This window comes from Cornus florida, unplaced genomic scaffold, assembly GCF_030987335.1.
Source record: "Cornus florida cultivar Cherokee Brave unplaced genomic scaffold, ASM3098733v1 CherokeeBrave_3.0.0_Hap2_Chr09, whole genome shotgun sequence".
Taxonomy (NCBI): Eukaryota; Viridiplantae; Streptophyta; class Magnoliopsida; order Cornales; family Cornaceae; genus Cornus; species Cornus florida.
The window spans coordinates 34,853,908-34,925,996 of NW_026775579.1; the positions used below are offsets into that span (position 1 = coordinate 34,853,908).

Genomic DNA, 72,089 nt, shown 5'->3' on the forward strand with positions numbered 1-72,089 from the left:
TTCTCTTTATCAGCCGTATTTCATCCCAAATGGGCCAGAAGACCTAAAAGCCCACAAGATCCTTATTTTCTTCTATAAAAGAAGGCGTAAGCCTTGATAGTAGAGGTCTAAAATTTTAAGTTCTTTTTATTGTGTTATTCATAAGGCTGGTAGCGTCGTGACTTTTAGGGTTCTTACAACCTTGAAAGTGAAGATCCTGAGAAGAGAAGTGTCGTCCGTGACGATGGAGACAACTCCAACACAGATGATATCTGACATCGCCATGAGTAGCTAATTCCTCTCTTAGGGCACTGATGTAACCCAATCTGATATTATGGTTTGATTGTTTTAACTCTGGGATTATTTGAATATATGATGTTTTCTTGATTGTATGACTATGAGCAATTGAGACAACTCAATTGGTTTTTATGCTTTAGTAGATTATAAACTATTATTACCTTGTCTTAGATGTAATGGTTTATCTTCTATTCTGAACCTATCTTATTGGACGATATCTGGCAAAGCCCTGCCGGACATAAGAATAGAGGTCATATAATGGTGTTTCAATGTTTTTTACAAAAGAATGTTTTCATAGTCTATGCTTAGGGAAGGTGGATTCACTACAAGAAAAGTGGACTTTTACGACATAGTATTTACGGGGCTTCTTTATTTTGCCCCGTGATTACCACCATTTACGAAGTTTTTAAAAGAATCCTCGTAATTGTTACGTTATAGGACATGCTTTCACGAGGATTTTATAGAATCGTCATAGAAAAATATTTTTACGGCGTATTAAAAAGCCCGTGAATATTAAGATATATTTACGGCATATTTGTACACCTTTAACGGGATAAATGTTCCTCGTTGATAAAGCACTAAAATTTCACATTTAAGGCCTTTTTTTTTTTTTTCCTCGTAAATAAGCAATAAAAATGAACTTAAGTGCTTTTCCGGTGTGTTAAAGAGCTCGTGGATAAATTTCACATCTAAGGGGCCTTTTTTGCCCTGTAAATAAGCAATAAAAGTTTCCCACCAAGTAATTTTCACTCGCCCGCCAAATTATCAATGAACTTAAGTTCTTTTACGGTGTATTAAAGAGCTTGTGGATAAATTTCACATCTAAGGCACCTTTTTTGCTCCGTAAATAAGCAATAAAATAAGTTCTTTTACGGTGTATTAAAGAGCTCGTGGATAAATTTCACATCTAAGGTGCCTTTTTTGCCCCGTGGATAAATTTCACATCTAAGGCGGCTTTTTTGCCCCATAAATAAGGTAAAAGCAATTATTAATTAAATTACTTAAAATATATAGAGGAAAGAATGAATTTCATATCTAAGGAGCGTTTTTTACCCCATAAATAAGCCCTAAAAACTGCATTTTTTTGGCACAGTACAGCGGGAAAATTTTGTGCCCAAAATTTTTGTTCTGCCTTGTTTGGCTGGACTGTACGCACAAGAACATAATGCACATGATTATTTTATTTTGCAAAAACTATGAAGTGCTATTAAACTACACCGTTTTATGTAAAAAAATAATAAACCTAACATTGTAAATCACTCTTTTCATCAGTTGATCTAGAAAAGCCTTCTCAAGAGTACTCAACCCTTTTGCTCCTCTTGTCAAGGGTGTGTATGCCTCTTTGATCTATGATTTAGTTGGAAGAGAGAAGGAGAGGATGGCTTTGTCGTCGTGGATTGACATTCAAGCTTTACCACTAGTAATAGCGAACATATCCGAGCACTACACGAGGGTCAAGTCCCAGTCCCACCCGCCTCATGTTGCCCCTGACGGCGATGTCGAAATGTTGGTGCCTCCGTCTTCGCCGAGAGGGGACACATGGTCGAGATCTTCAACAGCTTCGAGCTTCTCTACGGTCCTTCCTCCCATTCCGGTGACCAAACCTTCCTCTTGAAGAAGCAAGAACTCTGTTAGTACTTTCTCAAATTCTCTCACCCCCCTTATTCTCTCTATATATTTAGATGCTTTTTGAAAAAAATTATTGGGTTTGCCTAGAAATTGAAGGAATAACGATCTTTTTATAAATCAGATTAGAAAGTTTTTTCCCAATTTTATATTCTTGAGTGGTATTCTACTGGGATTGATTCTCAAGAATTAAATATACTTCTTATAATTATTCCCTGCATTCATCGGTGGTGAGTTCTTCTTCGACCACATCGACCATTCGACCTTCTTCAGCTTAAGGTTTCTGATTATCATCTCTAATAATTGTGAGTTCTTTCTACTTTTCCATAAAGGCCCCTCTTTCTCTCTTTACACACATACGTGTATATGCTTATATCGCTTTCTACTTTTCCAAAGACCGATGTGGCGGTAGAAATGCCAAAGAAGAGGATGCTCAAGAAGTTCAGCTTGAAGGGTGTTGATCTTGATGCTCTGCTCAACATGTCTACCGATGAGTTTTTCAAACTTAACCTAATAATATAATTACATCTAGAATTTTGATTCATATATATGATAGGAATCTGACTCATACACACCCACCCATATCTGTGACAGGAAAACATATTGTGTTCTGAGCATGAATTAGCTTTCACTTATCTACATTGACATAATGATGGGTTTAAGAGATATCTGAAGAGAAAGCCAATGGTATTGATTAAGATGTTGCGCAAGGCGGTAAGCATTTTGATTGATAACTTTCATGGTTTGATGTTTTGGATTTAATTTGTGCTTAGTTTATGCTGGTTTAGGATGGACGTTGTGTTTGTAAATTTTGCAACTAGCATAAGATGTGTTTGTGTGTGTGATGTTCTGCACTTGATTTTACATGAATGGGTTATTGATGGTTGTTATATGTAGGTGTATTTTAGGTCTGGAAGTTGACTGTTAAATAGTTCATTTCTAGTAGCATGAGAATATTGATAAGAATTAAGTATTTACGGAACCCTCATACACGATGGCCTATAATGCACCGTGAATAAGTTTTCACGGCGCTTTTGGCTCCTCGTAGAAGCCCTTTTTTCTTGTAGTGTATCAATAAAATATTTCAGTAGATAATACCTTCTTTTTTTTACCTCGTACACTGGCTGCCTTTACATTTTTAACTTCTCTTATTCCTTTTTTTTGTTCTTTTTGTATATCTTTTTTTAATGGGGTTTTGGGGAGATGTATTTAATTTCTTGAATATGAGTTGGTCAAAAGAAACATGACTAACCTTGTAGAAATTTTTTTTTTTTCCTAAATGGAGGAAATTTTTTCATAAATATAAACGATACTGTACATAAAACTCATAGGGGCATACCTCTATCCAAAACATCAAAAAGACAATCAAGAAGACAATTCTGAAATAACTTCTAACTAGGAAAACATCAAAATTGTATCATGAAAACTTAAGCCTAAAATATCTAGAATCTCCCATATAATGCATTTAGCAATCTCCCTTGCATTGGAAACCTTATCATTATGGAACCTTTCATTCCTCTCCTTCCACATAAAATAAAAAGTAGCTGTAAACAACAACTTGTAAAACTTGTTTCTGACATTATTCACTCTGAATTTCTGATTAAAGTCTTCAGCCATCCCTTGAATCGTATGATAACTATGAAATTGCCTTTGACAAATAGCAGCAAGTTCCATCCATACCTGTATAGTGAATTCACAACTATAGAATAGGTGGTCAACATCTTCAGTGTGTTTGCAACACAACCAGCATCTCAAAGCCATGCTGAATCCCCTTCTCTATAAATAAGCCCTTGTGAGTATACCATTCTGCATCATTACAACTGCATGTGTTGACCACTTAGGCCTTCCCCCATTCCAACATAGGGTAGCCCAAAAAACCTCGTTCCTTCTAGTTCTACAAGCATTCCATGCATCCTTAAATGAAAACTCCTTGGCTTGCCACTCAATTCTGTCTTCTCTACCCCTAATTTAAAACTGAATCACAAACTGAAACAACCCATTAGTTATATCATCAAACTGGTTTTCATCCCAGTTACCTACTGTAATAAAATCTCCAATCCAGCTCTGTTTGTTTCTACTGAAATGAGACAGAATTCTGTGATTAAAAACCTCGGATATCAGCTCTCCATTACACCATGGATCCATGAAAAATATTATTTTTAAGTATGAATCAATGGTTAATATTTATGGTCTGCAATAGAGTGAGAATTAGAAGCACAATGGCAGCCACAAATGATATGATTCTCCATGGATTGGAGAAGTAATCATTTGATAGTAAGTTCATGTACCTGCGAAAGCGGACGCCTGAGGATGCTTTAATTATGTGACAATGCCACCAGGACTGACTCTATGCATCCACATCCTTGCATAACTTAGCAAAGCAGAACTCTTTCAGAACGACTTCCATGCCCATTCTTTTGAAGGATCAGTTTTTCAATCCTTTTAATATTTATATATATCATTATTGCAAAATTAAGTTATTTCAAAACATAAAAAGAACAGAATTGATGAAGGAGAAATCCTTTTAACACATTGTTATGGACTTATTGCAACACAAATCAGCTATATATCAATCCCTCATTCCTTCCCTTCAATTGAAGGAGAAATCCTTCTATTAACCATGAAAGAGTGTTCCAAACCTAAAACTTTTTACTAGCCATAATATCCAATCTAAGTCAAATTCAGAATCACAATTTAAACATATATATATATATATATATATATATATATATATTTCCCTACAAGGATCTCAATTATGACTAAAGTATAAATAAAACCAACAGATACTACGAGACATAATTGATGTACTCTACTGGAATCATAATTGATGTATGCGATTTTCAATTTGAGTAAAACTCAATTATGAAATATTTACTTACAAGTTTGCCCCTTGTTAGAATTACCAGAGAGTTGGATGTAACCAACTATTTTCATGACAACATTTAATATCAGATATTAGAAACATAATTCCATTGGAAATTTTTTAATCAAGACGAGCTTAATTATTATATATAACCAAGAAATTTTTTACAAAAGATGGTGACTACAAAGAGTTTAGCTCAAGTGCTCACCTGGGTTTGATTTTGGAACTTTGATTGGTGCTTCCTTTCTTTGACTTTAAATTTGAATATGTATCATTAACAAAAATAATATAAATAATTCCAAAGAAGACCTAAACCGTAAGAACTGGTGGTGTTTAAAATACACTTGGAAGCTTATACAATTTTGTAAAGTCCGGATGGGGTTTACTTCATATTCTATTAGCACATAGAATGGCCAAACACCCACTCAAGTGAATCACAGTGGAAGTATGAATCAATGATTTTTTATTTTTTTTAAGAATTGAGTTGTGGTCCAAAAGTCATTGATGGTATGATTTTATTTTATTTTGTTTATAGGACCATTGATAATATGAGTGAAGTTATCTATCATGATTTTATTCTATCTTTTAATTTCAAAAACATGATTCCATAAGAATTTTATAAGATATTAAAAAAAAAAAAAAATGATTTAATTGTACTAACAGCCCGTAACAGGCCTATAAAGTAAGGAGTAATATTATTTTGCATTTAGGCGCAAATGAGCTCCACCCAATTGAATCAAAATGAAATCCTGATCCCGTTATTTTTATGTAAATGAACATAATGGAGGGATCCACTGTGTAGGGTCGTATTTTACAAGCATGTGACATTATTCATGTGAAACATGGACAAAAGTCTATCATGAATAATGATACAAATAGTGTATATAATTATTGACCGTTTTAGCAGATGTCTTGATGATCCCTGAGTTAAAATTTTTAGTGGACTTTGGAATATCAATTTCAACTCTCTACATTTAATAATCTAACGGTGTATCTCACATCGTTTATGTAATAAATTTATTATATTTTTTATCACAATAATAATATTTTTTTCATGTATACGTTGCATTAAAAATATATTAGTCATCACGTGGCTGTGTTTTGTTATAGTTATATATATACATATATAAATGTTGCTTCACATATCACAAAAACATGTCACATGTATTGTTGATTTATTGTTTCACTAATTCTATAATTTTGGCAACGATACTTTTAAGTCTGACTTGTAGAGAGTCTCTACACAACTATTCGTTTTAGACATATAGATGCTTAATTTTTAATTTTCAATTTTTTATTTACACCCTTTCCCAATGAAGGATTATCAAAGAAGAATAACACTGCATCAATAATCTCATTTCCTATCACAGACCAATTGTCGTGACCCGAGTTTTTTAACCCAGTGCGTCAGTGATGAACCGAAAGTTGATCCGAAATGCAGAAGTAAAAGATAAACCAAAGCCTATAGAGATATAAATCATCCCCAAGACACCAATGTGACCTTCCATGAAGTCACGGAACTCAAAAGAAACGAAAGTGAAAACAAACGTCAAAACGGGCAAAAACTATTAACCAAGGGCAAAATGGTCAATTCACAAATAAAAAGAGAAACTTGAATATAAAAAAGTCAAACAAGGTGAATACAACCTAACTTAATCATTTCACAACATTCCAAGAGGTTCTAAGAACTTTGGCCAAGAATCCCACAAAACGCCCTTTCCCGATTTAAGCGAAAACTGACACTACCTCACTAAAATATGAATAACTCCAACTGTGATTTGAATCTAAGAATGGCATTGGTACCATTGGAAATATGACTCAGAATCCTTGAGTTTAGGCTTAAGAATCACCCTATTTCGATTAGAAATGAAGAAGTTATGACCTTTTGAAGTCAGAGAAACAAAGCTGAAGGAAGTTATTTAGGTAGGCCGAAATAGCCATTTCGGTAGACTGAAATGAACAGAAATTTTTCCCAAAAACTGATTTTGAAGAGAAGCCACTTCGGTCGGCCGAAATAAAGAACCGGTCGACCAAAATAGGCCCAAACAGTGCGTAAGCTATTGGAATATGCACTTAAACTATTCAAATGAAAACCAAAATGGCTTCGGTCGGCCGAAATGGCATTTCGGTCGGCCGAAATGACCCGAGAAAGAACTAAAACACTTGCTAAATGCCAAAAATGAAGAAAACTTCTCAAGTCTCAAATAAATGCCCCATGGCATAATCAAACTAAATTATATGCAAGTGTGTGATGATGTGAATATACATGCAAGTGTAATATGGCATTTTAAACTTGTTACAATGGCCCATGGCCTTATTACATTTCATTTACAACAATTGACATGTCAAACCTCTAAGTTAGGAAGATTACATCCCAAAGGCAAAACTTGGAATCTAAATGCATACACTTGAACTTTAAGGATTTTGGCCTTTGGCCTCATGTCATACATATCAAATAGGTTTCAAATAATGTATCCAAGTACACTTTACATGTTATAAGGCAAAAATGACATAATTGAACCTAACTAAGTATTACATTTTTACAAGCAAAACTTAAACATGCTAACACTTACATGTGAACAAGAATACTTTAAAAGAAGCTTCAAATCTACAAACCACCCAAGGTAAGTGCAATCTTCAAATCTTGAATCCTGTACCTGAACAAATCTCCCAATAACTTCGGGGTGAGTAAACAAGTTTACTCGTAGAGAATGAGCATGCATCGACTCGATTTCTTATAGATTTTTAGACTATCATGAAATAGTTCAAAAGGTCATGCCACCTAACGTCTATGTCAAAGGTGAGACTCAGGGAGCATCCTAAGTTACCTTAAATCATTTCTAGCATAAAAACACATCCTTTATGCAATTTCAACAACGTAGGTGTGACGGCCCAGTGATGAACCGAAAGTTGATCCGATAACGGATCCGAAATGCGGAAGAAAATGATAAACCAAGGTCTTAAGAGATAAGAGACACTTCCAAGACACCAATGTGATCCCCTATGAGATCACGGAACTTAAAGAAAACAAAAACGGTAGTAAGGGTCAAAAATGATAAAATTTGCTACCTAAGGGGCAAAAAGGTCAATTCATAATTAAAAGGAGAAACTTGACTCTAAACAAGTCAAACAAGGTTAATACAATCTAATCTAATCATTTTGAAACATTCCAAGAGGTTCCATGAACATTGGCTAAGAATCCCACAAAATGCCCTGTCCCGGTTGAAGTGAAAACTGACACTGCTTCACTAAAATATACATAACTCCCATTGTGTTTTGAATTTGAGAATAGAATTGGTACCATTGGAAATCTGACTTAAAATCCTTGAGTTTAGGCTCAAGAATTACCCCATTTGGATTAGAAATGAAGAAGTTATGACCCATTGAAGTTGGATGATCGGTGCTGGAACTCCACAAAGACTAGGCTCGGGATCAAGCTATTTTGGTCAACCGAAATGGACTTTTCGGATGACCGAGATGAAAGTGCTGAGACCTGAAATCATGAAGAAAAGGTTTGTGTTGCTTCGGTAGACCGAAATAAAGGTTCGGTCGACCGAAATGACTCATGAACAGTGGATTTGGCTACTAGAATGTGATTTTACTATGCATTGGCAATTCCATTTTCCATCGGTCGACCGAAATAGACCGAAACACCACGAAAAGCTGCTATGAGCCCAAGGTGTGAAGGTTTAACCTCAACTTTGAATCCTATGATATTTTGGTTCACAATGAATATGTAAAACTGATTTTTCATGAGTTTTGAGAATGTGAATATGTCAACAACTTTGATATGAATAAATAAACATAAAACAATGGCCCATGGCCTCATACACATCATTTACAAGATTTTCATATGTCAAACCTCAAACTTTGGTTTAAATACACTTTTGATGCAAAGGTTGATACCTAAAGTGTCTAAGTACAAAAGTATACATGTTTAGCCCTTGGCCTCTTTACATACATGTTTATAATGTCAAAAGTAAATGTTTGAGTGTCATTACCTATCAAGAAAGCTACTAAACTTCAAAAGTTCTATACATCCATGGCATTCAAAATATGATAACAAAAGAAAGGCATGCTAAACACTTGCATGTCAATATACAAAAATGTTTCATTTAGCTCAAAAGCTTCTAAGGATGATGAGCCTCCAAGAACATAGTCTCTTTACTTGAAAAATAACCCAAACCACTAGGGTGAGTAATCAAGTTACTTGTAGGATGTGGTGCATGCGCATACCCTATAGTTTCAAGTATAATGTGAACCAAACATAGACCATCATAAGGGTGCATTCCACCTAACGTCTATGTTCCCATGGTGCTCTAAGGGATCATCCCAAGCTATACAAATGTTGAAACAGTAAACACGTAACATCCAATTATACATAAGCAAGTACATCAACCACGTTAAAACTAAGATTTACTAAATCACAAGCTATAAGAAATCCACGATTTACAACTTGGAAAGTAATGCGAAATCAAGTAATGGAAAGACTAGGATATGTGGCCACGAGACCATACAAGTTATTTTGGGTAATTATGATCCACAAGGTACTACCTAATATGCTCTATGACTTAGGAGAATTCCTATCCTCCGTACTAGAGCCAAACTCTAGCCATCAAACATTTCATATCCTTACAAGCTTCCAAAAATCATCAAGTTCTTGACATTTATACAATCTCAATGCATGAACTACCTACCAAGCATAAGTAGGGTAAACCACACAAACCATGCCCTAAGGTTTCATGTCTAAAGTGGCAAGCTAATGATACTACACATTATGCCACATGGATTTAATATTAATGTAGGCCACAATTACTAATTATGCAATATAGCAATTTACCTACAAGTAATTTCAAGTGATACTTGCAAGACTTTCAATGAAATCTATATTACTTAACAACACAAGAGTAATTTCAAGATATTCATCATAAATCCTCAATGAAATCACAAGTATTAGGCAGATCATTAAACAATAACCTACCTATATAATTTAATAGTCATATACATGCTTTAATCCACAAATCCTAAGTCAAGCATATAAAATCTCTATTCATATGCAAATACAAGAATTTTAAAGCATGTAATCAATATATATCAAGCTCCAATATATATAAAACCCAAAGAGGATAAACATACTATCACCCCTACCTCAATAGAGAATTGAATCTCTATAATCCAAGTAGCTAAGCCCTAAATGTAAAACAAGTTTAGGGTTATTGAAGAGGAGAGTGAGAGGAATCTTTTCTCTCCCAAGGTTTTTACTCTAAGGTGTAAGGAAGTGAGCCAAATTAAAGGGAGAAGCTATGAACTAAGCTTTCCTCCAATGGTGGATTTGCTAGGGTTCAAGAAAGATAATGAAATGAAGAAGGTAAAGTGTAAAATGGTGAGTGGAAGGGCTATAAATCCTCCACTCATTATGTGCGCTTGCACTACCTCTTTCACACACACAATGCAAGACTAAACCTTGATTCTAAACTTGTCACTAATCCAATGCCTCTTCCAAGACTAAATCCCAAGCCCACACTTGTCACAAATCAAAGGCTACATGTGCACTAATCTAAGGCCAACACATGGATGAATCTCCACCCACCAAATGTCAAGAAGTCATGGTGCCAAGTCTCTTCACCTAAATGCCAACAAATGGTTCCATGAGAGTGTGACACATATCACACTTTCCAAAAATTGCAAAATGGTCCTTTTTCAAATAATTACACATTCATACCCTTTACAAGAAAAGTACTAATCTAGCATGCTTTTCAAGAAAAGTAAAAATACCAATGTCATGGAAATCAAATACCATGAATGCATGTAAAACCGAAATCAAATCCGAGCACAACAAGTGAGGTTATGCAAGGAAAAATGAAAAACAGGAAAAAGACGAAATAGACTAAAGATAAAATAAGAAAAAGACGAAAAAAGAAAATCACAGAAAATGGAAAAAGAGGAAAAAGACCGGGTCATTACAACCTACCCTCCTTAAAAGGATTTCGTCCCCGAAATCGAGTCGTACCTGAAAGAAAGAAAAAAGGTGGATACCGAGACCGAACCTCTTGTTCGAGCTCCCAGGTAGCCTCCTCAATGCCGTGCTGTCTCCACAAAACCTTAACCAATGGAATGGTCTTGGTCCACAAAACCTGCTCCCGTGAATCAAGAATCTAGACCGGACCTTCCTCGTAGGTCACGTCCTCATCAACAACAACATCTGTCCACCGCAAAACATGCAATGGATCCGGCTCGTACTTCCTCAACAGCAATGCCAAATGATAAGTAACTTCACCGACGTGCTCCAAAATCTGAAATGGTCCAATGAACCTAGGAGACAACTTGCCTGTCTGCCGAAATCTCAGAAGTCCCTTCCGTGGAAAAATCTTGAGAATGACGTGGTCCCCTACCTCAAAAGACAAGGATCTCCTCCTCTTGTCAGCGTAACTCTTCTGCTTGCTCTGAGCTGTAGCCAACCACTACCGAATAAACTTGATCTTCTCTGTAGTCTCAAGGACAATATCGGGACCTAAGGCGACTGTATCACCTACCTCGGTCCAATAAACTGGAGATCTGCAAGTTCTGCCATACAACGCCTCAAAAGGTGCCATGCCAATACTGGTCTGGTAACTATTGTTATAGGCAAACTCAACCAAGGGTAAGTAGTCTTCCCAACTACCCCCAAAATCCAAAATGCAAGCCCGTAGTATATCCTCCAATATCTGAATGGTACGCTCCGACTGACCATCAGTCTGAGGATGGAATGCTATGCTGAAATGAAGCCCCGTGTCAAGAGCCTCCTGAAAACTTTGTCAAAAGTGAGACGTGAACCTGGGATCCCTATCCAAAAAAATGGATACCGAAACCCCGTGAAACCTGACAATCTGCCCCACATACAGTCCACTAAGCCTCTCTGCGTCATCTGTCACTGCCATAGGCAAAAAGTGAGTAGTCTTAGTCAATCTATCAACAATGACCCAAATGGCATCATTCCCTACCTTGGATCTCGGAAGTCCCGTCATGAAATCCATAGTGCTGTGCTCTCACTTCCACTCTGCCACTGGTAATGGTTGCAACAAACCTGCCAATCTCTGATGTTCTGCCTTCACTTGTTGACAAGTAAGGCATTTAGCCACGAACTGAGAAATATCCCGTTTCATACCTTTCCACCAAAACTGTCTCCGCAAATTGTGATACATCTTCGTACCACCAGGATGAACTGCGAGTTGAGAATGGTGAAAATCCCGAAGAACAATGTCACGACAAGACAAGGGAATAAACATCCTTCCCCTGTACCTGAGACCACTGTCTGAATGTAAGGTCCAACCATCTACATCCCCGCCGCCTGAAATCTGATCGTTGATGGACTTTATCTCCCCATCCTCTTGTTGTGCCTCAATAACTCTGCTAACAAGAGCCGATTGAGCTACAAGGCTAAACAAAATAGCCGGTGATACATCTTCATACAACTGCAAACCAAGATCTGCAAGCTCTTCTAGCATCTTCCATCTGTAAATGGAAATACTAGCAAGAGTACCCCATGACTTCCTACTCAATGCATCGGCCACCATATTGGCCTTCCCTAGATGATACTGCAACACAAAGTCATAGTCCTCCATGAACTCAACCCATCTGCGCTGTCTCAAACTCAAATCCCTCTAAGAGAAGAGATATTTGAGACTCCTGTGATCGGAGAAAATCTCAAACTTCTCCCTGTACAAATAATGTCTCCACCCTTTCAGGGCAAAGATATCTATTGCCAACTCCAAGTCATGTGTCGGATAGTTTAACTCGTGAGTCTTCAATTGTCGAGACCCATAAGCAACCACCCATTCTGTCTGCATCAAGACACAACCTTAACCTTCTCGCGAAGCATCACAATAGACCACGTAACCCAAACCATGTTCAGCCTGACCTTCAACTCCTGAAAAGCAAAATCATAAGCCTTATTCCATATGAACTTGACCCCCTTGCGAGTAAGTCGAGTCATAGGTGCCGCTAGACAAGAGAAATCCTGAACAAATCTCCTGTAATAACCGGCTAGGCCAAGAAAACTCCGAACCTTAAACACTGTCTTCGGATGCTCCCAATCCCTCACAGACTCAATCTTTGACATATCCACTGCAACACCGCCCCCTGACACAACATGTCCAAGGAACTTCACCTCTGGTAGCCAAAATTCTCATTTCTCGAACTTGGCATACAATCGATTATCCCTAAGGATCTGTAAGACTACTCTTAAATGATACTCATGCTTTTCCTTCGAAGCTGAGTACACGAGAATGTCATCAATGAACACCACCACAAACTTGTCAAGGTTGTCACTGAATATACGGTTCATCAAATCCATAAAAGCTGCTGGAGCATTGGTCAAACCAAATGGCATCACCAGAAACTCGTAATGGCCATACCGTGTATGAAAAGCGGTCTTGGATATATCCTCATCCTTAACCCTTAACCGATAGTATCCCAACCTCAAATCAATATTCGAAAAGCATGTCGCTCCTTTCAACAGATCAAACAAGTCATCAATCTTAGGCAAAGGATATTTATTCTTGATCGTAGCATGATTCAACTTGCGATAATCGATGCAAAGTCTCAAAGACCCATCCTTCTTCTTCGCAAAAAGAACCAGTGCTCCCAATGGTTAAGCACTAGGACGAATAAAGCCCTTAGCTTTCAAATCATCCAACTGACCTTTCAACTCATCAAGCTCTGCCGGTGCCATACGGTACAGTGCCATAGAGATGGGTGTTATACCAGGAATGACGTTAATGGCAAAAACATACATGTCAAATAAGGATGCACTTAACCACATAGGCATATAAGTATAAAGACATGTCATACTACTAAGCATGCTATTAAGAAACACCTAAACATGTTATAATGCTAAAACATGTAATTAAAAGCATGTGAATGTATCAAGGTACATCAACAAAAGCATGATATGCACCCAAAACCCGTCATCCTATGGTATTCAAACCTAGGAGCTCTGATACCACTTGTGACGGCCCAAGTTTTTCAATCCGGTGCGTCAGTGATGAACCGAAAGTTGATCCGATAACGGATCCGAAATGCGGAAGCAAATGATAAACCAAGGTCTTAAGAGATAAGAGCCACTTCCAAGACACCAATGTGAATCCCCATGAGATCATGGAACTTAAAGAAAACAAAAACGGTAGTAAGGGTCAAAAAGGATAAAATTTGTTACCCAATGGGAAAAAGGTCAATTCACCATTAAAAGGATAAACTTGACTCTAAATAAGTTAATAAAGGTTAATACAACCTAATCTAATCATTTTGAAACATTCCAAGAGGTTTCATGAACATTGGCTAAGAATCCCACAAAATGCCCCGTCCCGGTTGAAGTGAAAACTGACACTGCTTCACTAAAAAATACATAACTCTCATTGTGTTTTGAATTTGAAAATTTAATTGATACCATTAGAAAGCTGACTCAAAATCCTTGATTTTAGACTCAATAATCACCCCATTTGGTTTAGAAATGAAGAAGTTATGACCCATTGAAGTTGGATGATCAGTGCTGGAACTCCACAGAGACTAGGCTCGGGATCAAGCTATTTTGGTCTACCGAAATGGACTTTCAGATGACCGAAATGAAAGTACTAAGACTTAAAATCATGAAGAAAAGGTTTGTGTTGCTTCGGTAGACCGAAATAAAGGTTCAGTCGACCGAAATGACTCATGAACAGTGCATTTGGCTACTGGAATGTGATTTTACTGTGCATTGTCAATTCCATTTGCCATCGGTCGACCAAAATAGAGTTTCGGTCGACCGAAACACCACGAAAAACTGCTAAAAAATCTGCTATGAGCCCAAGGTGTGAAGGTTCAACCTCAACTTTGAATCCCATGATGTTTTGGTTCACAATGAATATGTAAAACTGATTTTTCATGAGTTTTGAGAATGTGAACATGTCAACAACTTTGATATGAATAAATAAATATAAAACAATGGCCCATGGCCTCATACACATCATTTACAAGATTTTCATATGTCAAACCTCAAACTTTGGTTTAAATACACTTTTGATGCAAAGGTTGATACTTAAAGTGTCTAAGTACAAAAGTATACACATTTGGCCCTTGGCCTCTTTACATACATGTTTATAATGTCAAAAGTAAATGTTTGAGTACCATTACATATCAAGAAAGCTACTAAAGCTCCAAAAGTACCATACTTCATAGCATTCAAAATATGATATCAAAACAAAGGCATGCTAAACACTTACATGTCAATATACAAAAATGCTTCATTTAGCTCAAAAGCTTCTAAGGTTGATGAACCTCCAAGAACATAGTCTCTTTACCTGAAAAACAACCCAAACCACTAGGGTGAGTAATCAAGTTACTTGTAGGATGTGGTGCATGCGCATACCCTATAGTTTCAAGTATAATGTGAACCAAACATAGACCATCACAAGGGTGCATTCCACCTAACGTTTATGTTCCCATGGTGCTCTAAGGGATCATCTCAAGCTATACAAATGTTGAAACGGTAAACACGTAACATCCAAGTATACATAAGCAAGTACACCAACCACATTAAAACTAAGATTTACCAAATCAGAAGCTACAAGATATCCAAGATTTACAACTTGGAAAGTAATGTGAAATCAAGTAATGGAAAGACTAGGATATATGGCCACGAGACCATACAAGTTATTTTGGGTAATTATAACCCACAATGTACTACCCAGTGTGCACTATGACTTAGGAGAATTCCTATCCTCCGTACTAGAGCCAAACTCTAGCCATCAAACATTTCATATCCTTATAAGCTTCCCAAAATCAACAAGTTTATGACATTTATACAATCTTAATGCATGAACTACCTACCAAGCATAAGTAGGGTAAACCACACAAACCATGCCCTAAGGTTTCATATCTAAGGTGGCAAGCTAATGATACTACACATTATGCCACATGGATTTAATACTAATGTAGGCCACAATTACTAATTATGCAATATAACAATTTACCTACAGGTAATTTCAAGTGATACTTACAAGACTTTCAATGAAATCTATATTACTTAACAACACAAGAGTAATTTCAAGATATTCATCATAAATCCTCAATGAAATCACAAGTATTAGGCAGATCATTAAACAATAACCTACCTATACAATTTAATAGTCATATACATGCTTTAATCCACAAATCCTAAGTCAAGCATACAAAATCTCTATTCATATGCAAATATAAGAATTTTAAAGCATGTAATCAATATATATCAAGCTCCAATATATATAAAACCCAAAGAGGATAAACATACTACCACCCCTACCTCAATAGAGAATTGAATCTCTATAATCCAAGCAGCTAAGCCCTAAATGTAAAACAAGTTTAGGGTTATTGAAGTGGAGAGTGAGAGGAATCTTTTCTCTCCCAAGGTTTTTACTCTAAGGTGTAAGGAAGTGAGCCAAATTGAAGGGAGAAGCTATGAACTAAGCTTTCCTCCAATGGTGGATTTGCTGGGGTTCAAGAGAGATAATGAAATGAAAAAGGTAAAGTGTAAAATGGTGAGTGGAAGGGTTAGAAATCCTCCATTCACTATGTGCTCTTGCACTACCTCACACACACACACAATGCAAGACTAAACCTTGATTCTACATTTGTCACTAATCCAATGCCTCTTCCAAGACTAAATCCCAAGCCCACACTTATCATAAATCAAAGGCTACATGTGCACTAATCTAAGGTCAACACATGGATGAATCTCCACCCACCAAATGTCAAGAAGTCATGGTGCCAAGTCTCTTCACCTAAATGCCAACAAATGGTTCCATGAGAGTGTGACACATGTCACACTTTTCAAAAATTGCAAAATGGTCCTTTTTAAAATATCTTCTAAAATAAATTGCAAAAAGGTCCGTAAAATGAAAAATAATTATTTTACATAATTACACTAAAACCCCAAAAGTTATAAGTAATTACACATTCAAGCCCTTTACAAAAAAAGTACTAATCTAGCATGCTTTTCAAGAAAAGTAAAAATACCAATGTCATGGAAATCAAATACCATGAATGCATGCAAAACCGGAATCAAATCCGGATACAACAAGTGAGGTTATGCAAGGAAAAATGAAAACGGGAAAAAGACGAAATAGAGAAAAGACAAAATAGGAAAAAAGACGAAAAAGGAAAATCGCCGAAAATGGAAAAAGAGGAAAAAGATTGGGTCATTACTGTAGGTGCATGCTATACTAAGCATCAAGACATAGATTCTCAAAGTTACCATCTTGAAATCTAAAATGCAATAACAACTAAATATAACAATTTAGTACAATTAGAATTTATAAAACCACACATCAATACATAGATTCTCTAAGTTATCAACTTGAAATCTAAAAGTGTGAAAACAACTAAATATTACAATTTAGTATGGATGTACTTAACAACATCAAATCGCCAATAGCCAAACCAACAAGTCACAATTTAACATGATTGTCAACTTGGAATTGAATGCGTAATCAAATAGTGGAAGACTTGGACATCAAATCTCAGATTTCCGCCGAGAACTAAATGGTTATTCCGGGCATTAACCTACTGGGAAGACCACCCTAGTGCACACTAACTCAACAGGGAGAACTCATACCTCCTGCACTAGAGCCAAACTCTAGCCATATCACTTGTAACAAGAATGTCCTAAGACTCTAAAATAAACCAAATAAGTTCACAACTTATACATAATTTAGAGAATGCACGAATTCACCTTCCATGCACAAGTAGGTTGAAACCACACAATCCATGCCTTAGAGTTTAAATTCTAAAATGGCATATATAATGTCAAACACAAAGTGTACAACTCATTACACAAGTCAATCATATATTCAATATTGGAAACAAGTTCTCATGAATATAATTTTAACAACAATGTACTTAATGCTTAAAACATAACCAAGTGACTGCACAACAAATCCAAATCTATAATTTAAATATAGAAACAACTTCTGCAACATAATTAAAATCCATGTAACAATGAGATAGAATTTAATTAAATCATGATAATTAAATCTCTAATTTCCAAATCAACTCTAAATGATCCCAAATCAAAATATGCTAGTACACAAATCCTAGTCATCACAAATATCAAGTTAAAAACTTAATTAAGCCAATGGAACCACTAATTAGATTTTAATTAACCCATTTAATTAAAATCTCTAGATTTTCAAACTCATCCAAATGCTCTCAAATCAAAGTATGTTAAAGAACATGTCAAGACTTAATTTAAAAGCATATCACAAGTTATTTTCATGTAAGGTACGTCCATAGGAATTAAACTTTCACCAAAGATAATTATTAAATAGAAAGTGCAATTCTTATTCAAATAATCCTAATTTAATATATGTCATCAAACATATCAAAACCTAATTTTCTAGCATGCCACAATTTAATTCTAAGTTATACATCACCATGAGAATTAAATCTTAACTATAGAAAATAATTAAATTAAATTCTAGATTATGAACAAAAGTAATCATATAAGTTGTATAAGTATCAAAAACATACAAGACAACAAAAATATGAAATTATAACACCCCTACCTCAATTTGAGATGAAATCTCAAATCCCCACCAAAATGAAACCGCTCCGAATCCGACGAAACTTCAGGATTTTGTCAGGGACAACACGATGAACATAACCCTCAAGGAAGCCCAATCAAAATCACAACTAGACTTCAAACCCGAACTCTAGAAATTGCAAAAAATGAACTCTAATAAGGGGGAAAGGTAGAGCATGGCAAGGAGAGCATAAAACATTAAAGCACTATACCTTTTTACCTAAGGGAAGTGGCCGGAAAAGAAGAGAGAAGGGTGGCAGCCCCTTGGCTGCCATGGTTGCCAGCCAAGAGAGAGGGGGGAGAGAGAAAAATCTAAATTTTTTTCTTAAGACCTCCTATTTATAGAAAAACCTTAAAAGTGTCTCGAACGGGCCCCGCCGGGTCCAGAAAAGTGGAATTTGAGTAGACGCGCTCAAACGGAAAAAAACCGTGAACAAAAAAGAACCAAAATGAGAAAAGATGAACAACAGAAGAAACAACATCAAAAACCGAGTCCCGAACAGAGAGATATGCTCCTAACAATTTTGGTGGCAACGAGGGCCAATAACCCTGAAACTTGGGAAAAACTACTAGAAGGAAATCCTATGAGTACACGACTCAACAAAAAGTGAAAATGAATCTCGTACGAGGATTCAGGCTCAAAACAAGGCATTTAGCAATAACTTTCATTAATTGCACAATGTCCCCTCCAAAAAGTGAAAACTACACAACTGGCCCAGAATGAAAATATCTTCTAAAAATATTTTCTTAAAAACCCCTAAAATAAAATATCTTCAAAAGATATTTATGAAAAACACCCTAAGAAATGGAAATGTTTCTGAATAACTGTGCAACCATGCCCCTATGGACACCGGGAGCAACCAAAGTACTTTTCTGCAAAAGTAAAGATACGTATTTCGTGGAAACCACTTAGAATGGAGATACGTGAAGTCAAAACCCAACTCCTAACACAAGAAGTGAGGTTATGCCAACAAAGTGACAAACGGGGAAAAGACAGAATAAGGAAAATGACAAAAAGTGAATAGTGTCTAAAAAGTGAAAATATGGAAATAACTCGGTCCTCAAAGGAAGTTGTTAATCCAAAGAAAAGAGTCTCAAAAACTATTTCTGAGCACCCGAGACGACACTATGTGATGAGAAACTGAACTCAGAAAGGAAAAGATCAACGGAAAAAAATATCCGTGAAAATCTGAGAAAAAGGAAAGGAATGAAAATGACCTGGTCATTACAACCTTCCCACCTTAAAGGGATTTCGTCCCTGAAATCTAGCCCCAAGAAAACAAAATGGCGAAACCAGGATAACTACGGAGTACATCTCCGAGTATCCCACAAAACATGCTACAAAAGCAAATCCAACACTGAAGGACAACGTAGAAGCCATTGTCAGTCGCACCCACTTGCTCATGACAACACAACCGCTCAAAAGGAAAGTGACCAGGTAGCCACGGAACAAGTCAAGACTCATACACAGAATCCAAGGTTAGACGAGGGAATGGAAGACAACCACCAAAGTATCCCTCCTGATAAACCATCACGCGGATGCAAAAAGAATCACCAAAAGAACTCCAAAATCCCCACATATCGAATCAAGGTACTGAACAAGGACAACGTGACAACACGAATAGCGACCAGAACCCGCCCACGACGTACTCAAATGTAGGGTAGCAACGACAGTACCTAGCGCTCGCCTACACTTACTCGTCAGTAAGGTAGCATCGACGACAACTAGCACTCACCCACAACACACAACTTTATACGGTAGCATGATGGTATAAGGTACTAGTTCATCACCTGCCCCCCACTAGGTCTACCCATGAATCCTCTCGATACAAATGACATCAATGACAAAAATGATCATTACCAAAAGCATCACGAAGGCCAGACATTTTGTGAGAGTTGAGATATAGTCCAAAGACGTCCGGCCGGACCATTCTGGCCAATCCCAAACTCTGACAACAATGCCATAGGTACGCTATGCTTGAGGCTTTAAATCCTCAATACAACAAAATTGACAAATACAATGTTTCAAAATACTTCCATAACAACATCAATCAAGAGTCCCAAGCCTGAAAAACAAGTCAAAACATCCAAAACTAAAATAAACCTCATTACATGACATTTCATCAAAAGTCCTACATATCTCCCTGAAACAGATCAACTACAAGACTACACCGAAATCAAACATCGGATCCACATCCCTATCATGGATAACTAAATCCTCAAAATACAAGTCCATCAACTGGTATACACTTCAAAATTCCCAACAACAAGGTCACAAAACGAGTCTCTCGAAACCGTGCTTGGCAATACCAAGCTAAATCAAAATTCCTCAATTTCCATTGATCCATGAACAACAACTGGAATTACGATTCCCCAAAACTATGCCTAGTCATAACTAGGACAAGAAAACTCCACAAACAAGCCATATCCAACAACGATCTCCCAAAACTCTTCCTAAGAGTTAACCATATCTAGGTCTCCAAAACTGAAATAAGTCTCTAAAAAACATCCTTAAAAAAGATCCTCAATGATATGGACACAAGTCCCCGAAAAATGATCTCACACCAATCCACTCACTCTGAGCACCACAACCCATCAACAATCACGGCAAAACTCCCTAAGGGAAGACACCAAGGAAGGGAAACCACCAGTTTTAAAAAGGACAACGTCACGACTCCAGCTCTAAAGTGAAAGACAATAAGGTCAAAGACTTCGCCCCCTACATGGAAGTAAATCGACCAAAATTCATCAAATCCTCACCAAGGACTCAAGACAACAATGGTGATCCTCACGGACCAACCAACCCTAAAACCGTGCACAACGCGACGAAGAGAAGAGACTCACTCCTTGTGAAGTCCCTAACATGAATCAAGAAAAAGAGGAGAAACCCTATTCCCCCACAAGTGTCAACACGACAAACAAGAAAAGGGAGCATTCTTTCTACCTTAAGGAAGTGGATAGCTCAAGACAATGCAAATGTGACAACTCCCCTATAAGGAATGTCACCACAAAACCATTGTGAAAACCCACATACACACTACGTGCAACCGAAGGAAACAAAAGGGAAAAACTGAACGTGGAAGTCATGCATATGACAAGGAATGCAACTACTAAGAAGGTAAATCTACTCACATAGCACAAAATCATGTCACAAAAATGTAGTAACAACATGGTATCTCTAAGCATATAAAGAAGGCATACTAATGCCACACAACAACAAAGCAAATGTGGACATACCTCCACCTACTCTTGCATCACAATATCATAAATCAAACTACTAACATGGTAGTAAACGAAACTACAGAAGATAAAAATGATGCAACAATGAACCCTATGGACATCGTGTACTAGAGTGTCTAGGTGAAAGGAAAGACCAGTCCTAGCCATAAACTAACTCTAAAAACCAACGCAATAACAACTTGTCTCAAAACAATTGTGAGCCCTTACCATAATGGTAAAACTCTAACAATCCATCTCCGAATCTAAAGGTGACACTACAAGTGACACTAACAGTACAATGCTCTTTCTACCCAAAACATCAATCAATTGACTTGATCTCAAAAGCGTCATCACGCAAGAGAACTCTAGGAAAATGGCAACTATAACCATATCAACAACAACCAAATCAATCACTACGACTGATCCCCGAAACAATCATCACCATCAGTGATTAAAAGGAAAACGCCTATCAAAACAAAACCAACATCGATTCCATCCGAACTGCACTTGTAACTAGCCAGTACGGTAGCATGACAGTGCCATGCACTTGCTCACAAATGTACCTACCCACGAAAATTACAATCCCAGAAGAAATATCCTGATCAACCAAGGATCCTAAGAGGTCCATAACCTCATCATGGCTCAAAACCAACAAATCTAGCACTACGACAACGCCAAATGACTCACCTCACGAGAGCCTAAACAAAAGGTGTCTCACCACCTACCTCAAAACCAATGCTAGGTCGATAACAAGCTACACTACCATAAAACCATGTGGACAATCACCAACAACCTCAAGGAAGAGTGCCTAAACAAAACCAAACACACCAACCATCGTACTAAGTGAAAACTCACCAAACGACTCAATCTCAACTCAAACATCCAATGACTAATCCCAAGTCCTGCCAAATATGCAACACAACTATGCATATACAAATCAAATCTAGCATACATCATATGTCATGCTCTTTACAATAAAATTTAAATCATGCTAAACAAACGGCATACCACATGTAGCACATAAGCACATAAACATATTATCAGACCAAAACATATTATCATGAAGCATATAAATACATAGAGCATGGTAACACAAGCATGATATGCACCCAAAACCTGTTGTCCTAAGGTTTTCGAACCTAGGAGATCTGATACCACTTGTCGTGACCCGAGTTTTTTAACCCGGTGCATCAGTGATGAACCGAAAGTTGATCCGATAACGGATCTGAAATGCGGAAGCAAAAGATAAACCAAAGCCTATAGAGATATAAATCATCTCCAAGACACCAATGTGACCTTCCATGAAGTCACGGAACTCAAAGGAAATAAAAGCGAAAACAAAGGTCAAAACGGGCAAAAACTATTAACCAAGGGCAAAATGGTCTATTCACAAATAAAAAGAGAAACTTAACTCTAAACAAGTCAAACTAGGTGAATAAAACCTAACCTAATCATTTCACAACATTCCAAGAGATTCTAAGAACTTTGGCCAAGAATCCCACAAAACGTCCTTTCCCGGTTTAAGCGAAAACTGACACTACCACATTAAAACATGAATAACTACCACTATGATTTGAATCTGAGAATGGCATTGGTACCATTGGAAATTTGACTCAAAATCCTTGAGTTTAGGCTCAAGAATCACCCCATATGGATTAGAAATGAAGAAGTTATGACCTTTTGAAGTTGGAGACACAAAGTTGAAGGAAGTTATTTAGGTAGGCCGAAATAGCCATTTCGGTAGATCGAAATGAACAGAAATTTTGCCTAAAAACTGATTTTAAAGAAAAGCCACTTCGGTCCATAGAAATGAAGAACTGGTTGACCGAAATTGGCCCAAACAGTGCCTAAGCTACTGGAATATGCACTTAAACTATTCAAATGAAAACCAAAAAGGCTTCGGTCGACCGAAATGGCATTTCAGTCAGCCGAAATGACCCAAGAAAGAACTGAAACACTTGTTAAATGCCAAAAATGAAGAAAACTTCTCAAGTCTCAAATGAATCCCCCATGGCATGATCAAACTGAATTATATGCAAGTGTGTGATGATGTGAACATACACGCAAATGTAATATGGCATTTTAAACATGTTACAATGGTCCATGGCCTTATTACATTTTATTTAGAACAATTGACATGTCAAACCTCTAAGTTAGGAAGATTACATCCCAAAGACAAAACTTGGAATCTAAATGCATACACTTGAACTTTAAGGATTTTGGCCTTTGGCCTTATGTCATACATATCAAATAGGTTCAAATAATGTATCCAAGTACACTTTACATGTTATAAGGCAAAAAAGACATAATTGAACATAACTAAGTATTACATCTTTACAAGCAAAACTTAAACATGCTAACACTTGCATATGAACAAGAATACTTTAAAAGAAGCTTCAAATCTACAAACCACCCAAGGTAAGTGCAATCTTCAAATCTTAAATCCTATACCTGAACAAATTCCCCAGTAACTTCGGGGTAAGTAAACAAGTTTACTCGTAGAGAATGAGCATGGATCGACTCGATTTCTTATAGATTTTTAGACTATCATGAAACAGTTCAAAAGGGTCATGCCACCTAACGTCTATGTCAAAGGTGAGACTTAGGGAGCATCCTATGCTACCTTAAATCATTTCTAGCATAAAAACACATCCTTTATGCAATTTCAACAACGTAGGTGCATGCTATACTAAGCATCGAGACAAAGATTCTCAAAGTTACCATCTTGAAATTTAAAATGCAATAACAACTAAATATAAAAATTTAGTACAATTAGAATTTATAAAACCACACATCAATACATAGATTCTCTAAGTTATCAACTTGAAATCTAAAAATGTGAAAACAACTAAATATAACAATTTAGTATGGATGACCTTAACAACATCAAATCGCCAATAGCCAAAACCACAAGTCACAATTAAATATGATTGTCAACTTGGAATTGAATGCGTAATCAAATAGTGGAAGACTTGGACATCAAATCTCGGATTTTCGCCGAGAACTAAATGGTTATTCTAGGCATTAACCCGTTGGGAAGACCACCTTAGTGCGCACTATCTCAACGGGGAGAACTCATACCTCATACACTAGAGCCAAACTCTAGCCATACCACTTGTAACAACAATGTCCCAAGACTCTAAAATAAACTAAATAAGTTCACAACTTATACATAATTTATAGAATGCACGAAATCACCTTCCATACACAAGTAGGTTGAAACCACACAATCCATGCCTTTGTGTTTAAATTCTAAAATGGCATATACAATGTCAAACACAAAGTGTACAACTCATTACACAAGTCAATCATATATTCAATATTGGAAACAAGTTCTAATGAATATAATTTTAACAACAATGTACTCAATGCTTAAAACATAACCAAGTGACTACACAACAAATCCAAATCCATGATTTAAATATAGAAACAACTTCTGCAACATAATTAAAATCCATGGAACAATGAGATAGAATTTAATTAGATTATGATAATTAAATCTCTAATTTCCAAATCAACTCTCAATGATCCCAAATCAATATATGCTAGTACACAAGTCATAGTCATCACAAATATCAAGTTAAAAACTTAATTAAGCCAATGAAACCACTAATTAGATTTTAATTAATCCATTGAATTAAAATCTCTAGATTTTCAAACTCATCCAAATGCTCTCAAATCAAAGTATGTTAAAGAACATGTCAAGACTTAATTTAAAAGCATATCACAAGTTATTTTCATGCAAGGTACATCCATAGGAATTAAACTTTCACCAAGGATAATTATTAAATAAAAAGTGCAATTCTTATTCAAATAATCCCAATTTAATATATGTCAACAAACATATCAAAGGATAATTTTCTAGCATGCCACAATTTAATTCTAAGTTATACATCATCATGAGAATTAAATCTTAACTATAGAAAATAATTAAATTAAATTCTAGATTACGAACAAAAGCATGCATACAAGTTGTATAAGCATCAAAAACATGCAAGACAACAAAAATATGAAATTATAACACCCCCTACCTCAATTTGAGATGAAATCTCAAATCCCCACCAAATGAAACCGCTCCGAATTCGATGAAACTTCAGGGTTTTGTCGGGGACAACACGATGAACATAACCCCCAAGGAAGCCCAATCAAAATCATAACTAGACTTCAAACCTGAACTCTAAAAATTGCAAAAAATGAACTCTAATAAGGGGGAAAGGTAGAGCACGGCAAGGAGAGCATAAAACATAAAGGCACTATACCTTTTTCCCTAAAGGAAGTGGTCGGAAAAGAAGAGAGAAGGGTGGTAGCCCCTTGGCTACCATGGCTGCCAGCCAAGAGAGAGGGGAGAGAGAAAAATCTGAAATTTTTTTTTTCAGACCTCCTATTTATAGAAAAACCCTAAAAGTGTCCCGAACTGGGCCCGCCGGGTCCGGAAAAGTGGAATTTGAGTAGACGCACTCAAACGGAAAAACACCATGAACAAAAAAGAACCAAAATGAGAAAAGATGAAAAACAGAAGAAACAACGTCAAAAACTGAGTCCCAAGCAGAGAGATATGCCCTTAACAATTTTGGTGGCAACGAGGGCCAATAACCCTGAAACTGGGGAAAAACTACTAGAAGGAAATCCTATGAGTACACGACTCAACGAAAAGTGAAAATGAATCCCGTACGAGGATTCAGGCTCAAAACAAGGCATTTAGCAATAACTTTCATTAATTTCATAATGGCCCCTCCAAAAAGTGAAAACTGCACAACTGGCCCAGAATGAAAATATCTTCCAAAAATATTTTCTTAAAAACCCCTGAAATAAAATATGTTCTAAAGATATTTATGAAAAACACCCCAAGAAATGGAAATGTTTCTGAAGAACTGTGCATCCATGCCCCTATAGACACCAAGAGCAACCAGAGTACTTTTCTACAAAAGTGAAGATAAGTATTTCTTGGAAACCACTTAGAATGGAGATACGTGAAGTCAAAATCCAACTCCAAACACAAGAAGTGAGGTTATGCCAACAAAGTGACAAACGGGGAAAAGACAGAATAGGGAAAATGACGAAAAGTGAATAGTGTCCAAAAAAGTGAAAATATGGAAATGACTCGGTCCTCAAAGGAAGTTGTTAATCCAAAGAAAAGAGTCTCAGAAACTATTTCTGAGCACCCGAGACAACACTATGTGATGAGAAACTGAACTCAGAAAGGAAAAGATCAACGGAAAAAAAATATCTGTGAAAATCTAAGAAAAGGGAAGGAATGAAAATGACCGGCTCATTACACCAATACTGCTGAAAAAATCTCACTATAAATCCATCTAGCCCTGGTGCCTTATCTGTACTCAGAAAAAATAGTGTTCGTAACCTCCTCTCTAGATATCATCCTTTCAATATCATACATATCCTCCTCAGAAATTCTTTTTCTGATAAATTCTATACTTGGAAATAACTGAGCTGGTCTGTCATTTGAAAATCTCTTCTAAAAATATTGAATAAACTGTTCTTGGATTGTACTAAGATCTTGGATATACTCTCCTGCAACATTTTGAATAACTGTGATGTTATTTCCCACTCTATGCTCCTTAATTTTCCGAGGAAAAAAATTTAAAGCATCAATCCTGATCCGTTAACCATTTGATTCTAGATTTCTGCTGTAAAAGAATAGTTTCATTGAGGTTTTTGCCTGCAACTCTTCTCTTAGTTTCAACCAAACCACATAGACTACCTTTACCAACTTACTCTTTGAAAAGACCCTTTTCTGCCTTTATTCACATTATCATGAATATAGTTATATATTATTCTTGCTATAATTTTTACAAATTTTTTTTATCTTTTGTGATAGGTTACTAAACAAAATAATTAAGCAAATGGTGATTTATTATGCAGTTGTTGGCATTACATTTTTGAAATATTTTTTTTCTGACATGATTGATTATCACCAGTTCATTAGGGAGCAGAAGAATCAGAATTTCTATGATTCCAGTCTACGCAAAGGTCAAATACTATGCTTCTTTTATGATTGCACAGTTTTAATGCTTTTTATACTCATACTTAGGGGGGTCACGTGCCTTTAAGTGACCAATTTTGCAGTGTATCTTGAACTTTATTACCTTATTGGTACATCAGCCCATGTGGAGGCCATTTTTATTTCTTGTTTTAAAATGTTGAAAGCATAGGAGTATGGGATCATCGTATGTGGAGGTTTTGATTGATTATTGTGGAGGAGAAGTAGTTGATATGTTGTTAAAGTTAAACCTATCAGGAATGTGCACCCAGCCTTTATCCATTGTTTGTTGCTTGATTGATAGATATGTTTGAACTTTTATAAAACCTGGTATTTAGAATCGTCAATTTCCATTGCTAACATTTGGAACTATATACTAAACCATTACTTTAATTGAAAAAAGGCAAACAATTCCAATAAATTTAAATTTCAGGTGTAGTTAGGAAGGAAAAAGAACATTAGGAGTTCTATCAAAGTAATACTTTAATTGAAAATGGGTAAACAATTCCCACAAATTTAAATTTCAATTAATGCATCAATAAATTAATTATTTACATTAATGAGATTTACAAAAGAGAACCACCAACTAAAACACTCAAACAACCATGGGAAGTGCATAGGCATTACAACTTTTGAATGAACATTCACCTTAACTTGAAGCTTTCTTTGTCTTCAAATAATGAACAAATCCACTTTAGAAGCTAAAATCACTCCAATCTTATCCAAAAACCTACAAATAAATTCATAACATTTTATGTAATAACTAAATTTAAAAAATTTTAATCCTAGGAAAACAATATTTTTAGGTAAATTGGAGAATGACTTCTCCATATTCTAATGCTAATGAGCAGACATACCACATATCATAAGAGATAATGAGAACCAATCCCAGAATTAGAATTTATTTCAATCAGGCTTTTTCATGAAAAATCATTCCTAAGCACACAAGTATGTTGCAACCCACATCTAAAAGGATTTAGACTAAAAAAATATCATACTAAAACCTTTAAAATAACACTTACCATGCCCTCTCTAGAGGGTAATTACTTAGTTATATATGGCCGATTCTATTGATCCATGGATAATTAATGTGTAAAAGACTTGTTAACATAGCATAGATGTTGAAAAAATATTCAGGTTAGTTGGACTTGGAAAACTTGCTACCATAACTTAGGTTACTTTGCTTATGAAACATGTGAACATTAGTGTGTCGTCAATTCAAACTCGAAGTTTATGCAATGTGGCCAAGTTTTACATTTAGAAATTGTCACTGCTACCTTTCACTAAAAATATAGCTAGGGCAACTAGGGATCGTTCCAAGGGATTGAGGTGTCGTACTAGGTTGAGGAATCAAAATTAGGGTTAGTAGGTCGAGTGATCAAAATAGTGATTGGTTGGTTGGATTAAACTAGATGCAATTTAAATTAAAGTAAACAATAATGCAATAAGGAGAATAAAAGAGAGAGAGATCTTGGGGTTTAGAGATCACCACTAAGCATAACTTTTCTACACCTTTAATGAATGATTAATGAGGGAAAAACATGTATTGCAACAAGGTGTGTGTGTGTGGTTGTTTCAACAAGCATGGATGACAAATTAAGCATGTATTGTCTAAACAACATGGTGGATAGTACAACATATCAAATTAATCCATTAATCCTTTCTTTAAGCTCACAACCAAACACATCACAAGGTTAGAGATATATGTTACTTGTTTTCATAAGTATGGAACATCAACAACAAGCTTGGATTGTCCTTCTATTTAACAACTACACTACAACTAAGCTAATGGCATGAAATTAAACTAATTAAACTAAGGGAGAGGTACAATCCATCAAGAAATGAGTATGAACCATCAAATAAACTACAAGAACATGCCATTAAGCACTATGTCTTGACAATCTCTAAATCTGTAGCATCAATACACATAGACATGCATCAATAACACAAGAAATAGAGACAAACACATGAACATCTATTCTAGCATACATAGACATATGGATAGAATTAAATGATCAATTGGAAGCATTAAACCATATAAATCATTGAATAAATAAGATTTATATATATATATAAGTGTCAAAACATGAATCACAATACAAATCCCCTCAAAAATACATAAATCAAGACGTAGAGAGCACGCTTAGGGCTAACTTTAGCCCCAAGAGGATGTCTAGCCACTCATGGATGATGTCCTCCAACCCTTAAGGGCAAGCTCCAAGGAAGAAATCTGCTTCTTGGTTTATGAAGAGTCTCCAATGGTGTCTTTAGCCTTCTCCTCTCCTCTGCTTCCTCACTAAGAATTATCTTCTCTATGTGTGTGTATCAAAGTATATCCTTAAAAAGTGGCTCATATTCCTTATATAGGTAGGTCAAAAATCACCCCAAATGAGCTGGGCTCGTACACCAATAATCCTCTAATGATTGGATATGAGACAACTTTTAATGAGCTAGAATTTGAATTTTTCTTGGGATTTGGGAAGTTTGATCGATCGAACTTGAGGTGAGATCGATCAAACATGGCTGAGATCTATCGAATTGAAGCTGGATCGATCCTCAATGGCAGTGCCTTTTTGGATTAAAACAAATCTGAGATATTTTGAAGATATTTTTGGGAAAAGGACGAAAGTGGTTGGTAGGGTGGTACAACTGGATAAGATCAATCATTTGGATAAGGATAAGATGGTTCGATTGATTAGAGAATGATGTTGGATCGATCAAACTTGTGGGATCTCTGAATAGGAAGAAACATGGCTCAGATCCATTTTGAAGTGCTGAGATCAATGAAAGTTGGATCGATCAAACTTTTCTTGAGATCGATCGAAGTTGCTGAAATCCCACCCTTTGCTTCCTTTTGCTCTACTTTTCTCCTTTTTTTGATTCATCCCAGAATTGCTTCAATTATGCTCTTATTTAGCTGAGTTAGCTTATTTTGGGTATAAGTTCCTGAAAATGGAAATAATACAAAATCAATCTAAAGCGGGAAAATAAGATAGATAAAGGTCATAGATACCTAAGCTTAAGGGGTTTAATTGTGCACTTTTTAGCGCTCATCACACCCCCAAACTTAAATATTGCTAGTCCTTAGCAATGAACTAGAAAGTAAAGGAATGAAATGAACAACTATACAACTATGAACTAGAAAGCAATAAATGGATAACGCCACTTTCGTAGGGAACACGATTGTACTTAGCATATGCAACAAGCCTTTTAAACCCCTAGGTTACCCCTTGTGGATGAGTGAAGTCTCGTGAGGGTTTCCAGAAATGATACCCACAAACATTAAGTTCATTCTTTCAAAAGAGGCACCAATATTGCAAGCAAGCATTGGGAGAAAACTACCTCAAGTATGCAATGTTTCAAACATTTCCAAGAATTCTCCCAAAATCTTAATATCAAGCAAGCAAGTATGGTCCTCAACACATCAAGAAAATGATTATGAAAATCAAAATAACTCTAGAATCCGTTTTAAGTGGATCGGCATCAAATATGTTGTTATCTTAGCTAACTAAAGAATTAATCACATCCTTACCCTCAAACTAGCACACAAATCTAGTACCAATCATCAAGACAAAAAGTGGACCTTTTATTAAAGCTTTATTCATCTAAGTGTGCTTATTCTTTTTACTCAATTTTTTTTTTTTATTTTTATTTTTTATAGGATCAAAGATGGAAGCATGGTGCAATGTGTTGATCTATTAAGCTTTCTAGCGATCCATGAGGTCGAGCGTTAGGTCAATGACTCCTAAACCAGACGGCTTTAGGGCACTAAGTGTTCAAACACCTTTAAGGACTTACGAGCTCAAATCAACTAGGCTACAAATCAAAGCAACCTCCATTTTATCATTTCCCACTTCTCACCTTTTGGGAGAAGTCCTCACTTTTTTGTTGCTTTTTTTTTTTTTTTTTTTTTTTTTTTTTTTTTTTTATCAATTCAATTATTAACCTAGAGTTTGGGCTCTCCACCTTTCGGCGCGAGAAATTCAATACTTGATGAGGCTAGAATCCCGGCTACTTAGTGAAACGGGGTTGTTATCCACCTTTATCAATAATGAAAGCTTTCAATGCATTACTAGCCCAATTGGGATATAACCAATTCAATAATCAACAAAACATGTACCCCACAAATGAATGCTAGTGTGCACTTGTGCTAGTGTAGAATCCTAGAGTGAATCTCAAAACAATCACAAAATTAGGATGATGTGGACCACAAGTGCAAGCAAATCAATCTTTCAAAAAATTTACTTATAAATGGCATCCACAAGGCATACAAGGAGTATTGGACTCTCAAGTCATACAATTTTTAAATTTTAGGCAATATAGTCCTCAAAAGATCAAAATCATAGCTAACATGGACCAATCATATAAAATCTCTCTAATACACAAGTCATGCTCAAAATTTTGAATTTTAAAAATAAACACTGCAAAACACCATTACCCCCAAACTTAAATGGTACAATGTCCAATGTGCAAAGAGAACAAAAGGAAAGAGTATACCAGTGCAATGAAGGCAAAGAATGGCTGGGACAGAAGTATCCAAAGTGGGTGGCATAGCCCCCCCTCCCCCCCTAAACTTAGGATCAACTGTGGTCCTGAAATTTGGCACTTGGATAAACTCATCAGATAACAAAATGGTTAATAACAGTGCACAGTGGATATGCAAGTGTAAATGGGATAACAACTGAAAATAGAGAGAGGTATAAGGGTAGTCCAGAAAATTTTGGACAGTACTCTCTCTCACTAAAGTCATTGGGATGCACCTGATGGAGTCAAATAGATAGCTATAAGAATATGAAAATATGACATCCATACAGAAAATATATATAAATAAAAATAAAGTATAGTACATCCAGTATCAAAGCCGACAGACACGGTTGCAAAAATAATATAACAGTATATAAAATATGCGGAGATCACAGATATATAAGATGACAGGAGGAAAGGGATAGAGAGATCAGGAAGAGGAGGTAGGACGGGCAGGTTGCGCTCCGCGGATATTTCTAGATAGATCTCTGAATGTGGTCATGACATCCGTACAGAAGGAATCAATATCAACTCTAATGGAGATAGCATCCTCTCGGGGAGAGACCATGTCAGCGCGGATAGATACTACAGCATCCTCTAAAGCCTGGAGTCGCTCTCGCCAGGTGTCTGTGCTGGAGCCTCAGGTACCACTGGAGTGGGAGAATGATGATCCTGAGCCTACTCCGCATCGTGAATGGGTGACCCAACTAGAGAGTGCTGTTCTGCGTCCTCTGTAGGCTGTTTCAAATCGATGTCCATATGTACGGCAGCCAGATTAACTGGTATGTCGTCCGCTGCCGGGTCTGCTACTACTGTTGCTGCTGCCTGTTCCTCTACCTCTAAATCCTCAGCTACCTCGACAGCATCATCTTGAAGGCTCTTGATAAGAGCGTTGTAGAACTTATCCCAGTCCTTCTTTCCAAACGAGCAGGACCCAATCTTAGGACGCTCCCTTGGCTGGAAGGGATAGTGCTGATCACATAGGATCTGGGTGAAGAGGTGGCCGAATGGGAGATACTTAGCCCTTTTGGGCCTCTTCTTGCTAATGCAGTCATCATAGAGCTTCCTCATCACATTCTAGATGAGCGCTGGGATAGATAGCTAATGCGCCAGCATTAGAGTGTAATCTGCTGTTAGAATGGGGAGACTGTATGGACTCAGCTGGCTCCTCCTATATGGGGTCCTGGGCATGAGATAGACCGGCCTCGTTATCCAAACTCGGCCTGCCCTGACGGTGATAGTGTCCGCGAGCTACAGTCTTGACCCTAGCCATGGCTTGCAAAATAAAAGGAAACTTGCAAAGGAAGTCAGTGCCGATATAAAAAATTAAAGCACAAAATAGAATCATGAATGCCAAGTAAGATAGACAAAACAGATAAATGACATGAATCTATGGAAGTGACAGGATGTGAACATGCTAAGTAGTATAAGTCTAAAATGTATTTAATGTGGAAAATCACAGGCATTGGGCATGAATGAGATAGTATGGACACAAGATAAGATGCATAGAATGTGTATATGAAATCTATGAAGTTCGATCGATCACAAAAAATGTGAGATCGATCTCACTTGATCAATCTGAGAATCTGAGAAATAGATTCGATCGATCTGAGAAATAGATTCGATCGATCGAACTGTCTGAAGAACATGAGCAGTCACAGATCTGTGACGTGGATAGCACGGGGCCTTCACGAATAAGGTCGTGGGCCCATCAACACAACAAAGTATCAATCCTAATCACTTAATGAGGCCCATACTCCAAAAATTGAAACAAATCACAAAATATATACAACCATATATACATATATATATATATATATATATATATATATATATATATATAGAAAGAGCTTCAAACTTCATCAATGGAGATTTTCATCATTAAAATAGCTTAGATCTAGCATTTAAAACATGTATGTATCAAATCGAAGCTTGAAATCACAAGAGGGAGGTTCGGATCTCACCGGAATCAAGAGAGAAATGGAGATGCGAAGGGGGTGAGATGCGAATCAAGATCCAAGAGGAGAGAGAGAGAGATTTGACGCCTGGGATGCTTGCCGGAGTCTCGCCGAAAATGGAGAAGAGTGGGTGCGCAGCGGCGACGAGGGATATGGCTTAGAAGAGGGTTAGATCAATCTGTGAAATCGATCTTCAAACGCTCAGGTTCATTTTTTTATAAACATTCCCTTGCCAGTTCGATCGATCGAACTAAATCCTCAGATCGATCGAACTGACATCGATCTCTCCTCAAAGTATTTATTTATTTATTTATTTTGTTTTTTTTTTTGAAATTAAAAAATTAAAACAAAGTCAAAATTGAAAAATAAAGAACAGAGATCGATCTCCCTAAGATCGATCACAGAATACCTTTGATCGATCAATCGAAAATGCATAGATTTGAAGAAATGTTCGATCGATGAGACAGAGAGGCTTTGGGATGCAGGTGGATGCAGGTTGGAAATTTTTCTAAGTGTTAGAACTGCAGATCGATCTAAAATGAAGTTGGATCGATCGAAGAAGTTTAGATCGATCTAGGAACAAGTTCAAATGATGGGACAGAGAACTGAAATATGCAGGTTTTGTTCGAACCATTGGATAGAGAGTGATTTGGATGCAGGTTTGATGCAGGTAGGAAGTTCGATCGATCGAACTCATTTTGAGATCGATCAAACTTATGAAAAATACTCAATTTCAACATAAAAGTGCATGTAATCCTAATCATAGTTCCTAGCAATGCATATGAACCCAAAGCCAATATCTAGACTTCACAAGAATTGAAATTAAAGATAGAAGTGAGGGAGGGATAGGGTTTTGACACCCTACGAAATGTCTTGCTAGTCTTTAACGTCTCTAGCAAGACGTTGGGCTCTTTTAGCCCGGATCAAACATTTTGTAGTGCATCCCCTCCTCAGTGGGGTGATAAGTGCTTTGAACTCCACCCAACAAATGGTTCTTTAAGGAACTTGTTGGATTAAGCTCAAAAGATGTTTTCAGTCCTTGGTCAAGACAATCTTTGGGCTTCCATACCTTTTCAAAACAAGATTTTGAAACAACTTTCTTTGGTTTCAAGGTTGAAGATGGACTTTTTGAAACTTTGGTCTCACTCAAAAACTCAATTCCTTCACTTTTGAGGTCATGACATTTCTCTACAACATTAATCTCTTCATGCTTGTCAAATGAATTGGGGGTTGGATTAAAAATATTCAACTTTACCTTCATGTGGCTAAATAAGATCTTCATTATCCCCGTCCTACAATTAATGTTGGCATTCGCGGTTGCCAAGAAAAGACGGCCAAGGATAACGGGGATTTGGCTCTTAGGATTTGGGACCAGTTCTGTGTCAATGACAACAAAATCAACGGGAAAGAAGAATTTATCAATCTTAATCAAGATGTCCTTAATGATACCCCTAGGCTTTTTGATTGATCGGTCGGCAAGTTGTAAAACCACAGACGTCGGTTTCAAGTCTCCTAAGCGTAATTTGACATATACCAAGTATGGAAGAAGATTAACACTTGCTCCTAGGTCAAGAAGAGCCCGACTAATGATATGATCACTAATGATACATGAAGTAGTAGGTAAACCGGGGTCCTTAAACTTTGGAAGAGTGTTATACTGCAAAATTGAGCTTACTTGCTCGGTTAAGTTCACTTTTCTAGGTGCTTGGCTTTTGTTCTTCCTTTTTTGGGTGCACAAGTCTTTCAAGAATTTGGCATAAGCCAAAATTTGCTTGATTGCATCTAAAACCGAAAGATTGACTTTCACTTGCCTAAAACTTCCATGATTTCATTTACTTTGGCCTTTTGCTTGTCATTTGAAATGGATCCTTTTAAGGCATCCGGAAATGGAGCTTTTAGCTCAAAAACCTTTTCAAAATTTTTCTTTGAAGTCTCTTCAACACAAGAAGTTTTCAAATCTTTCAGCAAATCTTTCTTTTCAAAATCACTTTTCAAAACACTTTTGAACACATTCTCATTTATATGGTCATGCACATGCAATAAAGGAGGAATATGATATGGAACGGGACGGGTGTCAACTTTTGGTTGCACCGGTTCACTCTTTTCATTGGACATACCCACTTGGTTGTCCACAATCTTTCCACTTCTCAAGGTAGTCACCGCATTGACATGCTCTATTGTGTGACCTTCTGATGAGGAATAAGTCTCCACAACACATTGTTGCTTTTATGGGGTATTCAAAGGAAATTTTCCTTTCTCTCTAGTATTTAAAGTGCTAGTTATTTGCCCTACTTGGGTTTCTATCTTTGTAATGAATTGAGAGTGAGAAGAAGTAATTGTGTGTTTGCCTCTAAAGTGCCCAAAGCGGTCAAAACTTTCTCTTCAAAAGCAGGACTTCTAACATTTCCTTGGGAATATGATTGATTGGGAAAATGAGAATTTGAAAATTGGTTTCCTTGTAATTGGTATAATGATCTAAAACCTTGGGAACCCTGGCCTTGTAGTGGAGGTGGAATGTATTTCCCTTGAAAACCACCTTGGGAAGGGATTGAGCCCTCCCCTTGGCTTTTCCAAGAGAAATTCAGGTGATTCCTCCAACTAGGATTGTAATGATTACCATAAGGATTGTTCCCTTGATTAGCAAAAACAGCATTTGTTTGTTCATGATGCTCACTTTGCACGTCTATGGGAACAATTGGAAGTAGAATGTAAAACACTTTAATAAGTCATACAGGTCTCATTAGATGCATGATGAGAATGGTTAGGGAAGGAAGATACTTGATTTGCCGAGTTTTGGTTGATCAAACCTTTGAGATAATGATTTCATTTCGGCGGCAATTTCATTGGAGTGGTCGAATTGATGTAAGCCAACACTCTTCCTACCACTAGAATTTCTACCATTCTTCGAAGATAAAGTACAATGCAAAGAATTTTCACTCATGCTCTCATAAAGACGCCACACGTCATCCTCATGCCTATTAATGTAAGAGCCACCCATGGAAGCATCAACCATGCCTTTGTAATTATCCGATAAGCTCTCAAAGAAATATTGAACTAATTGCCATTTGGGCATGTCATGATGTGGACACTTCCTAAGTAATTCATTAAAGCGTTCCCAAGCCTCATGAAATATTTCTCCATCGCCATGTGAAAATTCCCTAATTGAAGTTCTCATGGCATTGGTCTTAGAAATCGGATAGTACTTCTTCAAGAACTCTTGTTGCATTTCCACCCAAGAAGTTATTGAAAAAGGCCTAAGATTGTTAAACAAATATTTTGCCTTGTCTTTAAGGGTGAATGGAAAAAGTTTAAGCCTTAAAACCTCTTCCGGTATGTCCGTGTATTTTACAGTGGAACATACTTCAAGAAACTTATCCAAATGCTTGTAAGGTTCTTCACTTGGAAGTCCATGATAATTAGGAAGCATTTGAATGGTTTGTGGTTTGATTCCATAGTGGTATGCTCTAAATAGTGGCAATTGAATGCATTTGGGTGCATTATATTCTTTAGGCACATAGTGATCTCTTAAAGCAAGGGAAGGATTAGCAATTGGAGGTGCAACATGGGCACCTTGGTTGCCTTGAATGATGGGAGGTGGTGGAGCATAGATTGGCCTTGGCATTCCCAGTGGAACTTGGCCTTGTTATTGTGGTGGATGAACGAATGGCCTTGGCATGCCTAATGGAACTTGCATGTTATCATGATGCACATTGGGGTGGAGGATACCTTGTTGGTCTATGTGACCAAGGTCCTCCACATCTTCATTGTGTCCTTCCATTGATGAAATGGATTGACTAGAACTACCTCTTCACCTAGGGTTTCGAACAATGGATTCAAGATGAAAATTTAAAGGGATAAGAGTGGGTCTCAATGATCTACAACCACGCATGCACAATGCAACACAACAAGCAATAACAACAAATACTTCACCTTCACAACAAATCAACAATCAACAACCTTCCTCCACATTCAATGTTCTCATGCTCCCATGCTTTAACAATAGTATGCAAGAAAAGTAAATAGCCTCTACACGGGCTCACGATTTATCTAAGAATTGAAATACAAGCTTCTATGCGGGCCGATGATTTAACTAAGGGTTTGAGTAAGAAAAAGTCCACAAAGGTCCTTTCCCACTTCAACTCCAAATTTTTAGCTTTTAGCTTAGCAATTTTTTTTAATGATTTTAACCTTTAATTTTGCTTGCTTAGCTCTTTTGCTTGGAATACTCCTTTGCTCACCTTCTTAGCCCAATGTTCCTTGTTAAATAAGAACAAACACAATAAGTAACAAAATTGAAAACAAAGTAAAGACACGATCAAAAGAATACTAATTCCTAATTGATTCCACAAATATGACGTTGTCAATCAATCAATCCCCGGCAACGGCGCCAGAAACTTGGTGTGTCATCAATTCAAACCCAAAGTTTATGCAATGTGGCCAAATTTTACATTTAGAAATTGCCACTACTACATTTCACTAAAAATATTGCTAGGGCAAGTAAGGATCATCCCAAGGGATTGAGGTGTCGTACTAGGTTGAAGAATCAAAATTAGGGTTAGTAGGTCGAGTGATCAAAATAGTGGTTGGTTGGTTGGTTTAAACTAGATGCAATTTAAACTAAAGTAAACAATAATGCAATAAGGAGAATAAAAGAGAGAGAGATTTTGGGGTTTAGAGATCACCACTAAGCATAGCTTTTCTACACCCTTAATGAATTATTAACGAGGGAAAAACATGTATTGCAACAAGATGTGTGTGTGTGGTTGTTTTAACAAGCATGGATGACAAATTAAGCATATATTGTCTAAACAACATGGTGGATAGTATAACATATCAAATTAAGCCATTAATCATTTCTTTAAGCTCACAACCAAACACATCACAAGGTTAGAGATATATGTTACTTGCTTTCATAAGTATGGAACATCAACAACAAGCTTGGATTGTCCTTCTATTTAACAACTACACTACAACTAAGCTAATGGCATAAAATTAAACTAATTAAACTAAAGGAGAGGTACAATCCATCAAGAAATAAGTATGAACCATCAAATAAACTACAAGAACATGCCATTAAGCACTATGTCTTGACAATCTCTAAATCTGTAGCATCAATACACATAGACATGCATCAATAACACAAGAAATAGAGACAAACACATGAACATCTATTCTAGCATACATAGACATATGGATAGAATGAAATGATCAATTGGAAGCATTAAACCATATAAATCATTGAATAAATAAGATTTATATATATAAAAGTGTCAAAACATGAATCACAATACAAATCCCCTCAAAAATACATAAATCAAGACGTAGAGAGCATGCTTAGGGCTAACTTTAGCCCCAAGAGGATGTCTAGCCACTTATGGATGATGTCCTCCAACCCTTAAGGGCAAGCTCCATGGAAGAAATCTGCTTCTTGGTCGATGAAGAGTCTCTAATGGTGTCTTTAGCCTTCTCCTCTCCTTTGCTTCCTCACTAAGTATTATCTTCTCTATGTGTGTGTATCAAAGTATATCTTTAAAAAGTGGCTCATATTCCTTATATAGGTAGGTCAAAAATCACCCTAAATGAGCTAGGCTCGTACACTAATAATCCTCTAATGATTGGATATGAGACAACTTTTAATGAGTTGGAATTTGGATTTTTCTCGGGATTTGGGAAGTTCGATCAATCGAACTTGAGGTGAGATCGATCAAACATGGCTGAGATCTATCGAATTGAAGCTGGATCGATCCTCAATGGCGGCGCCTTTTTGGATAAAAACAAAGCTGAGATATTTTGAAGATATTTTTGGGAAAAGAACAAAAGTGGTTGGTAGAGTGGTATAACTGGATAAGATCAATCATTTGGATAAGGATAAGATGGTTTGATCGATCAGAGAATGATGTTGGATCGATCGAACTTGTGGGATCTCTAAATAGGAACAAACATGGGTCAGATCCATCTTGAAGTGCTGAGATCGAAGAAAGTTGGATCGATCGAACTTTTCTTGAGATCGATCGAAGTTGCTGAAATTCCACCCTTTGCTTCCTTTGGCTCTACTTTGCTCCTTTCTTTGATTCATCCCAGAATTGCTTCAATTATGCTTTTATTTGGCCGAGTTAACTTATTCTGGAGATAAATACCTAAAAATGGAAATAATACAAAATCAATCTAAAGCGGGAAAATAAGATAGATAAAGGTCATAGAATACCTAGGCTTAAGAGGTTTAAATGTGCACTTTTCAGCGCTCATCAAACATAATTATAGATCCTGTTCTCAAACTAAATTTTTATCTTCCAATGGAGGGGAAGTTTAGAAAAATGTCTGAAACACTGGATGAAAACAAGCTTCATGGGCATGTTGGAAATGTTAGGGGCACTTGAGTACTACACGAATAACATGTAGCAGTAACGGAAAATAATTATAAATGTCTTAGATAAATGAAGTTATAAGTCTCAGAAAGTGTATCATATGAAAGAGATCCATATAAGGTGTTTCTATAATATAAATTTAAATTGTTACAAATTTGTAAGGGAAATATTAGAGAAACTAAAGACAATCATTACATTCAGTAAAATAATAACATATTTTAATGAATAATTATTATAACTCAATCTCATTGGTACATAAGGTGAAAAAAAAAATTAACACTTTTGCCCCCACCCAAAAGCCTAAGAGTACATGAACTTGAACAAATTGAAGCCCCAACTTGTTTAAATTAATGTAGAAAAGATACGCCTTTGAAAAATGAATTTATTAACTCTTAGATATGATGGAGATCCATATAAAGTGTTTCTACAATAAACTAAAAAAATAAATTGTTACAAGGTAAACACGACAGAAACTAAAGACAATCTAAAAATTTAGTGAGGATATTCAAAACTTAATCCTATAAGTATAAATGTTTACCCCCAAAAACATAAAAATTTTGATACTGAAAGGTGTTTTTATCCCATAAAGAATAAGACATAAGAAAAAAAAACCTGTAAAAGAGTAGAACGATCATAGTACACATGAACCATAACTTTGGCTGTTTGGGTGATTTTTGGTATGCTATGAAATGAATAATTAAAAGATGGAAGGGTTAGACCTATAAAAGGGTAGAACGATCACCCTAGATTCCCATAACTATCACACTTAAGGTTTGTTGGAAAATTCTTGTAAAAGATGTTTCCTAGTTAATTAAAGCACTCATAGCTATAAGATTTGGAGTCTTATTTAGAAACTTGAGAACTTTGCTTAGGGAAAAGAAATAACTAAAAACATATAAACTTTGACTAATTAAACTAATATAGACCAACTAAAAACCATGAACAAAGGTCCATTACAATAATTTGGACCAAAATATGACCCATAAATGCTACTGCAGCCCAAAAACGGAAAATCTGAAAAATTATTAAAATAAAACATAAAAAGAAAACATATATAAATTAAACTAGCAGTAAATTGAGATTATATATATATATATATAAGACTTCAATTGTATTTAAAGTTTATTCTAGAAGGTGCTATGTTGGTCCTAGCTTAATGATGAGCGAATTTCTAAAGTTCTTCACTTCTCCAAATATTTATCCTTATTTAACTTCTCATGGACTGCATCACCAATTGAGTAGCTGTGCAACTAATCAACTTCACAATGATATTATAAGTGAAGCCAAACATATTCAATTTACATCAATGCATCAAGAAATTGTGGCAGACACATAAAAAAGAAAAAGGTCTGAAAGATTAGAACATCAGACTCTCCAATAAAGATGGAATATGAAGGGGAGGGGGGGACTTAACACACTGTCTATAGAAAGTCCCAAAATCCCAATTTCAAGTATGAGTCAGATAAGAAAAGAAAGAGCTCTGAAATTTAATTAGAAATAGAAGCATTTGAGATTCATGTTCATGAATTATTGATTAATTATCATAATTTCAATGGAAATCTCAAAAGATAAGATTTGTTGGGTAAAATTGAAAATCCAATTTCAAAGGCAAAATAAAAAATTGAAATAAAAATTAGGGTAAATGAGATTAGAATTTACCTGTTATACAAGATGATCACAAGAGATCTTTATGGACTGAAATTGTGCTAAAAGATTCGTCATCATCGATCAAATGAAACCATATGCAGATTTGTGAAGTACAGACCGAATAGGAGCAGGATTACCCATGGAGTGGCAATTTCTTTGATATACACCCACATTTCCTTTCCTTTGAAAGCTGTGTACTACGCCTGAAAAAGCTGCTCCAAAATGGGTCCTGCAACAATTAACACCAACAAGAATGTTTCAGATTTGCTCATAATCGTTGCACCAAAAACCTACAATGTTTAGATTTGTTTCAGAATTTCAGATTTGCTCATAATCATGAAATAAAGAGACTACATATTATGATATTGTAGTATTCATAAATATAAAGAGATTATGATATTATCTATTCTCATACATCCTTACAAAAATCTAGTATTCAATTAAGGAAAATTATTTGCTTGAAATATTTTTGGCAGATCTAAGGAAGAAATTTTTAGCAAAATATTTGTGTTTGATTCATAAATGATAATCTTGTTATTTCCCTTTTTTATTAGCATTCTGAATTTGAGACTTGTGTGATGCAGCTATTTTCTTGGATTTTGTACTATGGATTTTGCAACTACTTCCTTGGATTTTGTACAGTGAGGTAGTTTTTGACAAGTGCAGATTGAAACTCAAGTGCTAGAAGGTTTATCAATTTTTCAACAGAAGTGTTAAGAAATTAATGATTTTCTTGACAAATGGATTTACTTCCTGTTTTGGAACATTGATAAATGTTGAATTGTTTTGGTACATTGATAAATGATGAATTGTAAAAATGTTTTAACTCTTTTGATATATTTAATGGGATATGTATGTTTTTTTGAATTGAATTATAACTGAAAGTGATGTGAATTATAAGTGGTGGATGATTAACTGGCATTAATTAAGGGTGTTTTATTTATAAAATATATATATATATATATATATTTTACGGGTCGCTTGAAATCCCGTAAATAAGTGAAAATCCTCCTAAATAACTTTTCTACGGCATACATGGCAAGTCGTGAGAATGGTTTATATTATTTACGGGTACCTAAAATTAGCTGTAGAAAACTTTTCTACGGCATGCTTCAATGTCAAGTGAGATTATTTACGGCTAGTTAAAATTCGCCTTAGAAAACTTTTCTACGACATGCTTCTGTACCTCAAGAGATTATTTACAGGTAGTTACAACTCGCCGTAGAAAACTTTTCTACGGCATGCGTTGGTATCTCGTGAGATTATTTACGGGTAGTTACAATTCGCCGTATAAAACTTTTCTACGGTATGCCCGGTGCCTCGTAAGTTAATTATTAACGGGAAAATATCCATATTCTAAATAAATTTAATATATATAAGCAAAATTATTTTCTACAGCGAATCTATTATTTTTCTACGAGATAGATTTTTTCCCGTAAAAAAAAATTGAATATTTACGGAACCCTCATACACGAGGGCCTAGAATGCGCCATGGATATGTTTCCACAGCATTTTTGGCCCCTCGTAGAAGCCCTTTTTTCTTGTAGTGATTGTTTGCAAAGTAGTTAAAGTAGTTAGAGTAGGTAGGTAGATAGTCTATGCTAACCGCAGATAAGTAGTTATAGTTAACTGAATTTTGTAAAACATCTTTCTTTAAAATTTGAATTGAACGAATGTTATTGAGTCCAATTCATTTGAAAATATAATTGGTTAAATTCCCAGAGTTGATACAATTGACCGTAGTATGATGCTTGTGGTGAAGTCAAAGCCCTAAAATCTCTCTCTCTGATTACTTAGTTTAATATTTCAGTTTAATTTTAGTTTGTTTTTAATCGTGACAACCAACAAACTTTCCAACCAAGTTACCTGTAAACCATAAAATGAAATTAAAGACTGAATATAAATCTTATCTCCCTGTGGGTTTGAAATATCTTTTTATAGCATTATTCTACACAGAATCGTCCTATTGCGAGTGGTAAAATTAGACACGATAAATTTTTGGCGCCGTTGCTGGGGAAATTAGTTTTTTATTTAGTTTTTAATTAGTTTATTTTGGTTTACTAGTCTTTGGACTTTCTGATATCTCACCTTAATTCTTTTTCTTTTCAGGTACAAATTAGCAGTGAGAACAAAGACGCTTAAGGGATAAAAAGCTTTGGTTTATTAAACATTTTGTGAGTTCTTATTGTTTTATGTTATTTGGAATATTTTATTGTTGATACTGTTAGGATTAGTGGAACCAGTGCATGTTAACTCGCCATAATCGGACAACACCTTTAGTCCATGATCCTGAAACAGAGAGAACTCTTAAATAGTTAAGAAAGCTTAAAAGACATTTGAATTCTATAAGAAGTTCCTTTGATAATGTGGCTGGTCAACGTAATACACCAGGAAATAATGGTAATGGTAATGGAGAACGAGATCCATATATACCTCCACCAAAACCACAATTGAGGGATTATTTTATTCCTACCACATACACTTCTCTTCGTGCTTTATTTTTCTGGATGCTGATGTAACCTATTTTGAGACCAATCCTGCTATGATCCAAATACTTCCTACCATCCATGGGTATGCAGTAAAGGATCCTTATAAGCACTTGGATGTGTTTTTGGAATTGTGTTCAACTACCAAGTTGACCACTCTTACCAATGATTTATTCAGAATGCGTCTTTTCTAATTTTCTCTCAAGGACAAAGCAAGAACTTAGTTGTAGTCCCTTCCAATAAATTCATATCTACATGGGACATTTTACAATAGTAGTTCTTGAAGAAATACTACACTGCAGGTAAAACCACATAAATGAGAAGAGAAATCATGGTATTTTCCCAAATCCCGGGAGAACAGCTCCATGATGCATGGGAGAGATATAATGATCTTCTAAGAAAGTGTCCACATAATGATATTGCTTAATGGCACCTAATGCAGATTTTCAATGATAGTCTTATAGATTCTTATAGAAACATGGTTGATGCTTCCAGTAATGGAGCTTTTCTGCGTAAGAGTCCAACTGACGCTTGGGAACTGTTTGAGGCCCTAAGTGAAAACTCAGTGCAATATGCTTCTTCCTCTAGGTCTAGGTCTTCACTTGGAATGCATAAGGTTTAAAATCTTTATGGGGTAGATAAATCTAGTAAGTTAGCCACTCAAATTGAAGCCTTGAACCGTAGGTTCGATCAAATCTTATCATCTGGCTTCACTCATGTTGCTAGTCTATAAACTGCCTTACCCAAGGAAGTTTGTTCAATCTGTGTTAATCCCAATCATTTTGCTGACACTTGCCCTATGCTGGGACAATCATCTGAGATCCCATAGGAGCAAGTGAATGCTGTATTCTCTAGACCAGTTTATAATTTATATTCTTCTACATATAATTCTGGCTGGAGAGATCATCCTAATCTATCATGGCGTAATCAAAATCAGGGAACTACTGTTCCTTAATCACAGGGGCAATATCAAAATCATCCAATCTTATGCCATAAAATAATTCTTTCAACCAATTTAGTATTTACTATCCACCTCAGTTTAGGAATCAACCCACTCAAGCTCCTAATCTTCTACCTCTTCCTAAAAATTCTGCTTTTGAGGATCAAGTACTCAATGCTCTTGTTGATCTTAAAGCCAATACCCAACTTCTTAATTCTCATTCTCAAGCCATAACAAAGCTAGAGGCACAAGTTGAGGAAATAGCGAGTACTCTATCTCAAAGAGAGGATGAAAAGTTGCCTAGTCGGCCAATAGTCAACCCCAAAGGGCAGACTTACATGATTGATGAAACCAATTCCTCAGGTATTCATCATGAGCAAGTTTAGGCTATCACTACATTAAGGAGTGGAAAAGTGGTTGATAACCAAGTTGAAAAATGACAGGAGCAAAAAGAAAGGCTTAGGATTCCCATTGTTCCTATCATTCATAATCCACATCCCAAGGATGTTTCCTCAAGTTCTATTCCACAATCCACAAGTGGAGTTGAAGGTGGAGTCACTTCTTTATCTACTCCTAACCCTGAGACAGCTTATGAGCCAAAAGTGCCTTATCCTGAACACCTCAAGGAACCCTCCCACTTTGGTAAACAAGGGGAGAAAATTCAAGATATGATGGAGTTCTTTAAACAGGTCACAATCAATCTTCCTTTGCTTGATGCTATAAAGCAAATTCCAGCCTACTCCAAATTTCTAAAGGACTTGTGCACTCTTAAGAGAAAATTCAAAAGCCAAGTTCCTAAGAAAATTTATCTCACCGAACAAGTTAGTGTTATTCTTAAGTATAACACTTATCTAAATGTTAAAGATCCTGGTGCCTCTACCAATTCTTGTGTCACTAGAATTGGTAGAGTGAGCACTTCTTGATCTTGGAGCAAGTGTAAATCTTATTCCTTACTCGGTGTATAAGAAGCTAGGTTTGGGAGAGTTAAAACCTACGTCGGTTGTTCTACAGCTTGCTGACCGTTCTGTCAGATAACCACGAGGTATTGTTAAAGATGTACTCATATAAGTAAATAAGTTCTATTTTTCGGTTGATTTTCTAGTTCTTAATACATAACCGGTTCACGATTCCAAAAAGTATATTCCAATCATTCTTGGGCGACCTTTTCTAGCCACAGCAAATGCTTGCACTAACTGTAGGACTGGAGCCATGGATTTATCTTTTGGGAATATGAAAGTCAAGTTAAACATCATCAATGTTATTCATCATCCCCACGACGATAGTGAATGCTTCTTTCTTAATGTTATTAATGAGTTGGTTGAGGAATCACTCCCAACTATTTTATCCAATGATCCTTTAGAAGCTTGTCTGAATCACTTTAATTATGAAGATTTCGATATTGATTCTTCAAGAGCTGAAGTGAATTCTTTGCTTAAATTCACTCCTATCACAGATTTTTCTACATGGACATCTAGGTTAGAGCCTCTTCCACCACTTTCTAGTGCTCCACCAATTCCTTCTTTAGAGTCTTCACCTAAGCTTGAGCTTAAGCCACTATCGGAAAAGCTCAAGTATGCTTTCTTAGGTTTAAATGACACTTTCTCGGTGATTATTGCTTCGAATCTTACAAGTTCCCAAGAAAGAAGTCTCTTAAAAGTTCTTGAGCAAAATAAAGAGGCTATTGGGTAGAGTGTGGCTGATTTGAAAGGAATTAGCCCCATAATTTGCATGCATTAGATTCATTTAGAGTAAGATTTATGAACATCTTGGAAACTGCAACAAAGATTGAATCCTAATATGAAAGAGGTAGCTTTGAAGGAAGTTGTGAAGTTGCTAGATGCGGGAATAATCTACCCCATCTCAGATAGCAAGTGGGTGAGTCATACTCAGGTAGTACCTAAAAAGACAGGTATTACAGTAGTTGAGAATTCTGTGGGAGAATTAGTTCCGCAGTGCACCACCACTGTATAGCGTATGTGTATTGATTACCGGAAACTCAACCCCGCTACTAGAAAAGATTATTTTTCACTTCTATTCATTGATCAGATTCTAGAGCGATTGGCTCACAAAGCTATTATTACTTTTTAAATGGATATTCCGGCTATAATCAGGTGGCCATTGATCCTACGGATTAAAAGAAAACTACTTTCACTTGTCCATTTTGTACGTTTATATATAGACGGATGCCTTTCAGATTGTATAATATGCCAGCAACATTCCAGAGGTGTATAATGTCTATCTTTTCGGATATGGTTCAAAAGTTTCTCAAAGTCTTTATGGATGACTTTTTTGTTTTCGGGTCCACATTCAAAAATTGTCTCCAAAATCTTTCCCTAGTGTTTCAGCGTTGTAGGGAAACCAATCTTATTCTTAGTTGGGAGAAAAACCATTTTATGGTTCAAGAAGGAATTGTTTTAGGCCATATCATTTCAGAGAGAGGTATTGAAGTTGATAGAGCTAAAGTAAATTTGATCTCTAAATTGCCTCCTCCTACCTCCGTATGGGGGGTGCGATCATTTCTTAGGCACGCCGGGTCTATCGACGCTTCATTAAGGATTTTAGCAAAATTTCCCGTCCTTTGTTTAATTTTCTTACAAAGGACGTTCCTTTTGTCTTTGATGAATCTTGCCTTGGCGCTTTCCAAAAGCTTCGCTCTCTTCTTTCTTCAGCTGTAATGACCCAGTCATTTCCTTTCTTTCCTTTTTCCTTAGAATTTTACGGATGAATTTTTTTCGTTGAAATTTCTTTTCTGAGTTCAGTTTCTCGTCGCTTAGTGTCGTCTCGAGTGCTCGAAAATGGTTTCTGAGACTCTTTTCTTTGGATTGACAACTTCCTTTGAGGACCGAGTCATTTCCACATTTTTCGTTTTTCGACACTATTCACTTTTCGTCCTTTTCCCTGTTTTGTCATTTTCCCTATTCTGTCTTTTCCCCGTTTGTCACTTTGTTGGCATAACCTCACTCCTTGTGTTCGGAGTTGGTTTTTGAGTTCACGAGTCTTCATTCTAAGTGGTTTCCACGAAATACGTATCTTTACTTTTGTAAGAAAGTACTCTGGTTGCTCCCGGTGTCCATAGGGGCATGGATGCAAAGTTCTTTGGAAATATTTTCATTTCTTGGGGTGTTTTTCGTAAATATTTTTTGAAGATATTTTATTTCAGGGGTTTTTAAGAAAATATTTTTAGAAGATATTTTCATTCTGGGGCATTAGTGCAATTAACCCTTTTTGGAGGAGCCATTTTGTAATTAATGAAAGTTACTGTAAAATACTTCGTTTGGAGCTTGGATCCTCGTACGGGATTCATTTTCACTTTTCGTCGACTCGTAAATTCTTGGAATTTCCTTCTGGACATTTTTCTTCAGTTTTAGGGTTTCTGGCACCGGTTGTCATCGAACTTGTTCGGGGTATATCTCTCTGCTCGGAACTCGATTTTTGATGCCGTTTCTTCCGTTGTTCATATCTTCTTCGTCCCGACTCCAAATCAAGTGATTCTTGAGTCTAGATTAATTAATTTTTTCTTGTCTATCTAATGGTATGATCAATTACATCTAGTTTTGTCTGAAAAGACCATTTTACCCCTTGTAAAGTACCCTTGCCGCACTAATTTTTAACCCGAAAAGTTTTATTTTTATGAAACTTTGGAGTTTCATATCTTCTTCATCCAGACTCCGAATCAAGTGATTTTTAGGTCTAATTTGATAAATTTTTTGCTGTCTTTCTAGTGGTGTGCTCAGTAGCACCCGATTTTATATTTTCAGAAATGACCATTTTGCCCTTGGCGGCCTGTTCGGTCTTTTTCTAATCATTCATTTTCGCATCTGTTCTCATTGAGTTCCACGACCTCATGGAAGGTCACTTTGATTTCTTAGAGTCTTATTTTCTGTTTTCACTTTCGCATTCGGATCTGGTATTGGGTCAATCTTCGGTTCATCATAGGACGCACTGGCTTGAAAAACCAGGGCCGTCACATCAGCTCCTATAATGAATCCTCCGGACTGGGCTCTTCCATTTGAGATTATGTATGATGCATCTGATTATGGTATGGGTGTTATTTTGGGACAATGAGTAGATATGTTTCCTCATGTTATTTACTATGTGAGCAAAACTCTTTCAGATGCACAATTGAATTATACAACAACTGAGAAAGAGTTGCTTACAATTGTCTTTGCTTTGGACAAATTCAAATTATATTTATTGGGTTCCAAAGTCGTAGTCTATTCTGATCATTCTGCTTTAAAATATCTTCTTTCTAAAAAGGAAACCAAACCCCGTTTAATTCGATGGATCCTCTTGCTTCAAGAGTTTGATTATGAAATCTGGGATAAGAAAGGGTCAGAGAATGTGGTAGCTGATCATCTTTCTAGAATTATGATTGAGGATACCTCAACTACACTTCCAGTTTGTGATTCCTTCCAGGATGAACAACTGTTTGAGGTTCTTCATAAGGATTTGCCTTGGTTTGCTGATATTGTGAATTACCTCATAGTAGGCAGAATTCCTTTATCTTGGTCAAAGCAGGAAAAAGATCGATTCTTCTCCTAAATTAGGATGTACTATTGGGAAGACCCCCAACTATTCAAATACTGTGCTGATCAAATCATTCATAGATGTGTTCTTGAAAGTGAGTTCTATAGTATTCTGACCTTCAGTCATAGTTTGTCATGTGGAGGTCATTTCAGTGCAAAAAAAACTGTAGCTAAAATTCTTTAATGTGGTTTCTTTTGGCATTCGCTCTTTCAGGATGCATACTTGTTCTGTAGGTCATGCCTTAGATGTCAGTAGCTAGGATCAATTTTTAGAAGGAACATGATGCCCTTAACTCCAATCTTAGTTATTGAGGTTTTTGATATTTAAGGTATTGATTTTATGGGTCCTTTTATTATATCTAATAAATGAATATGTTCTTGTGGCTGTTGATTATGTATCTAAATAGGTTGAAAAGGTAGCTACTAAAATCATGCAGTTGTGGTTGAGTTCATTCAAACGAATATTTTTAGTCGGTTTGGTATGCCACGAGCTATTATTAGTGATGGGGGTGCTCATTTCTATAATAGGTATTTCCGTACTTTGGTACAAAGATACTCTATCACTTATAAAGTTGCTTCTCCCTATCATCCCTAAACAAATGGCTAAGTAAAAGTATCTAATCGTGAAATTAAGAGAATTCTTGAAAAAATGATTAAGCCAGATCATAAAATTGGTCTTATAGACTGAATGATGCTTTGTGGGCTTACCGTACTGCTTTTAAGACTCCGATTGGTATGTTACCTTGCCGTCTAGTCTATGGTAAAGGGTGTCATTTTCCTGTAGAGTTAAAACACAGAGTTTTCTGGGCCATAAAAAAAACTAAACTTTGATATGACATCTGCTGGTTTTGACTAGAAGCTTCAACTAACTAAGCTTGAAGAATTATGTAATGAAGCTTATGAGAGTGCTAAGGTTTACAAATCAAAGACTAGGGCATTTCATGACAAGCATATCCTGTGTAAGACTTTTAAGCTTGGGAAGAAGGTTTGGTTGTTTAATACATGACTGAAACTTTTTCCTGGAAAGTTAAAGTCACGTTGGGAAGGTTCATACATGGTTATTTCTATTCCACCTTATGGTGCAATAGAGATTTAAGATTGCAAGACTGGACAACTGTCCAAGGTCAATGGACAGAGACTTATAGAGGGTAGTGTGCAGAGAGGCGCAGTTAAGGCAGTAGAGCTTCATGATCCCATTTACTTGAACTAGATAGTCAGTTTCCATCGAGCTATCGACATTAAACTTAGCATGTTATCGAGCTGTCAACGTTAAATTTAGCATTTGTATGTTGTACCGTAGTTTTGTTTCGTTTTTATTCTTAGTTATTTTAGTTTGCATTTTAATTAGTTATTTTTCTAGGTTTTAGTCATTTTTAGATTTAATTTTATTTATAGTTTAGTTTAGTTTAAGGTTGAAAAAGAAAAAGAAAATAAAAATTGAAAAATAACAAAAATCAAAAAATTTGTCTCAATGCTCGAGCTTGAAAGTTGGGGATCGAGCATCAGCTGCTAAAAGCTCGAGCTTGCATACGCTAAGCTCGAGCTTTCTATCATCGTTATCTTTAGGGTTTTCAGCGGCCATGGTCGAGCCTTAAACTTAAGGCTCAAGCCTTTGTACCTTAAAATAAAAAGAAACCCTCGAGCCACAGATGAAACCCTCGTGCCTCCATACATTCTTGCCTCCTCTTTATCCTGAATCGCTCAAATCTCTTCAAGTTTTTGATCTTCATCATTTTTGGGGTTCGATCTACAACAAAGAGGTACGATCTTTCCTCTTTCTCCATTCGGATTCTATAAATATATATATATATATATATATATATATATATATATGTATGTATGTATGTATGTATATAGTGTGTATATTTCTCATGATTTTAAATTCATTTCATGCCCAAATTCCACAACATCATTATTTTAATCATATATATCTATAACTAATCCTTAAAATCATCAAAAAACTTGTAGAAATTCCGAATCTAATTTGGATTTGAAGAACGTGGGGTGGGGTGGTTTGAGGTATTTTGGGCGAATTTGTTGAAACTTGGGGGGGGGGGGGGGGGTCGTTAATTGATAAAGGAGAATGTTGACCTTAAGGATTTCATCCAAGGACAATCTAGAGGTTTTGATGATAACAAACCATTAATGGTGTTTAAGGACTAATGTTTACATTGAGTGTTATAGATTATTCACATTCAAAGGAGAACCTCAATGATAATCATAAAGTCAATTCCAAGTATTCCATTATTCAAGATCACATCTATGGAAAGCAAAGAAGATAAAGGAACATGAAGTTGCAAGGAACCAAATGCAAAGTCCATCTAAAGATAGTTTGACTACAACGAGCAAGAAAGGAAGAAAGCGAGTCTACCTGAAAACCTACACGATCATGGACAAAGCATGAAGAAAGGGGTAGATAGGATGTTGAGTTTTTAGGATTCAATGTCAAAGTATTTATAAATCCATTTGAAGCTTATCTCTATAGGACCATGCATATCATATCATCATTCATATGCTCCTATATCCATTAGCAATAGACTATGCACTTCATTCATATACAATTGACTTATGGAGTCTTTGCTAAAGAGTGAGTTAGTTCAAGCTTGCATAAGCTTTGAAAGAACTCATCACTTGTGTTAGAAATGCTAAGACCATGCACATCAATCATATAATTCATATTGGTCAACAATTAAGGCATGAAAAACCTTCATTACCATGAGTTGGTAATGGACATTAGGACCCCAAAATACGTGTCATGAAAAACTGTGTTTTTGACTAAATGTGAAAAATTGATTTTTGAAATAACGATTATTTCAAAATAATTTTTCCAGTAATAACTCTTTATACTTAAACTAGCCTAAACTAAATTTTTCAGAATTTTTGACCAAGTCTACATTGGTTTACATACGGATTCATTTTTACCAAAAACTGTCGGAAATCCAAATTTGTACTAAAACTGAATTTCTACATTTTAATTTAGTTGGATTTCAATTTTCTAGTATTTTTTATTGAATCCAAATGGGGGATACTTCCTTATTTACATTGTAAACTTAAAGTAAATGGACATATAAATACTGTAAAAGACCTTTACTTATATGTTTTGAATGGAAATAAGGTCTATACAGATGTCCTGTGTTAATCTGTCTCATCTGTTAACTTAGAACACAACTCATGAAGCAGCAATTTCATTTCAGCAGACCGAAATGCATAGGCAAGTTATTTCGGACGATCGAAATAGGAGGGCAAATAAATCAGCTCGTCTAATTTTCACAGAACGTTTTAGAACAAAGGAGGAAGGAGTTTTGGTCGACTAAAACAAAAGAAAAATTATTTTAGCCTACCGAAACAAGAATGACAGCCAACCTTGAATTATTTCGGACGACCGAAACACAATGGTGTTTCAGTTCGGTCGATCGAAACTACCCAGATTCAAATCTGAACGGCTATTTCCTCTCGGACAGCATGCACAACAGCTCTAATTTTGAATTAGCTCATCAAAACTCTATAAATAAAGTTAGGGACTTCAGGATTAGTTGTTGCTACACTTGAGAGACATCTTCTAGCATCATAAGAGTTTTTGTTCTTCATTCATATCATACTCTCATATCCCATATTATTCATAGAGTATTGAGCTTCAATCTATTCATATATATACTCTAGAGCGAGCTAAAAGTTATGAGCTAATATTTGCATATCAATCTTTGAGAGATATATTTCTATGCAACAAATTTGATCTTCATTTGTAAGGGCTGGTGTGGCCCAAGAAAGAAGACGTAATCTAGCTTCAATTTGTAAGGGTTGGTGTGACACAAAGGAAGACTAAGAGAGGTTGTCTCTTAGCAAAGTGAAGCAAGGAGTTGCTTCATGTAAAGGTTTGCTCTCCACCCGTAAAGAGGTGCTATAGTGGATTGGGAAGTCTCAAGAGGGGTCTTGAGCCGAAGAGTAGGAGTTTTCGAACCTCGCTAAAATCACCGTATGAATTTTTGAAATCTCTCTTCCCTTATCTCATTTATATTTATGCTATTAATTGCTTATGTTTATATCTTGATTATAACATAATTGTTAGAAGGGTTTAGTAGAATTTGCAAATCCAAAAATTGGCCATTGTTTGCCAAAGACTCTATTCACCCCCCCTCTAGAGTCTATACTTGGGCAACAATTGGTATCAAAGTTTAACTCTAATTAAAAAGACTTAACCGTCTTGGAGTACGATCATGGCCAACAATGGCATATTCACACACCTAGAAGGACAATGTATTGATAGATCTCCAATTTTTTATGGAACCAACTATAGCTATTGGAAAAGTATAATGATAGACTTTCTTCAATCCATAGACTATAGAATTTGGCTTGCCATAGTTAATGGACTATTCAATCCCATGAAAGAAGTAGAAAAAATAATGGTTCCTAAAGAAAAGAAAGAATGGGATGCAAATGACTGTAAATTAATTCAATGCAATGCTAAAGCCATAAATAATCTTTATTGTGCATTGAACAAAAATGAGTTCAATAGAATTGCAAATTGTAAAACGGCAAAAGAAATTTGGGACTCACTTGAGATATTCCATGGTAGTACTTATAATGTTGAGGAATCAAATTTATGCATGCTTATCAATGAAAATGAATCTTGTAGCATGAATGACAATGATTCAAATAATGAGATGAATTTTAGTTCTACTAACATTACTATTCATGTGAATGATCTTAACTTACTCATCTTCTTATAGTAAAGAAAATGAAGCATTTCAAAAGAAGAGTGAAACTCTCCAAGCTTCTAGCAAAGAAGCAAATGACATCAAAGATATGGTTGATCGTTATGAAGATATTACTCTTTGTCTTATGGCCGACAAAGATGAGGTGAACTCCAACCATGATTCTTTTTATTTAAATGATTCCAATAATGAGTTAGTTGATGAGCATAATGACTTACATGATGCATTTAAAGAGTTACATGTTGTACTAGAAAAAATGCTTATGAAATGTGATTCTCTTAAAAAGGAAAATCATAATCTTTCTAAAAAAATATGAAAAAGTTCAAATGGAAAATGATTCTTTAAAAGTGAAAAATCATTATCTTGAGCAAGAATTAGAAAAGATTCAAATTGAAAATGAATCTTTGAAAAAGGAAAATGATAATGTACTATCTAAAGAGTCACCATCAATTGATTGTGCTTTCGAATATAATTCTTCAAAGGAAGTCATTGATGATCAAAATGGCAACTTAGCAAAGTTAACAAAAGGAAAAGAGAACTTGAATACTATGCTTGGAAATCAAAGAAAGGTCTCTTTAAAAAATGGGATAAGATATGATCCTTACAATAAAGATGCATGCTTATTGAAAAAGAGAAAGCTCTTAAATGATTCATTTGACAAAAGTTCTTTTCAATATCCTAAATGCAACTATTGTAAAAGGTTAGAACACAAATTTTATAATTGTCCATTTAGAAAGAAGAAAAGGATCAAGAAGATTTGGGTTCCAAAAGGAACTTTTGTGCCATTGCCTAACACTTATGGACCCAAGAAAATTTGGGTACCAAACGAAGATTTCCTAAGTTTATTTTGTAAGGTTGGTTGAAGGAATCTTCATCATCCAAGGAGAAATGGCTTCTTGATAATAGTTGTTCTACATGTGATGTAAGAAATGTTCTAACAAAGCAAAGGAGCACTATAATTGGGAACAACTATAAAAGCATGGTAATTGTTATACTTTATATGAACTTTTCATTACTTGACTCCTTTGGCATGTTAGAATCATGTATGATCAATAAATTGTTGTTAAACAAAAATAAATCCTTAAGCATTTGATCATCACATATGAGGAGCTCTTGAATGTATTACACTAGAGAAATGAAGACTATGATACTATGCTATTGATTATGAAATTCTTATCTTCATTCTACAAGTACTCATTGTTTATGCAAACTATTTTTAATGCATGTTTGATTGATTTAAAATAATTTTATTCATGCATTACATACTTGAGTTTGAATTTGAATTGCTACACTTAAAATTTGATAAAATTGCTTTAAAAAGTGTAGGTCTCATGAAGCATTACTTTTCAATAATTTATCATTCTTTGAAATGTAAATTTGATTAGGGAAAGAAATGTATCTTCCTTATAATTGTTGAATCCTTTAAGGATTTCAAATTTGGGCACTTTACTTGACTTTGCCCACTTAGGAAGAATCTTGCATATTGTGTCAATTCTAGATTCTATCATGAATAATGTACATGATACCTTTTATCATGATCCATATATGAAAGTATACTACGTCACTCAACTCTTATTCATTTCATATTGAGTCATTGAGGGGAACTTAATCACAAGCATCTATTCCTTGAATTGACAAATGCACTAGCATGCTAGATCCACTAAAATTGCAAATTTGTTGAAGCATGTTAACTAAAGGAAACATCATTTGTGTTTTATTAAATTGAGCTCCCAAGAGGAACCTTAACTATGTGTACTAATTCACAAGGACCCTAAAAGTATGGGGTACCAATGATTGCCACTTGAGTATGTTTTATAGATTCAAAATCTATTTCACTCAAGAACAAGTGGATACATAAATATGGATGGCGAAAGCACTTGAAAAGAAATCCAGTCATGAATTCCTCTCAACATCAAAAGGATGAAGGGTGCACTATATTGAGAAACCATGCCAAAGCTAGTGTAATCAATTACTTCGGTAAATATCCCCTTCCTCACCACAAATGTGCTTTTATTTGATGGGCTAAAATGTGACTTAATTGTGCTATGTGATAAAGACTACAGTATTTTTATATCTAGTCATGGCATAATTAATGTGGTTGGTGATCTTGACATAAATGCTACTCGTTGCAAAAAATGTCTATGTTAAAGTAGTTTGTCTTGGATTAGATGACTTGAACATGCTAGCATGTATTTATTGTTAATGAAGACTAAAATTGTGAAAGGTATTTGGAAATTGCATGTCATTAAGGAAAATCCAAAAGCTACTAAATTTGAATCTATTCTAAGTAGCTCTATGTAGAAAGTCAATTAAACTTAAAGATAATTGGATCAAACCTGGAAAGTCAAGTTTTATTTTAATGAGGAAAAATCACTGGTTTTGCAATTCTTGCACAAATCGGTCTACCAAAACATAACTTCTGCCGACTGAAATAGCTATTTTGGCAGACCGAAACTCTAAACTGGCCGACCAAAATAAGCCAATCAAAATTGCTTCAGGAATGTAAACCGGCCGACTGATAGAGTCATTTCGGTTGACCGATATATGTGCCGCACCAGTACTTGTAGGGTTTTAAAATCTACATCATGATATGCATTGTGGGTCACTATTGGTAATTAAGCTAGAATTTGTTCCTAAGAGATCAATCAAGAAAAATGCCTTCAATATATGTTTTTGAGCACATGTGACTTTAAATTAAAGCAATAAGAATACTTTATGTTTTTGCATGAAATAATTTTTATCAAATACATGACTTATTGACTTCATATCTAAAAAGTCTTTTGAAGAAAAATCACCCGGACTTAAAATACAAAAATTTTGAACAACATGTTTAAAATTATCAATTGCCTTATGCACTTTTATACAAGCTCCTAGAGCTCATCTTGAAAGGCACAAGTGATTTTCTCATGAGTAATGGTTTTGACAAAACTTTTATATCTCTCTCTCATTATGTTCAAAACCATTAATGACATTGTATTGATTGCACTTACATGGATAATATTATTTTTAAATCAACATTTAAGTTTTGTACAAAGAAGTTTACCACTAGCATGCAAAATGAATTAAAATTAGCATGATGAGTAAATCTGAATTCTTCTAAGGGGTGAAACTCCTCAAGTATCATGAAAATTAAATTTCATATATCTATTTGACACTTTAGTCTTGGAATTATATTTTTCAAAGAACACTTTGTTCTAACCTAAATGACTAATGAGATATCACAAATGCTAATTTATTTGATATATCCATTTTTAGCACTATAGAACTTCGTATGATATTTCTTGAACAATTCTTAAAGAATGTGTTTAAAAGAGATATTAAGCTCACCTACATGGAAAGTCATGTAGCCAATCTCTCACCACATCTTTTAAGGAAGAAATTTTGGTATCAAGACCTTTTTCTATACACTTCATGAGATGCTTTGACATCACCTCTTGAGAAATATGAACAAAAGAAATATTAAGCTCATCTATATGAAAAATCGTGTAGCCAATTATTTCTAATCATATATGTCAAAGAAAATATGCTTTTGCATAATTGGAAACTTATTGCATATGACTAGGAGTACTGCCACATGTGATTTTGATTATTCAATTATATGCTTATAAAAAGAAGATCCTTGGCGTCAATGGCTCATTCCATATATCATTGTTTTATTACATTATCTAGCATATCTCCAATACTTGATATATGATATAAATGGAAGCATACTCATAAGGGGAGATTATTGATAATCTTTTAAATGTTTATTGCATGACTTGTTATACTTAATTGACTTATTTTGAAAATTGTCAAACATGCTACAAAATGACTTATTGGTCATAATACTCACACTCATGAGCTTTCATGATTTTGATTATTTTTCCCTTCTTCTTGAAAATATCAAATGGGGAAAATATATTAGGATTGAAGCACACTTAAATTCATAGATTTGCCTTACATGGTTTTTGCCTTTTGGCTCATTCTAATACATGCTTCATTTTTGCTTTACAATGTATATTTTTGTATACTTTCGCCTATTTGAGTTTATACTTCATTCTTTGGTTTATGTCTTATGTATACTTGTGTACATGCTATGAACCTTTATGATCTATTGAACTCATGCTATCAATGAAATTGGTATCTTATAATATAATTGCTTATATGTTGCACTCCAAAGCATATTATAGTCATTACCACTATATTGCCAATTCTTGATGCCATCACTTCACTATGCTTAATGATAAATGTTAAATGAAGTTGTCTAGGCCTCCCACCTTTTTGAGATGACAAAGGGGGAGAAAAGTGTGATGTGTAAAATGCTATGTTGTTTCATATCAAGAGGGAAGATGCCTCTAGTTGTTGGATCAAATGTTTCATGTTATATATCATTATGTTATCATACTTGGTATCAGAGCAATACTTATTCCTACATGTCAAATGAATGATACATATGTCTTTTGATAGAAGTATGTTGATAGGGGGAGATTTGTAGAAATCTCTCGAAAGGAAAATGATCTTATATGCATGTTAATGTCTAAAATTCATGAAGAATGTACAAGCATGCTATTTTATAAAATTATGTTCATTGAATGCACTTTGATGGGGGGGGGGGGGGGGGGCATTTTTCAAATGCTACTTCACTTACTTATGAGCACATCAATGTTTTGTCATCATAAAAAAGGGGGAGATTGTTGACCTTAAGGATTTCATCCAAGGACAATCTAGAGGTTTTGATGATAACAAACCATTAATGGTATTTAAGAACTAATGTTTACATTGAGTGTTATAGATTATTCACATTTAAAGGATGACCTCAATGAAGATCATAAAGTCAATTCCAAGTATTCTATTATTCAAGATCACATCTATGGAAAGCAAAAGAGACAAAGGAACATGAAGTTGCAAGGAACCAAATGCAAAGTCCATCCAAAGATAGCTTGGACTATAATGAGCAAGAAAGAAACTCAAAGAAAGGAAGAAAGTGAGTATATCTGAAAACCTACACGATCATGGACAAAGCATGAAGAAAGGAGTAGATAGGATGGTGAGTTTTTAGGAATCAATATCAAAGTATTTATGAATCCATTTGAAACTCATCTCTATAGGACCATGCATATCATATCATCATTCATATGCTCCTATATCCATTAGCAATAGACTATGCACTTCATTCATATACAATTGACTTATGGAGTCTTTGCTAAAGAGTGAGTTAGTTCAAGCTTGCATAAGTTTTGAAAGAACTCATCATTTGTGTTAGAAATGCTAAGACCATACACATCAATCATATAATTCATATTGGTCAACAATTAAGGCATGAAAAGCCTTCATTACCATGAGTTGGTAACGGACATTAGGACCCCAAAATGCGCGTCATAAAAAACTACGTTTTTGGTTAAGTGTGAAAAATGGATTTTTGAAATAATGATTATTTCAAAATAATTTTTCCCAGTAATAACTCTTTATACTTAAACTAGCCTAAACTGATTTTATCAGAATTTTTGACAAAGTCTACATTGGTTTACATACGGATTCATTTTTACCAAAACTATCGGAAATCCAAATTTGTACTAAAACTGAATTTCTACATTTTGATTTAGTTGGATTTCAATTTTCTAGTATTTTTTATTGAATCCAAATGGGGGGTACTTCCTTATTTACATTGTAAACTTAAAGTAAATAGAAATAAGGTCTGTGCAGATGTCCTATGTTAATCTGTCTCATCTGTTAACTTAGAACACAACTCATAAAGCAGCAATTTCATTTCGGCAGACCGAAATGCATAGGCAAGTTATTTCGGATGACCGAAATAGAGAGGGCAAATGAATCAGCTCGTCCGATTCTCACAGAACGTTTTGGAACAAAGGAGGAAGGAGTTTCGGTCGACCGAAACAAAAGAAAAATTATTTCGGCCTACCGAAACAGGAATGACAGCCAACCTTGAACTATTTCAGATGACCGAAACACAATGGTGTTTCAGTTCGGTCGACCGAAACTACCCAAATTCGAATCTGAACGGCTATTTCCTCTCGGGTAACGTGCACAACAGTTCTAATTTTGAATTAGCTCATCAAAACTCTATAAATAGAGTTGGGGACTTTGGGATTAGTTGTTGCTACACTTGAGAGATATCTTCTAGCATCATAAGAGCTTTTGTTCTTCATTCATATCATACTCTCTCATCCCATATCATTCATAGAGTATTGAGCTTCAATCTATTCATATATATACTCTAGAGTGAGCTGAAAGTTGTGAGCTAATATTTGCATATCAATCTTTGAGAGATATATTTGTATGCAACAAATTTGATCTTCATTTGTAAGGGCTGGTGTGGCCCAAAAAAAAAGAAGCAATCTAGTTTCAATTTGTAAGGGTTGGTGTGACCCAAAGGAAGACTAAGAGAGGTTATCTCTTAGCAAAGTGAAGCAAGTAGTTGCTTCATGTAAAGGTTTGCTCTCCACCCGTAAGAAGGTGCTATAGTGGATTGGGAAGTCTCAAGAGGGGTCTTGAGTCGAGGAGTAGGAGTTTCTGAACCTCGCTAAAATTGCCGTGTGAATGTTTGCAATCTCTCTTCCCTTATTGCAATCTCTCTTCCCTTATCTCCTTTATATTTATTCTATTAATTGCTTATATTTATATCTTGATTATAACATAATTGTTAGAAGGGTTTAGTAGAATTTGCAAATCCAAAAATTGGCCATTATTTGCCAAAGATTCTATTCACCCCCCTCTAGAGTTTATACTTGGGCAACAGAGAAGATTGGGGGTACTTTGGAGGTCTTTGGGATCAATTTTGGAGGATTTGAGTGCTATTTTGAATCGGCTGAGAACCCAGGAAGCTCGAGCCTTCATACCCAAGCTCGAGCATTTGTTTGCAGCAAGCTCGAGCATTAAACCCCAAGCTTGAGCCTCAGCCAGTACCAAGCTGTAATACCCCTAATTTTTAAAGGATAGTCTCGGCATTTTATTATTTATTTTATTGCATTTTTATTTGTTTTAGTTGTTTAATTGTTATTTTTGTTTGTTAATTGTGTATTTGATTTTTATTATTTGATATTTGACTTATTTGAATTAAATGGAATTAATTGTATTCTTTGTTTTATTTTCTCTAAATGAATTAAATGTTTTAATTTTTAATTTGAAATTGGTTTAATTGTATTCCTTGTTCTATTTTCTTTAAGTGAATGTAATGTTTTAATTAGGTAACTTAGTTTTATTAATTGGTAGCAGACATAAGATTATAACGTGGGTTTTGTTCTATGGGCCGACTAGTGTTTAATTTAATTAGGGTTTCCGTCTTGTATTACGAATAGACTTAGGTTATATTTATGCCTATAAATACACGGTTATAGTTTGTAGCAAGGGTTGGAAAAACCCTATTCACGTACCAAAGATACAGAGGGAAACAGAGAGCAGTTGTGAGAAGAACAGAGCAATTGCAGTGAGGGTTTCGGCTGGGGATTCAAGGTTGGACCTAGGAGAAGGGGAGGTTGAGTAATAAGAGGCTTGACGGTGTTTAGTATTGCCAGAAACTTAGAGACGACGCCGAGATTTCGTTACTGAAATCACAGGTAAGTTTTTTTCTTCCTCTCTCTTGTTGGCTTGTGTTCTGTGCACCTAGATAGTCTCTAGGAGATTAATTGGACATTAATTGAACCATGCATGATTATTATGTGTTAAATTGATTATCTGTAGTTTGTGGAAATTTATCTGAAGTAATTCTTGCATGTATGGTTTCATCGTCTGTTTTTAGCATAAAAAGTCACCACTGTTTTAATCTTTGTAATGAGTCTTACTATTATAAACCAAGGTCTAGACTAACACTAGATGAGATTTAAGACCTTTAAGTTTAATTTAGCGGAAGAACAGTAAGGTTGGAATGGCCGGAGACGGAGCAGATGGGCTGAAACGGAGCGAAATGGGACTGGAGGCTCTCAGAGGAAGAGAGAGCCAGCTCCATGGAAGTGGGAGCCGGCTCCCACACTCATAGAGCTGGCTCCAAGAGTCATGGAGCCTGCTCCATGCACAAAAGAGCCTGCTCCCAAAGTTATGGAGCAGGCTCTCTTAATTTTGCCTTTTCTGAAAAAAATTTGACGCACTATATTGAGACTGTTTGAGGGTTGAACTGTTTTGATTAATTCTGGGACGTCACATAGGGGTTCAGTAGTTAGTTTAGGGTGTTATTAAAAACTCTAATTGATTAAGCTTTACCTCTAAGTTAAAGGGATGAATAGTATAAAATTAAACTATTTGTTTATGCTATTAACAGATGGAAGGAAATTAATTGCGTAATTAGATTTTAGCAATTGAATAGGATATAGTATGATTATAAAACTTATTTTAAATGCATGATAGGGTCATTTATTTATTAATTTTGATCTATGCATGCTCTGGATGCTAATTGTTGAAATATTAAACCTTTTTTCTGCAATTGCATGGATTAACGCTTGGATTTTAATTGCTGAAATATTAGACACTCTTCTACAATTATTGGGATAATGGTTTTGGACTGTAAATTGCTAAACTATTATTTATGTGTTGTAATTTATATGGATATGGAGGATTGTATGCACCAGTATGAGACGGTGGCATACTAGGGATGGTTTAGCTCAAAACGCTAAGACCTAATCTATCGAATTAAAGGAATGATTTGTAAATTATTGAATCCTACTTGTGTTTAAGTCAGATCAACTGACTAAGTTGAATGACTTCCTAGATTAGTTGGTTGTAGTTAAGTTATATCAATTGAATAAGTAGAATAGCTAACTGAATTGTGTATGGTATGTCAGCTCAATGAATAATTGAATGACATACTTTGGTTTCGGACGGACTTTAGATATATGGTTATGGTACCATGAGATGAGCTTGAGTCTCAGGCTCGTTGGTTAGGGTGCGTATATGCAGTGGATGCATAGCTGGCTATAATAGGTTAAGGTATACCTTGTTAGATCTAGGTACTCATGCCCACCTTTGGATGCATTTTCACATATTACCTTCTATTCAGGTTGAGACCCCTATTGTAGTCCAGTGAATGTCCCTTAGTGTGGATATATATATTTAGGGACTAGATAGATATTGTGAGGTATCTAGGGTGTATCTGCGTATCGGGTCACTGTATGGATTACAGTTAGATTAGAACTTGTTCATGGACCTGACCCACTATTTTATTCTTTTCAGGTACAGGACGGTTCCAGCCTTAGAGCTTGATCGTGCTTGTCGAGGACAGTCTCTCATTCATCTGCTTACGTAGGACTTCTCTCTATGTTCTAGTTTGATTTATTTTCAGTTGTTCAGTTCAATTGGGATTTTTGTTTAGGGGTCCATTAGATGGATTCCCAAGTTGTACTCTTAGAGGTTTTGGAAAATTGGAGTATTATTATTCAGTATCATTTGGAGGATTTTATATTCATAATTCTTTCAGCTTTGTTATTTAAATTCTTAATTTTTTTATATTCTGTGTTCGTTAATACTTTAATTGTTTGATATTCCCTCAGGTTTGGGCCTAGGTTTGATCAACCCGTGTCTCAGATCCGAGGGGTATCACACAAGCTCGAGTCTTTGGTCTTTAGGCTCGAGCCTCAAAGCACAAAGTTGGGAGGTTGTTTGGGTAGTACTTCGAGGTTGTCTCAGAGCCTTTGGTTTTAGACATGCCAAGACGGCCGAGGCAGTGGGTTATAAGGATGCCGACGATGGCATTAGACGATTCCTAGCGATACAGTAAAATCTGCCATGAGATAGATTTTATTTTAGAGGATTTTTAGTGCGACCACGATATATTATGGGCAGTGGAGGCCCTATAGGCTCGCCAGCTATTAGGATTCCTGTGCCATCCGGCCTAGATTGCTTATCCCGACTGGTACTAGCATTCTACCGATCCCTGTAATTTCTTGCAGGGGATGAGGAGTAGGATGAGAAAGATCACTTAACAGCCACTGTCGAGGGTGTATAGCTGACAGTGAGCTGTGATACTGTTGCTCAGGCTATGGGTTGCCATCACCGGTGCCCAACCGCTCTTCAGGGGAAGTTTACTTAGATTCCCCTGGGCACGACCCGGGAGGCGATGGTCCGTGCTTTGGGCCAGGGAAGGCACTCCACTACATGGTAGACGGTCCTCGTGGCCAACGCTCGCCCTATCGGACATAAGATAGGGCGATGAACTGAGATAGGGGATGCACACTATGCATTCCACGCCGGCTACTGGGTGTCTATTCCCTAGTTGGTTTTTGTGTAGCTCCGTTGGCTCTATGAGGAGATAGGAGAGGCCCGACGCCCTCCTAACCACCATATTCACTTTCTCAGGGTGGTCACACGCCTGATAGAGATAGCGGGGGTTTCGATACCCCCGAATGAGGCTACTGTTACCATCTTCACCTAGTATCATTTCAGGCAGTGGAATAATGTCTTCGGGCATATGCCCAAGACGAATAAGTTGGAGTGGGGTGTTGACGATGAGATCCAAGAGGATCGACGGTGTATGGACGTCAAGGCGAGGGGTGTGCCGTATGTGATGCACTTTCCACCTTATCCACCCCCGCCTACTATTCTTTCTACCGACCCTGTTGATGCAGTGCTGGCAATAGGGGATGATGATGAGGAGTTTGATGATGAGGCTACGGACGAGGAGATGAATCTCTTCCATAGTCAGCCCTTACTAGGGAGGAGGCCCACTCATGTTGCCCAGCCTGAGAGTTTTTCTCAGTCTGTGCTTAGAGCTTTACAAGCCAGGGTGGCCGAGCTGTAGGATGGCCAGACGGTGCTATGGTAGATGCTGACTGCGCAATAGAGCATATTGGAGGAGTTATTACGACGCACTCCGTCCGCTCCATTTACTTCAACAGATACTCCTCCACTTTCTATAGATTAGTTTTCTAGGGTTTTTCTATATATTTTTTTACTAGGGCAGTCTTTTTGATGTATATATTTTCATATGATGTATAACTTCCCTAAGTCTTTATTTCAAAAACATTGCGCTGATTTCTGATATATATATATATATATATATATATATATATATATATATATATATATATGATTTTTGCTTCTATTCTCCTAGTGTTGATATTTTAGTTCATTATGATATTTTTCTATGCTTACTCCATATACTTGATACGCTGATGTGTGTTGGAGTTTATTGATTTTGTCAAATACTATAAATTAAGTTTGGGGGTGATTTGGTTAACAGTACCATTGAATGGTTTTTAGAGGAACCACTATGTTGAAAGAGACGATGCTGGAAACTCATTTTTACCATTCTGTGCATGTGACACCCCTCGATTCTAGAGCCACGGGTGATCAAGTCCGAGCACAGATCTGAGGGATACCAAACAATTAATATGTAATCAAGCAAGAATACAAAATGAAATAAGAATAAAATAACAAGCTGAAAAGAATTCTAAATATAAAAATCCTCCAAAAATATAGATTAATATAATTTAATCTTTTCAATCTGTACAACTCGGAAATCCATCCAGTGGACCCCTAATAATCCCAAATGAAAATAAATTACAGAACCAAAATCCAAAACTAAAATATGAAAGGAAGTCCTACGTAGTCGAAAGAATGAGTAACTCTATCTGCTTCATCACGATCAAGCTCTAAGCCTGGTACTAACGAGCACCTGAAAAATAAGAATGGGTCAGGCCCACATGCAAGTTCCATCCTACCACAATCCATACATAAACCTAATACACAGATACATCCAAGATAGCTCGGCAATAACTAAAATAGTCCATATAGATATAGATACACACTATAGGATGCTCACTAGCCTATAGTGTAGTTCAGCCTGAATAGAAGGTAACATGTAAATCACACATTACGGTGTGCATGTGCCCTAGACTTACTAAGGAACATTAACTATATCTAGTTACTCATCCTTTGCTATATACGCACCCTAACCATGATCCTGAGACTCAAGCTCATATCACGGTACCAAAAGTATATATATAAATCCTTCCTACTACAGAAAAGTAAAGCAAACATCCGATATGTCGTTCAACTATTTTAGTTGACAAGACATGCATCCATATAGGATTTAAATATTTTAGTTAATCCATTCTGTATGTATGAATAGGTAGGAATTAGCGTTTTGATCTAATCCATCCCCAATATGTCACCGTCCCATACCGGTGCATATAATACATATGATCTATAAATGATGCACACTCATTTGAACATTAAATTCATCTAGAAACAAACATAATAGAAATTAGATAGAGACAAGATCCCATTGTGCATCCAGTATATGATTATAATCATATAACCTACTTTTAAATTATTAGAGTAATGATACACAATTTAAACTATCCACATTCATATAATTAACCAAACAGAATTTATAGCAGTTCATCAATTAACATCCATACCACGATATAATGATAATCAGAGGTATACACTAAGCACATTATATAAAAATTTTAAAAGTATTCTCATACTAGTCCAGTTCGTTTGCTAAAATAAAACTAGCAATTAAAACCTGCACAATCCTTGACGGCATGCCAATTAATGATTAAATTTCATGACGTCCCTTTAATCCTCAACTATAAATCCTGTGCTTGATGTAACGACACTCAAAAGTCTACACGGAGTACATTATCTGAAACCCCAGAAGTATTCCCAGACTAGTCCATTTAGTTCGCTGAAACAAAACTAGCAACTAAAATTTCTACAACTCCTGACAGCATGCAATTAAGTATCTAAAGTTCATGATGACTATAACTATATCCTAAACCAACCTTTCTGGACTTTATTAAATTATATATATCATTTATATAATATCCCATAAATAATTTCATACCAGTCCGTTTAAGTTGCTAAAACAAACTAGCAATTTAAATCTTCCTCCTTCCTTGACAGCATGCATAATATATGTTTATATTTCATGATGTCTCTTAATATTAGCACACTAGCATAAACTAACTATTTCAAGGTTTTAACAGGTTAATTTTAAACATTTAAAACCCCCCATCACTTTCCAAAAATTTCCTTAAACCCCTGGAACCACTAAAACCTTAGAAAAACACCCCGTAGGGGTGCACCATCAAGGGAGCCAGCTCTCACATCATTAGAGCCGGCTCTCCCTCACGGAGATCCTGCTGTCTCATCATGGGAGCCGGCTCCCTCCAGTAGGGAGCTTGCTCTCTCCCTGAGAGCCCCTCTCTGCTTCGTCCGTTTGTCTTCTTCGTTTCCGGCGAAGTTCCAAACCTCTGTTCCAATTTTTTTTTAAGTTCCTAGGGTTCAATCTAAGTCCAAACAATCCTAGAAACCCCTCAAACTCCATTACGAATTGATTTACTAAAGTTCAAAACCTAATCAAAACAGTTTATGCAAGAAAAACAATTTCAGTTACAAAAACGTAAAACCAGTTTTCAGCCTAATCTATCATACATAAACATCCATTTTAAAATTTAAATTAGATTCCTGGAGACTATATAGAATGCACATAACACAAGTTTACAGGAAGGAGATAGAATGAACTTGCCTTTAGGTTTCAGTTTGAAACCTTTCAGTGTCGTCTCTAAATTCTCCGACAACTTTCGACTACCGGTAAACCTCCTACTGCTTGGTTTCATCCCACAAGCCATCCCCTCCTTCCTCCTTGGTATGACCTTCAGTCCACGGCTAAAATCCTAACTAATGGTTCTCACAGTTTCCTCTAAAGCTCCTCTCTGTTTTTCCCCTCAAGAACCATTACGTGCCTCTGTTTTTCCTCTCAAAAACTATTACGTGAATAGGGTTTTCAACCCTAGCAGATGTATATTGTTCTATATATAGACCTTTATTAAACCTACTTCTAATTCCAACTAAATTATAAGTTGGCTAACATATCTTCATTAAAGAAAAACTCTAAACCTAAACTATATATACGACCATATAAAATATAAACCAATTAAGTCATACAAGCCAGTTAAATAACACAGATCATTTAAAACACCAATTAATCAAATAATTAAATTAAAAAAAAATAATTAAACAATTAATTTAAAATAAATAAACAATTAATTTAAAACAATTAACAATTACAATTAAACAATTAATTTAAATAAATACACAATTAGTCAATTAAGCAAATAAGCACCTAATTCAATAAAAATGCAATAAAAGTTAAAATCATTAATTTAAATACCAAGACTATCCTTTCTAAAATTAGGGGTATTACATTCTTTCCCCCTCATAAAAAGAATTCTGTCATCGGAATTCGCTCTTACCTTCTTCTTTGATTTCAGGAAACTGCGAGCGAATGTCATCCTCCTGTTGCCAGGTAGACTCAACCTCATTGTGATGACCCTACAGCACACGCACTAAAAGGATAACCCTATTCCGAAGAATTTAATCCCGACGGTAAACAAAATGACCTGGGGCCTCCAATTATGTTGCATCCGGTATCTATACCAGGGTACAAATCCATAGTCCTCCAAAAACGCACAAAATTCCTAGGCATACAATGCTTAACAAGTTTATAACGCTAAACTATAGGCTACTGCCTAAACTGATAAACCAAAATCCGTGAAAGTCAATTTAATATTTAAATTGACCTTCCTTTAAAAAGCACATTGCTTCCTACACGGAAGATATCCCAAGCAACCATTTCCTGACAGAAAACTCGAATACATGAGTTCAACCATTTGCAAAATCCGACTGCCACCTTCAAACCGCGCGCAATCCCCTACAAAAGAGAGTATTTCTCTCCAATGTATCCTTAAATAAAGTCAAGGTCTTATTACAACCTCGATTCCATGGCAGACCAATAAGTGAGAGATCTGCACTACATAATATCTAAAACCTCAAACGTTGGCACACTAACCTCCTTGTGCCAACAATAGCACAGATAATAACTGAAAAGTGAAGTAATATTTTCAATTACCCATGCAAACTTAGGATATATGTCCTAAGCATATCCCCCATGATCAAAGATAATATCTCGACCATATCTCCCGTCTTGAGATGCGAAACATAGTTGTTGCTCCACCATTTTCAGAAAATTCCATTGGTATAGCACCTTATATTCACTATAATGAATAACCACATGCTATAACTCCGTTATCAGTGCAGTGTAGAACTGATAAGAACTCCCAAGCAAATACTACTAGAAGTAATAACGTCCACAAGCGAACTTGCTCTATCCACCACACTTAATCCATATAGAATTAAAATTCCAACCAATGTTGGTAATTTCGACCAACCATCCACTCCTTCTGAGTCCTACCCCCATTTTGACATAGGAAGTGGTTAAAACCTCCAATGACATCCAAGTATCAATTTCCACCTTGCTAGTAGGTGATACACTTGGAGATAGTTATGTACATGTCCCTATCCATACTGCTCACCAAAACTAACATGGCATGCGTGATGCAACTCATAATCATTTGATTGCACCATAAAATTTATGAATTTTACATCTCAGTCACTCCGACCTTCCTAGCATCATTATGACAAACCACTAATCCTCCTTCAGTACCCTAAGCTAATCTAAGTAAGGTACCACCTCCTCCAAGGTCAGCTCTAATATTATAAATTGACCTCTTTAATTTCCTTGGTAACAACAAGTGTTATTTTTACACATGCTAAAACCCAACTAATTGTGCAATAACCACCGAAGGTTCAACTACCATATCGGTTGAAAAGATCATCATCCTCCCTATTACTTCCACCAGACGAAACTTAATGCAAAGTGTGAATCACCACATCTATCCATCTAAGCCGTCGCGTGATCCGTGCTATTCGTATGAACTGACATCTTATCAGTTCCAAAATAGACACAAACGAAGCTGATTTAATTTTATTAGTCAGGCAATACCCCAGTCAGAATCCTGACCCTTGTGTAGAATCAGAAATCTCTCAACCAAATCCGTGGAAACTACTACGTCATTCCCATTCTAGTATGAGAAATAGCTGCAAGGATCTAGCGACCTCCGATAGTCCATCAGGACTATCTAATAGATATCAGACTTTGAGACAAAATCATTGTGTCCCTCTGCCTGCCTGTCCTGCCCAACATCTGCTTCATTCTGTGAAGCATCATGTTTCCTTTAGGATAAATAAAGAACCAAGAGTGGTGAACCTCAATCCTTACATCCTCCTTCCAATCCGTCTATAGAAAGTACCGTTAGTCTGGTACCGCCAGCTTCCATCTGCACCCATTGTTTAATTTGGAGTATCGTCAAAAGCTAACTCTACAACTAAATCCCTACATTCTGATCCATGACAAACTTACTGATATAGAAAGTCAATCGGAAATTCTATTGATCAAAAGTCAACTAGTTACAATTTGTCCACATACATCGTGCACCTTTTCTTTATTTAGGTGTTCCATCTCATCTCCATGTCTTTAACATCCTACTTCTCTAACACAAGTAAGTGTCTATTAGACTTTCTGTCTAACTTCAAAATAATATGGAATCTTTCCATCCTCCAAAAAGTCAAAAATTTCCTAGCAACAACTATTTGTTGCGAACTATGACCTAAAAAAAAAAATTCCATATTATTTGTGCAAATGAAGAGACTTCACTTCCTCCTCAATATGTAACCCCGGCAACTCCTCCCAATGACACGCTCTCATGAATGAAATTCTTAACTAAGAATAGACTGATGAATAGTTAGTCCATCTACTATCCTTAGTCGGTGTCATTCCAATAAGTACTTAAACCAGTACATAATCCTTCTATCGACTTGGGAACAACTTTTGAAATTTCCAAGAAGATGTTCAGCAAAGTCAGTACCTCCGATAAATAATCGTGGTGTTATAGTATATCAAACCAATCGTACTAGATTATTAGCCTCGTACTGCTGGTTTTAATTATCCTATCATGAAGATATACCATATTTATGCATGTCTAAGTTCAATAAATTGGCTAGAATTATGTATATCTACCAAATCCTATCACCACAAGCTCACAATCCTAGCGTAAATAACGCTATTCCTCCAAAACCGTAGTTGGCTGATCACACATTTGTGTCCCCAACTAAACCACGTACCCAATCCCGAATAATCGACGAAAATGAAACACATAAGATACATACAATTAAAACAAAATACAACCCTACTTAAAACATCGTTGTTTCTAGAAAAAAAAAATCCCTTTTGTTAAAACCAACCTTACTAGATTGATTCACAATTTCCTTTTATAGTTTCATAGGTAATCATCCAACCTCGAAACATATGCTATAACCATAGCTTAAAACAAACTCCATTTGCCTCAACAAATTCCAAAGGCTTAACCTTCATCCTCCTTATACACGGAATGCAAACCGTCTAATGTAGCTTTATAAAGCAATTTAGAATGTCACAACCTAATCCACAAACTCTCCGGAACGTGATATAAAAGTATTGGTTCGTTCTGATAAAAATTCTATCCGACCTTGAAAAGTTCTTTTATCTACCTCTTTTAAAGATAATAC

General features: G+C 35.9%; 1 non-coding gene and 1 pseudogene across 1 annotated transcript; one reads left to right on the plus strand and one right to left on the minus strand.

Annotated features, from left to right (window-relative positions):
* Positions 1-37,105: 37,105 nt before the first annotated feature.
* Positions 37,106-37,204, plus strand: LOC132275657 (small nucleolar RNA R71; annotated as a pseudogene).
* A 7,642-nt stretch (positions 37,205-44,846) lies between these two features.
* LOC132275727 (small nucleolar RNA R71) lies at positions 44,847-44,952 on the minus strand. Its single transcript, XR_009470720.1, has one exon. It is a non-coding gene; the product is annotated as a small nucleolar RNA R71 (small nucleolar RNA).
* Positions 44,953-72,089: the final 27,137 nt, after the last annotated feature.